The 72089-nt window shown below is 41.7% G+C and overlaps 1 protein-coding gene across 1 annotated transcript; it reads left to right on the top strand.

Annotated features, from left to right (window-relative positions):
• The first annotated feature begins 38777 nt into the window (after positions 1-38777).
• On the top strand, positions 38778-68334 carry LOC120066130 (ceramide kinase-like). Its single transcript, XM_039017269.1, has 13 exons — positions 38778-39032; positions 58894-59028; positions 59156-59278; positions 59450-59575; positions 60246-60312; positions 60898-61043; positions 62522-62596; positions 63190-63342; positions 63465-63570; positions 63726-63811; positions 63931-64136; positions 64290-64501; positions 65922-68334. Exons 1-13 carry the CDS (start codon positions 38882-38884, stop codon positions 66007-66009), a joined length of 1674 nt encoding a protein of 557 aa, XP_038873197.1. The 5' UTR covers positions 38778-38881; the 3' UTR covers positions 66010-68334.
• The last annotated feature ends 3755 nt before the right edge of the window (positions 68335-72089 follow it).

The following is a 72089-nucleotide window of genomic DNA, read 5'->3' as shown; positions in this document are numbered from 1 at the left end:
CCTTCCAAGCTCATCCCTAAGCTCGGGGCCCTGGGTCTGAACCTCGTTCTGTGCAACTGGGTCCTGGACTTCTTGAAGGGCTGACCCCAGGTGGTGAAGTTAGGCAACAACACCTCTGCTGATCCTCACATGGGTTCCCCACAAGGGTGCATGCCTAGCCCCCTCCTGTACTCCCTGTTCACCCAACTCAATCATCAAGTTTGCTGACAACACAACAGTGGTAGACCTGATGACCATGACGACCAGACAGCCTACAAGGAGGAGGTGAGGGCCCTGGCAGAGTGGTGCCAGGAAAATAACCTGTCCCTCAACGTCAACAAAACGAAGGAGATGATCGTGGACTTCAGCAGACGATCGTGGACTTCAGGAGACAGCACGTCCCCATCCACATCAACGGGGCAGCATTGGAGAGTGTGAAAGTCTTCAAGTTCCTCAGCGTGCACATCACTGACACCCTGAAATGGTCCATCCACAACAACTCCTCTTCAACCTGAGGAGGCTGAAAGAATTTGACTTGGCCCTTAAAATCATCACAAACTTCTTCAGATGCACCATTGAAAGCATCCTGTCCTGCTGTAACACCGCCTGGTACAGCAATGGCACCATCCGCAGCCGCAGGGCTCTCCATAGGGTGGTGCGGTAATCCCAAGGCATCACCAGGGGCACACTGCCTGCCCTCCGGGACATCTACAGAACCCGATGTCACAGGAAGGCCAAGAAGATCATCAGGGACAGGCCTGTTCACCCCGTTACCATCTAGAAGGCAGAGACAGTTCAGGTGCATCAAAGCTGGGACAGAGAGACTGAAAAATAGCTTCTATCTCCAGGCCATCAGACTGTTAAATAGACACCACTACCCTCCACCCAGTACCCTGTCCTGAACTCAGTCACTGTTACTAGCCGGCTACCACCCGGTACTCTACCCTGCACGTTAGAGACTGCTGCCCTATGTAATCATCATTGAACACTGGTCAATTGAATAATGTTTACGTACTGTTTTACACACTTCACATGTATATTGTCACGACTTCCGCCGAAGTCGGTCCCTCTCCTTGTTCGGGCGGCGGTCGACGTCGACGGTTTTCTAGCTACCGCCAATCCACTTTTCATTTTCTATTTGTTTTGTCTTTGTTTCACACACCTGTTTTCAATCCCACAATCACCTGTTCATTATTTAACCCTCTGTTCCCCCCATGGTTTTTGTGAGTGATTGTTTGTGGGCTTGGTAATTCTCTTGTATTTTGATGACTTTGAGTAAAGTTACTTTTATTTACTCATCTCTGCTGTCCTGCGCCTGACTCCTCTGCACCAGCTACACACAGACCCTTACATATATAGTATATTCTAGTCAAGACTCATAAATACTGCTGTACTGTAACGGCATTCCTCCTCCTCTTCATACGAAGAGGAGGAGTAGTGATTCGACCAAAGTGCAGCGGGTTGTGAATACATAATGATTTATTAAAGCAAACGACGAAACACGAAAACAAACACTTGGAAGTATTACAAAATAACAAAAACGAATGTAGACTGACCTAAACCATGAAAACTTACATATAACACGAAGCACGTAGGAACAGGTACAGACTATAACAAACGAACGAACAAACGCTACAGTCCCATGTGGTGCGCAGACACAGACACGGACGACAATCACCCACAAACAAACAGTGAGAACAACCTACCTTAATATGACTCTCAATCAGAGGAAACGTCAAACACCTGCCTCTAATTGAGAGCCATACCAGGCAACCCAAAACCAACATAGAAACAGAAAACATAGACTGCCCACCCAAAACTCACGCCCTGACCAATAAACACATACCAAACAACAGAAAACAGGTCAGGAACGTGACATGTACGCACCTTTCTTATTCATGTACTGTCCATACTGTCTACACGCACCATTATTTATATATATACTGTCATGACTTGACTTTAACATTAATCTGAAGACTGTTATTTCTCTATTAACTAACTATTTTTAATTGTTACCCGATTAAATTAATCATGTAACAGTTAACTCATTAGGATCTGGGGCACCACGAGAGCAGTTCTATAAAGAGTTACCATCTCCCGAATAAACTCTAAAAGGTCTTTACCTATCACATCTATAAACAGTCAACTTATTAATTATAACCTCATATCATATCACCATTCTCAACAGTTGTAACCTCCTTGCATCTGCAAAAACCAGAGCCTTACTTATGATTCAGTACTACACAAATTGGTTTGTTTTCTAGCTAATTAACCTCTCTCGACAACAGCCAGTGAAATTGCAGGGCGCCAAATTCAAAACAACAGAAATCCCATAATTAAAATTCCTCAAACATACAAGTATTATCCACCAATTTTAAAGATAAACTTCTTGTAAATCCAACCACAGTGTCCGATTTCAAAAAGGCTTTACTGTGAATGCACACCATGCGATTATGTTAGGTCAGCACCTAGTCACAGAAAAACACAGCCATTTTTCCAGCCAAAGAGAGGAGTCACAAAAAGCAGAAATAGAGATAAAATGAATCACCAAACTTTGATGATCTTCATCAGATGGCACTCATAGGACTTCATGTTACACAATACATGTATATTTTGTTCAATAAAGTTCATATTTATATCCAAAAACCTCAGTTTACATTGCCGCGTTATGGACAGAAATGCATTGTCTCAAACAAACATCCGGTGAAAGTGCAGAGAGCCACATCAAATTACAGAAATACTCATCATAAACATTGATAAACGATACAAGTGTTAAACATACGGATAAAGATAAACTTCTCCTTAATGCAAACGCTGTGTCAGATTTCAAAAAGGCTTTACGGAGAAAGCACACTTTGCGATTATGTTAGGTCAGCACCTAGCCACAGAAACCCATACAGCCATTTCCCAGCCAAGGAGAGTGTCACAAAAGTCAGAAATAGCATTAAGATTCATCACTTACCTTTGATGATCTTCATCTGGTGGCACTCCCAGGTCTCCAAGTTAGACAATACATGTTTGTTTTGTTCGATAATGTCCCTCTTTATGACCAAAAACCTCCTTTTTGTTTGTGCGTTTTGTCCAGTAATCCGAATCCGAAGTCCAGACAAAGTAAAAAAAAGTACAATAAAAGTTAGTAGAAACATGCCAAACGATGTTTAAAATCAATCTTCCGGTTGTTTTTGTCATAAATAATCAATAATATTTCAACCGGACAAAAGCTTCGTCAATAGGAAAGGAGAAACAAAGGCACGTTCCCGATCAGGCTCATGGCTGATGAATGGAAATTTCCACTGACCACTGATTGAAAGTGCTGTATCTCCCTCATTTTTCAGAGTAAAAGCCTGAAACAATGCCTAAAGACTGGCCACACGTAGAGGAAGCCACAGAGCTCGTGAACTGGGTCCTAAGTCTTTGTGTAGTGGATAGGCTTTCAATGGAAAAACAGCCTTTCAAAACAATAGTACTTCCTGGTTGGATTTTCCTCGGGTTTTCGCCTGCCGTATCAGTTCTGTTATACTCACATACATTATTTTAACAGTTTTGGAAACGTTAGAGTATTTTCTATCCAAATCTACTAATTATATGCATATCCTATCTTCTGGGCCTGAGTAGCAGGCAGTTTAATTTGGGCACGCTTTTCATCCAAAATTCCGAATGCTGCCCCCTACCCTAGTGAAGTTAAATAGGAACACAGGACAAACACACACACTCTGCACCAGTTATTGACTGGAGATGTAATACGCTGAAAATAGGTCCCTAGCAGAATGACAATAACATGGATACTTGATAAACAAGAGATGGATAGAGGGACAGAGACACTACACATTACCACATTCAGAAACTACTCTCACCTACAATAACCATATACTTTGCACACGAACCGCCGCTTGCATTGAGCAAGAAATCATGAATGTATTTACGTGAAATGCCTGTGTTCGCCGGGGATCGCTCGGTGAACGGGGCAGCCTTGGAAAGTGGGTTGGGCCTTTGCGCTGCATGCTTGTAAGGCTCTGATTGTTCAAAATGGTTCCAACAACTCTTCTACTGCTGTCCTTCTTCGTAGTTGTCCAGTATCCGGTGACTTGTCGTGTAGTCCTGAACAGAACTACAGAGTTGATTTTCCTTCCATTCGCTCTTGAAGATACTTCTTTGAAGATAGTATCGATGGTTCCACAGTGGGGTGATGAGAGTAGCGTAATACGATGGTTTGAGCAGAGTACCAGTGATTGTCCGGGAAGGGATTTTATCGTCTCCACTCGGGGTTGACATTCAAAGTACAAACCATTTTAAACATATAGCTGCAGATAAAGCACATTCCTTTGGTGAATTTGGAGAGCACAGGCCTGGATCTTCTCTCTTGATTTACATCAGGACATGAGTGTCCATCCCCACTAGTTCATTCATCCCCCCTCTACGGGTGAAAGGGGGTCTGATTGAAGTTATTCATTGCAAACCTGATCTGACCTATTTTGATTCTCATGGTCAGTCATGACAATAATATATATATATTCCAGACTCTGACAGAGCTTGTTCTGATATTTATTAATTTCTTTAAATGTTTGGGGATTTGTGTATTGTTTTGTATTGTTAGGTATACTGCACTGTTGGAGCTAGACACATCAGCAATGTGCTGCACCTGGGATAACATCTGTAAAATATGTGTACGCAACCAATAACATTTAATTTTATTTGGTAGCACTCCTGAGAATATAGGACATTCGTGATTGGTAGCACATGTGAGATTTTACACTTCAATTATTGATCAAATCAAATCAAATGTATTTATATAGCCATTCTTACATCAGCTGATATCTCAAAGTGCTGTACAGAAACCCAGCCTAAAAACCCCAAACAGCAAGCAATGCAGGTGTAGAAGCACGGTGGCTAGGAAAAACTCCATAGAAAGGCCAAAACCTAGGAAGAAACCTAGAGAGGAACCAGGCTATGAGGGGTGGCCAGTCCTCTTCTGGCTGTGCCGGGTGGAGATTATAACAGAACATGGCCAAGATGTTCAAATGTTCATAAATGACCAGCATGGTCAAATAATAATATTCACAGTAGTTGTCGAGGGTGCAGCAAGTCAGCACCTCAGGAGTAAATGTCAGTTGGCTTTTCATAGCCGATCATTAAGAGTATCTCTACCGCTCCTGCGGTCTCTAGAGAGTTGAAAACAGCAGGTCTGGGACAGGTAGCACGTCCGCTGAACAGGTCAGGGTTCCATAGCCGCAGGGAGAACAGTTGAAACTGGAGCAGCAGCACGGCCAGGTGGACTGGGGACAGCAAGGAGTCATCATGCCAGTCCTGAAGCATGGTCCTAGGGATCACACAGCACTTGTGATAGATTGGTACAGAAAACATACTGCATTTAGAGAAAAGTAAACAGCAAACGTGAGAAGAAAAGCTCTTTGTCACCAGGTAACACATGTACAAATAAACCAGCTGCATGTCAAGCATCTATTTGTTAGCACGGCCCATCTCATTACTGTGTCCAATTTCCAATATCCATTATTTTTTAATATAGCACAAAAAATGATTTAGCTGGGACTCAAGTGAATGCAGGTCTTCTAAGATTTGTCCTGTAGCTAAATTACTGAAGTGTTGAGAGCCAAATGCATTTGACTAGGCTGGACTCTTCACAAAGGAAGAGTTAAAACATGAAAGAAAAAACAAAAAGGAAACCTAGGAGAGCATATGCTGATACACCTCTATGTAGCTATGAAAACCTTGCTATGACTAATGTGAAGTGTTTATTAGGCTATAATATACAATCATTGTCTGTAAAGTATATCAAGTATATCAGGAAAGATGATCTATCTTTTTATATGGTGGAGATGAATCCAGGTCAGTGGAGGATCCTCAGAGAAGGAAGGGGAGGACCATCCTCCACAGTGCATTTCATAAAAATGTAAATTGTAAAACATTTAAAATGTTATCCTTTTTAGATAAAACTATACTAAATATATTCACATGTCACCAAATAATTGATTAATCTTATATATATGGGGCTTTGGTGACAAAACGGATGGCACTGTGATAGACTACATCCAATTTTCTGAGTAGTGTTGGAGGCTATTTTGTAAATGACATCGCTGAAGTAAAGGATCGGTAGGATTGTCAGTTTTACGAGGGTATGTTTGGCAGCATGAGTGAAGGAGGCTTTATTGCGAAGTAGGAAGCCGATTCTAGATTTAATTTTGGATTGGAGATGCTTAATGTGAGTCTGGAAGGACAGTTTACAGTCTAACCAGACACCTAGGTATTTGTAGTTGTCCACATATTCTAAGTCAGAACCGTCCAGAGCAGTGATGCTAGGCGGGCGGGCAGGTGTGGGCAGCAATCGGTTGAAGAGCATGCATTTATTTTTACTAGCATTTAAGATCAGTTGGATTCCACGGAAAGAGTGTTGTATGGCATTGGAGTTCGTTTGGAGCTATGTTAACACAACCTCTCTGGGATAGGTGTCCTGCCAGCGGGACACCTGTCGACAACTTCCGGTGAATTTGGAGGGTGCGCAATTCAAATAAATAATCATAAAAATTATGGATATTAAACATTTAGGTACATACAAGTGTCTTATATCGGTTAAAAGCTTAAATTCTTGTTAATCTAACTGCACTGTCCGATTTACAATAGGCTTTACATCGAAAGCATGCCATGCGATTGTTTGAGGACGGCGCCCCACATCAACATATTTTTCTACCGGTACAGGCTTCATAAATTCACAAATACCGATTAAATATTCACATACTTTTTGAAAATCTTCCTCTGATTTGCAATTCAAAGAGTCCCAGCTGCAACATTTAGTGTCGTTGTTTTAGATAAAATCCTTCTTTATATCCAAAAAAGTCTGTTTAGTTAGCGCCATCGATTTGAGTAATCCACTCTTTCAACATGCAGAGAAAGGAATCCAAACAGCTCCTGCTAAACTTTGTTAAAACAAGTCAAAATACATTTCTATTTCATCCTCAGGTACCCTAAAATGTAATGAAACTATAATATTTCATACGGAAAGAAGTATGTTCAATAGGAAAACGATTTTAGCAGGTGTGTGTCCTCTTCGTCGTGCGTGCATAGACTTATTTCCAACTCTGAGTCCCAGTACTAAAACTCATAATTCTTCCTATTTTTGTAAGAAACAAGCCTGAAACCTTGACAAAGATCTAGTGGACGCCATAGGAATTGCAATCTGGGAGCTGGATTTGGATATGCCCCTATACTTTCCATTGTAAGAGCATGGGCTCTCAAAAAAAGAATTCCGAGTTGGTTTTTCTTTGGATTGTCTTGTACCATATCTATTATGTTTTAGTCTCATACATTATTTTAACATTTCTACAAACTTCAAAGTGTTTTCTATCCAACGGTACCAATTATATGCATATCCTGGCTTCTGGGCCTGAGTAACAGGCAGTTTACTCTGGGCACGTCAGTCAGACAGGAAGTGGAGAAAAATACACCCTAGCCGGAGAAGCAAGAGAGAGAGAGAATTTTTCACTTTAAGTTTCACATACTTAGCTGGCAAACGCAGTTTGCTCGTTTAGTCTAGTCAAACACCCTGCTCAAAAAGAGGGATGATATGTTAGCTAGCTGGCTATCCAAAACAACACTGGAACTCTTCCAAGTAAAGGTAAGCTTTTGGTGTAACTGCTAAACTGCTTACTGACTTTACACTGTAACGTTACTGCTTGATTGTAGTGGGTTTACTAGCGTGTTAGATATATTAGCTATGTTGACTACGATGTTACGTTAGCTAATATGTGACACGATTCCGAAAACTAGGCGTATGTCGCAAGTCACGACTTCACAGGAGAGCTGTTTGAACATTAAAAAATATGTTTTTATCAAAAACTTTTGGCAGAAATGCCTTCTCGAACATGTGAACTTTCATGTGCTTCTCTAGGGTAGAGGGCAGCATTCGGAATTTTGGATGAAAAGCATGCCCAAATTAAACTGCCTGCTTCTCGGGCCCAGAAGATATGATATGCATATAACTGGTAGATTTGGATAGAAAACACTCTAAAGTTTCCAAAACTGTTAAAATAGTGTCTGTGTATAACAGAACTGATTTGGCAGGCGAAAACCTGAGAAAAATCCATTCGGGAAGTATTTGTTTTTGTTGGTTTTCTAGTTTTCTATTCAATGCCATTACAGTATCCATTGACTTAGAACTCAAATTGCAGTTCATATGCCTTCCACTAGATGTCAACAGTCTTTAGAAATTGTTTCAGGCTTGTATTCTGAAAAATGAGGAAGTAAGAGCATTCTGAATGAGTGGACCCTAAAGTGTCACAGAGCTTTTTCATGCGCATGACCGAGAGAGTGCCTTTCTTGTTTACCTTTTATATTGACGACGTTATTGTCCGGTTGAAATATTATCGATTATTTAGGCTAAAAACAACTGAGGATGGAATATAAAGATCGTTTGACATGTTTCTATGAACTTTATGGATACAATTTTGAATTTTTTGTCTGCCTGTTTTGACTGCGTTTGAGCCTGTGGATTACTGAAGAAAATGTGTGAACAAAACTGAGGTTTTTGGATATAAAGAGACTTTATCGAACAAATGAATGTCTGCTGAGTGCAACCATATGAAGATCATCAAAGGTAAGGGATTAATTGTATCTCTATTTCTGACTTGTGTAACTCTTCTACTTGGCTGGTTACTGTTTGTAATGATTTGTCTGCTGGGCTATGTTCTCAAATAATCGTAAGGTATGCTTTCGCCGTAAAGCATTTTAAAAATCTGACACCGTGGTTGGATTCACAAGAAGTTAATCTTTAAACCTATGTAAAATATGTTTTGTTTTCTGAATTTTTATAATGACTATATCTGTATTTGAATTTGGCGCCCAGCAGTTTCACTGGCTGTTGAAGAGGTGGGACGCTAACGTCTCACGTACCCTAGAGAGGTTTTAATATCAAACTTGTATGCCATCTGTAAATACAAATAAAATGGTTAAATTACAAGCCTGGTTGGTTTAGCCACAGAAAAGAAGGCAACCTTCCCGCTAGCCATGATTGGCTGAGATAATGAGTGGGCTGGACATGCCGAGAGATGATTTGGGATTGGTCTGCCATATAGCATGCATCTGTCTTTTGGAGCTGGTCAGTATGTCTAGGTAATCGTGTCAAACGCAGATTTAAAAAAAAAAAAATGTATTGCGTAGTAAAACTGCATAAACCTAATGTCAAGTTAAAGTGTACTGTTAGCTAGCCAACGTTAGCTGGCTGGCTCGCTAGCTAACATTATGTGTATGCTCTCCACTTTCTGGAGGACCGAGTTTGAAATCAGTGGAATTTGAGTATGATAGCCAAGGAGATGGAGAAAACACCAGTCTGGATTACATGTCAAACTAAGGGCAACCATGCATGACATCAGACAGGAGACGCATCCAACCATGATGTATACTGGTAAAATAGTCTAGCTAGCTACATTTTCAGATATTTCACGTTTCTAATTTTGACAGAAAGTGGTTTCATTTCAAGTGTACCATTTCAAGTGTACTCTTAGCTACCCAGCCAGCTAACATTAGCTAGCTATCTAACGTTGTGTATGATCTTATTCTTCGTATCTCAGACACATTCGCTTGACTAGTTATAGCCATAGAACCTGGTTGGTTAGCTACCTGCAGATTCATGCAGGGTAGTAACATCATGAGTTGTGATTATGGTCCATTGTTTAGCTAGCTACATGTCTTACAAAAGACTCCAATCTAATTTTGATGTAGTATTTTCATTTAAAGTTGGTGTACTGTTAGCCAGCTAACATTAGCTGGCTGGCTCACTAACTAACGTTATGTCATGCGTTGGGATTCATTGTTTACCTTGCTAGCTATCTAGCTACATTTCTTAACAAAAGACTCATCTTAGTGTGCCAGAGCACAGAATAACTGATACATTTTTGAACGCTCAGCACCCGTTGAATATGTCCGGCGTCAGTAAACGGTGTCAGTAAACGTCGGCAACAAAGCGTAATTCAATTGTTGCCAGCCGCACGGTTACAGTCACCAACGCTCTGGATAACATAAACTGCCTAACGAGCTCTGCTAGGGGGAGTAAAATGGTCAGAGTGGGGTGTTCTCTCATTATGTGTCTAGGAGTAGCTAGCCATTATTAGCCAGTTATCTTGGGTGCTTGACTGTCATTGTGAGGTCAGAGCTTTTGGAACAACCCTACTTATCGGTCAGAGCATCCAGTGTGAGCTCCGAACACGAAATGTTCTGAATTTAAGAACGGACAATCTGACAGCACAGTTGCAGTCACCAACGCTCTGGATAACATACCAGCCTAACCAGCTCTGCTAGGGCGAGTAATCTTCAGTTAGCTGTTCTCTCTCTCTTAGATGTCTGGAAGTAGCTGGCAAGTTAGTACAGAATGCACGGATCAACCCTTAAAGAGATGGGTGGGGGCTAAGCTTAAGAGCGTGTCAACAATGCTGAATGGGTGTAGACAAAGAAGGGCTCTCCAATAGTAGCACCAAAACATTGAAAGACGGTTTTCTCAAGTGAGTTTACAAGTTGATCAACATTCAAAGCAGAATTACTTTCCCATTGTTTCCTCAAATGCAGTGTATGATATACCATTTTGTAGCTCTGAGTCTCTACTTTTATCCAATGTAAAAAATAAAACAAATTCAAATGATGCTACATAAGACCGAATCCAGCTGGTGAGTCACATATGGTGACAACAATGTAGGCTGTGTAGCGGTTATGATATGGTTTGGCTTGGAAAGATTTTTCACCTGGTCACATACAGCTGATGTGTTGTGCATTGAAGTCCACAAACGAAGGGAAAAGGTGAGAGGAGGAGAAAGCATAGTGTTAACCTTTATTGAACTAGTCAAGTCAGTTAAGAACAAATTATTATTTACAATGACGGCCTACCCAAATTCAAATAGCTTCCTGCGAGGACTTGGGCTGGGATTAAAAATTAAAATATAGAACAAAACACACATCACGACAAGAGAGACACCACGACACTACATAAAGAGAGACCTAAGACAACAACATAGCATGGCAGCGACACATGACAACACAGTATGGTGACAACACAGTATGGTAGCAACACCACATGGCAGCAGCACAACATGTTAACAGCACAAAACATGGTACAAACATGATTGGGCACAGACAACAGCACAGATGAAAGAAGGAATACAATGAGGCTGCTATGAAAGTGAACTGTGTTTATGCATGATCAAGGCTGTATTCATTCTGGCGATTCTGTTGAAAAATGTTTTTTTTACCTGAATGTGTCCAATAGAATCTCTCATTTGCAATTGTTGGACTAATGATTAAACCCTAGATCAGGTAGATGAAGGCAAGAGTGTGCAGGGCGGTATTGAATGAGTCACTGTCTCTTGACCTTCATGCACCTACATTGTAAACTTTCATTCATAGGCTAGCTTCTAGCAACCTCATGATGGGTCTTAAACAGCACCAACCACCACTGATCCAGATATAGTTCCATGGATGTTTGACACAGAAGTGTGAAATGAAACTCTGCCCACAGGTGAAGCCCATCCATGGCCATATGGTACAAGGGCTGGGTACCCTGGCACCATCCTCAGTCTGGTCACACCAACACACTGGAGAGATGGCGGTGACAAGCACACCTCGCCCCATGCATGTCTAAACACCTGTGCTAGCCTTCTGTTCTCTGCTCAGCCTCGCATCTTTCAACACTTGCTGCCTTGTTGTGTATCTGAGAAATGGTCCTGGGGCCTCATTTATCACCTTGCGTACATTTCATACTAAATTCTGGCATACATGGAGATTCTAGGATAAATCAGATTCATTGATAAATCAGATCCATATTATATTTGTGCGGTCATGAATGAGGGCAACAACCCCACCTGGAAAACGACCTCCGTTCACCTTTTATGCCCTAATTTTCTGTATGATGTTGGAACTAGGCCATAATAGTTCCTAAAAGAAAGAGCATTTGACATTTTCATCAAATTTCTGTAGAGGTGTAGGCAGAATGTTGGATGTTACAGCCCACAAATCTATGCAAAAGACGAATTGTTGTTCAATATTTTGTTTATTTATTCATGATTGTGTTTCTATCGCCTGCCTTGGGTAAGGCTCTGAAATTAAACAGGCTAGGCTATGATGTCGTACTCCTAATATCGCACAGCAATACTGTAGCCTACCCATACTGTCACATACTGTCAAGGATACCAGTCTATTTACTTTCGAGCATGCTTGGCTATTGAATGTGCAATTGATAAATGGTAGTCTACTATTTGTTGTGTTCAGGGAATAATTTAAACCAGTTTATGTCAGAAAAGAAGAGACGTGCTGCAATATATTTATGACTTAGGCTGATATAATAAAAGTAAAATAAACATATTAGACGACATACTGCTATGCGATCTCCTTACCAACGGAAAATATATATTATCATTACATGCTGACCACACAACTTCAATAATTTAATCCAAACTGCTCGCGAACGTCAACGAGCGTCTGCATAGCCAGGCGCTAAAATAGAACTTGGTTCTATTTTTTAAGCTTGACACGCTGCAAGTCCCACCTCTACCATGTCCTCATTGGCAATACAGTTGATCAACCTTCCAGAAGTTGTGCTCACAGTTTGAGATTTGCATGAAGTTAAGCACACCTTCCCCCCCATCAAGTTCAAAATTGATATATATCAACCATTGTGGGAAAATTGGCGCATGCAAAGTTTAGAGTCTTTTTGTGCACACACACCTTAGATAAATGAGGCCTTTTCAGGGGCAGTCTGTACAATTTTCTGTTCAAAGGGGCCAGGGTGACACTGAGAAGGATATCTAGATTTAAGGAGTGACAAACCAATGTGCCACCTACATGTTGTGTATCTTCTCTTTGCACTAAGAGACTACCTCTCACATCACAGACATAGGGGAACATTTGAACAAATAAACCAATATTGTGTGCAATGTGCATGTCTATATGACCTACATTGTTGTCATGTGTTCTGTTTTACTTCCCTTCTTACCATGCATAAACATGGCTAAACATGTCAATAAAGGAAGAGAAAGACATACAAGCCAGGTTGATAATGTATGTGGGAAGATGTCATTGAATAAAGGCTGTGTGTTGTGTGTGTGCATATGTCTGTGTGCATGTGGACCAGAAAGCAGTTTCCAGCTTGAATCACGCCTCTATTCAATCCCGCAATCACTGTAGTGCGTTGACCACCAGCCCTATGCTAAAGTTGGTGTGCTGAATTGATAACACATGTGACTAAGTAACATGGGATGTTCACTTGTTTCATTATTTATCCTGTTTCGTTTTTACTTAAATTACCCTGATGTGTGATGATAGATCACATCACATTTCTCAACATGTATGATATTTACAGTAAACAACCACATTCAGCATCTGCAGGAAAAACTCCAAACAATACAAACAATACAATCAATTCCCTTTTTTTGGTCTTATACAAGTATTCAGACCGCTTGACTTTTTCCACATTTATTCTAAAATAATTGTTTTATTTGCTCAATACCCAATAATGACTCAGCAAAAACAGTTTACAAATTTTTTTTTCACATTATATATAAACTCAGCAAAAACAGAAACGTCCTCTCACTGTCAACTGCGTTTATTTTCAGCCAACTTAACATGTGTAAATATTTGTATGAACATAAGATTCAACAACTGAGACATAAACTGACCAAGTTCCACAGACATGTGGAACAGACATGAAATGGAATGATGTGTCCCTGAACAAAGGGGGGGTCAAAATCAAAAGTAACAATCAGTATCTGGTGTGGCCACCAGCTGCATTAACCTGTTTGGGCTGCAGGGGCAGTATTGAGTAGCCAGATAAAAGGTGCCCATTTCAAACGGCCTCGTACTCAATTCTTGCTCGTACAATATGCATATTATTATTACTATTGGATAGAAAACACTCTCTAGTTTCTAAAACCGTTTGAATTATATCTGTGAGTAAAACAGAACTCATTTGGCACAAACTTCCTGACCAGGAAGTGGAAAATCTGAAATCGATGCTCTCTTCTAGGTCCTGCCTATAAATGGGCATGATACGTATTAGTATACATGCACGTCATACACCTTCCCCTGGATGTCAAGAGGCTGTGAGAGAAGAAATGGAGTGTTTATCTTGGTCTGAAGTGGAATGAATCCTCTTGGAATGACGTGTCACCCATTTCCTGTTTTCAGGAAGGCGCGAGAAGGAACCTGGGATTGCCTTTTGAAATGCTGTCGTTATAGGCGACTACTATCTCCGGCTTTGATTTTATTTGATACATGTGACCATATCATCGTAAAGTATGTTTTTTCAATATAGTTTAATCAGATTATTGAAATTTTTTCGGGAGTTTTGCCGTGTTCCGTTCTCTTCCGTTTGTTGACATGGAGAGCTTTGTGCCACTTGGCTAGTGTGCTTGCTAAATCGAGAGGGAAAAAGGACGTTCTAAATCCAAACAACGATTGTTCCCGACAAAGGACCCCTTGTCCAACATTCTGATGAAAGATCAGCAAAAGTAGGAAACATTTTATGATGCTATTTCATATATCTGTCGTACATGTGAACTAGTCGTTGGCGCCCAGCTTTTGGGTACTCTCTAGCTATACCGAAGCTGTATGTCGTAATGAAGTTATTTTTAGAATTCTAACACGGCGATTGCATTAAGAACTAGTGGATCTATCATTTCCTATACAACATGTATTTTTTAGTTATGTTTATGAATAGCTATTTGGTCAGAATATGTGTGTCAGAAAAAGTGTCAGAAAAAAATCCGGACGTTGTGGGAAAAAGTAGCTACGTTAGCACAATGTATAACCACTGATTTCAGCTCTAAATATGCACATTTTCGAACAAAACATAAGTGTATGTATAACCTGATGTTATAGGACTGTCATCTGATGAAGAATATCAAGGTTAGTCAAAAATTATATATCTTTTACTGGTTTGTTACGATCGCTAACTTTTGCTGCTGGGAAATGGCTTGTGTTTCTGGCTATTGTGGTAAGCTAATATAACGCTATATTGTGTTTTCGCTGTAAAACACTTAATAAATCGGAAATATTGGCTGGAATCACAAGATGCCTGTCTTTCATTTGCTGTACACTATGTATTTTTCAGAAATGTTTTATGACGAGTATTTAGGTATTTGGTGTCTGTAATTATTCTGTCTGCTTTCGGTGCAATTTCTGATTGTAGCTGCAATGTAAACTATGATTTATACCTGAAATATGCACATTTTTCGAACAAAACATAGATTTATTGAATAACATGTTATAAGACTGTCATCTGATGAAGTTGTTTGTTGGTTAGTTTGGTTGGTTCTTGGTTAGTTAGGTTGGCTTTGTGCATGCTACCTGTGCTGTGAAAAATGTCTGTCCTTTTTTGTATTTGGTGGTGAGCTAACATAAATATACGTGCTGTTTTCGCTGTAAAACATTTTAAAAATCGGACATGTTGGCTGGATTCACAAGATGTGTACCTTTCATTTGCTGTATTGGACTTGTTAATGTGTGAAAGTTAAATATGTCTAAAAAATATATTTTGAATTTCGCGCCCTGCACTTGAAGTGGCTGTTGTCATATTGTGGGCGGCCTCGGGCTTGCAGCCAGAAGAAGTTAAGTACAGCAGTGCATCTCCTCCTCATGGACTGCACCAGATTTGCCAGTTCTTGCTGTGAGATGTTACCCCACTCTTCCACCAAGGCACCTGCAGGTTCCCGGACATTTCTGGGGGGAAATGGCCCTAGCCCTCACCCTCCGATCCAACAGGTCCCAGACGTGCCCAATGGGATTGAGATCCGGGCTCTTCGCTGGCGATGGCAGAACACGGACATTCCTGTCTTGCAGGAAATCACGCACAGGGAGAGCAGTATGGCTGGTGGCATTGTCATGCTGGAGGGTCATGTCAGGATGAGCTTGCAGGAAGGATACCACATGAGGGAGGAGGATTTCTTCCCTGTAACGCACAGCGTTGAGATTGCCTGCAAAGACAACATGCTCAGTCCGATGATGCTGTGACACACCGCCACAGACTATGACGCACCCTCCACCTCCAAATCGATCTCGCTCCAGAGTACAGGCCTCGGTGTAACGCTCATTCCTTCGACGATAAACGCAAATCCGACCATCACCCCTGGTGAGACAAAAAACTTTTCAGTCCTGTCTGGTCCAGCAATGGTGGGTCTGTGCCCATAGGTGACGTTGTTACCGGTGATGTCTGGTGAGGACCTACCGTACAACAGGCCAACAAGCCCTCAGTCCAGCCTCTATCAGCCTATTGCGGACAGTCTGACCACTGATGGAGGGATTGTCTGTTCCTGGTGTAACTCGGGCAGTTGTTATTGCCATGTGAGACCTTATATAGACAGGTGTGTGCCTTTCCAAATCATGTCCAATCAATTGAATTTACCACAGGTGGACTCCAACGAAGTTATAGAAACATCTCAAGGATGATCAATGGAAATAGGATGCACCTGAGCTCAATTTCGAGTGTCATAGCAAAGGCTCTGAATACTTATGTAAATAAGGTATTTATGTTTTTATTTGTAATAACATTTTTAAAAACGTGTTTTCACTTTGTCATTATGGGCTATTGTGTGTAGATTGATGAGGGCAAAAACATATTTCATCCATTTTAGAATAAGGCTGTAACATAACAAAATGTGGAAAAAGTCAATGGGTCTGAATACTTTCTGAAATCACTATATATTTATTGAAAGGAGAATCAAGCTCATCACCGTGCACTTTCACCGCCCTGTGAAGTTAATCATATAACTTATTTCATTTGTAACCTAAACAACTGCATGTTTTCCCATGATGTCTTGCCATTTTTTATGTTCATGTACTTTACTCGCATCAAAAGGTTGGATGGAAACCTAGTGAATGTCAAGCAATTTTGAGGTGGCTGGAATTATATTTTGGATGAACGTGTGCCTGCCTACAGGAGACTTTTGAAGTAGCCTAATCAGACTAAAACATTGTGACGGGTTGTGTTTATGCCACATATAAAAGGTAATACATTTTAAAAGTTAAATGACAAATATTTTGGCTATAATGAAGCGTTAGGTTCTAGGTGTGCGAGGAAACAGCCACTCGACTAGGAGAGGGGCCTGCTGTGAGCATATGTTGCCACATTATTAATGGATGACTTGGGAGAATGCAACAGGCACTGCACCTCAGTATCAGAAGAAAGATTACAGCCAGACTGGCCTGCTACTGTGCCTTTCTTGACCTTATAAACTGTAGAGAGTAGACCCACAACTGATCCAAATGGAATTAAACATTCAAATCATAAGGCTTTTGCGCCATTATTCAAATGGTATTTTCATTGCAGCCTAGAGTCGAATTTTGTACGCACCAGGCCTCTCCGCTGCCTATCAGCTATTCCTGTTTGTTCTTGTGGATTCATGTTGAGAATTGATGCAGCTTAGAATGCTTTTATGTGTGGTATGATTGCTAGTTAGCCTATTGCAGATCTAGACAAACGATCCACCTACCACTATTTTCACTATGAATGGTGAATAAAGGGCAGGATAGACAGTTAGACTGGTAGACTATATTGACCTGTGGTATAGTAAAAGTTAGCGCACTGAAAGACATAGTGCATAAGGGAAGTACCAAAACATGTTGATTGCATGCACATGCAAGCAGCTGTTGAAATGTGGATAGGATGGAAGAAATGATATAGTAAAACCTGCAAAAGAGCGAATGTAAATCAGGGAAAAAACATACTACCCTCCCCTGTGCCCAATAAAAAACACACAACCCTCCCCAAAGCAGATAGAAAAGTTAGACAACCCTCCCCTATTTTGTCCCTAAAGAGGATTGATGATCAGGCGCTGCAAAGAAGTGCTGCTTCACAAATGTAGCATGTCAGTTGAAAAAGACAGTTTGAAGAGACTGTTCAAATTATAGCTCCTGCGTAGCAAAATTTTGCCATGTCTGTGTCATTCTGCATGCAACAATTCCATCTGCAAATAAATCTAAATGTCAATCATGTTGTGCTGTTATCTCACAACCAAGCAGAAACCAGAGGCAAAGTATTCTCAAACATTTATTGTATTTTAGCTGAAGGAAGAAGCTTGATTCTAGAAGCCCAGGAACTTCTTTCTCGGCAGCTCTGTCGGTAAAGGAGATGTCCGTCATACACTCAGGGCAGCCACACAGGTATCTGGGGCTTAAGCACGTCAATCACACAGATAGACACAGACAAAAACACAGACGAACAACACACACAAATACACACACACACATCGGCTGCATCCGTCAGTATGTGTCATTTAATGTGACCTCGTAAAATGTGGTGTTTTCGTTGATGTGTTTACGTGTGTAGATACAGTACCTGAGTGTGCATGCATGTACTTGAGAGAAATATAACTAGAACTATTAGTCCTTACCTGTATATAACCCCTTTCTCCCGCTCTTTTAGGAGTTATGGCTGGACAGTGTGACGGTCTGAAGAGCTACCTTTGAAAGAATGCAGTGTGTAGACATCAGTAGGCAAGCACGCCCTATACATACATTAGCTCACTTATCCCCAGCGATCTTGCACCGTCATGCCTTTCACAGAGAAAATGCAAAATCATCACTGCCACTCAGTGGCTGCATCCCAATACTCTAAAATGGCATCCATGTGTCCGAACCTGAGAAGAATTAATAGGAGACTGTCATAGAGCTTCCCATGGGCACGCTTACACCTGTCCAGTACTTCTAGATAGATGCAGATAACAAAAACAAGACAAGGAAAGGGTCACTTTAGAATATGCTGGGAGGATGCTACTATATAACATCAATGTTCTCGATTCCTGGTTTCATGATCCCAGAGTCATTCAAGGTACAAGGGGCAACAGCTCAAAATATGCCTTGTAATCTGAAGGTTTTTTCCAGGCAGGCATTCTATTTCTATCAGGATACAGCAGTATCATAGTCAGCACCATACTGCAGCATGAAAGAGCTACACCGAGGAAGATGACCCTATCATACCAAGTAAAAAGCTACAGATTTGTAATGTGTCCTCATGCTTTTCATTTGCCAGAACAGGGTGACAACGTAGGGAACGGAGCCGTTGTGTGGACCAGCAGCTCCCCCAGCTGTAACACTGAGAATGAGGCAGTAAGGAAGAGAAAGGCAGTGTCTGTGTTTGAGTGAGTTAGAGAAAGAGAAAACAGAGAAAGGTGGCAAGAGAAAAAGGGAGACCGAAATGTGTGAGGGAGGGAGAAAAAAGGAGCGGAAATGGTGTCGAGAAGCAGAAGCCAGAGGGACAGAGAGAGAGAAGCCATGAGCGAGACAGAAAGAGTGAAAACAGTGGAGTGAGGCAGAGTGAGAAAGAGTTTAGACCCTGCACGGGAGAGAATCACCATGGCAACCACTGAGCCATGAAGGCTGCTCTCCTCTTTAAAAAACAAAATAGTCTAAATAAGAAGTAAGCATATGATTCAACACATATTGGTAACACTTAATTTTAAGTGCATAGTTACACAGTGCATAGTTACACTGTATTAACAACATGTAGCTGGTGGTAAGTGCAGTCTGTAATTACAAAGGTGTAAAAAATGAATGCTTGTTAACATGCTTTTTACAAATGTAACATTTTCAGATAGTATCCGAACCGAACACACCATTTTTCAGCCTGCACAAACCACAGTATAAGTGTTAGCCTACTGAAAACCAACCACCTCATTGAAACAACTCTGCTATAAAGGGCTCTGGAGTCCAGGCCCAGGTCCAGCTTTCGTTTGAAATGCATGAAAGCTTTGAGCACTATGGCAAAAACAGGGGGGTGGGGCGGGGGTTACATAACATAACAGTTACATAATTTAACGGTGCATTTGAGTTGAAAAGCAACAGTAGCTAAGGACGTCAGGGCTTGACAATGGGTGAAATCAAACATTTTTAACACTTTAATAAACAGTTATGGCTAAAATTGTGAGATAGTCATTCAATGCTTCCAAAATTGTGAGCCTATTAAAGTAAAAATCCACAGGTTGTGGGCGACCTTATGCCGCCCCACTTCTTGTGTAGTGTTTTCACGTTGAACGAAAACTAGAGGTTTGAGCCCTCAGCTGCCTTGGGCTGGCCTTCTGGGCTAGGTGTGTCTTTGAGGTAATCGTGCCTTCTCGAATGACCCTGCTGCCCCAGAGATGGAGAGGAAGTGAAAGTCACTTGCAACCTAACGTTACAGCCACGAGAAACAAACAGAGCAGAAGAAGCCAACAAGCATCATTCTCAGTTCTTGGATTAGAATCAACTCGACCCCAAAGAAAAAGAAACAAGAAAAAGACTACTCATAAACCCGATAAACATTGGAATTAATTTTGAAAGGTGGAAGAGTGATACAGAAATGGCCATCATTCTCTTGGACTGGTAGCATACGGTAAGTGTTGGGTTGCGTTTTTAACATGCTAGCTACGTTAGCTGCTAACCTTAGTGTGTTCAATGTTCAAGCTAGCTAACAAGGCTACTTAGCTAGCTAGCTAACATGTTCTGTATTCTGACTATTTTGCACTCAAAGGAATATAACAATAGCATCACGTAGCTACACTGCATAACCCCCACAAGATGCCCGATGCCTTTATTTCAACTAGCTAACGTTAGCTAGCTAAAGCTAGTTATGCAGATTGTTTACATTATAGCTAGTGTGTTTCGTTTGTAGATGATAATGCTAGCTACATAGCTAGGTGGTAGACAACATTTTCGGCCCAGGACAACCCCAAAACATGTATCTAGCTATTAAATTTACAAAGCACGTACAGAATAAAATGTCATGCCTTGACAGCTAACATTAGCTAGCAAGCTACCTAAAGCTGGTAAATAGCTAGCTAGCTGGACTCGATCGTCTTATATTCCCTGAACCTTGTTCTCAGGGTAGCCGTGTGTTATGTGAGACACACCCAGGATTTTAACGTTAGCTAGCTTGTATCAACAAACCTATAAGTAGTTCCTTTTCAATGTAAACACTAGTGTTAGCAAGCACCATTATTAGTATAATGATATCTGGATAAGACAACAACAAGGTAGCTAGGCCTACCTATAGGCCTGAACTGTAAATTATGGAAATCATGATAATGATGATAGCAGAGATATTGGAGGAAGGTTTCTATACCGTCTCTGACGAAAGCTAGCTTAGCTAGTAGGCTAATTGTAGAGTGTCTTGCTAAATTGTCATACATTCTTCTTATCAAGCGCAGATTCCCACAGGGTCTCAGTGTCCAAGATGGGAAAATGCTTACAATAAAGAAACAGATGATAAATGTAAATGTAAGACGGATGTTGTCGATTTGCTTGTAATGTTAAAAAGGAGAGAAAAATACAATTACGTTTTGCTGCAGATTTGAGTCACCACTAAAATATATATTTTATGTTATTGAGTGGGTGTCACGTTCTGACCTTAGTTCCTTTTTTATATCTTTATTTTAGTTGGTCAGGGCGTGAGTTGGGGTGGGCATTCTATGTTGTTTTTCCATGTTTTGTTCTGTTGTTATATTTCTATGTAGATTGGCGGACTCAGGTAGGAGACCTGAGCCAACTCCACGTGCTTACCGTGGCGAGAGAGTGACTGGGCAGGCACCGTGTTATGCGGAGAAGCGCAAGGTGTCCCCAGTGCGCACGCATAGCCCGGTACGCTACATCACAGCTCCTCGAATCGGCCGGGCTAGAGTGGGCATCGAGCCAGGAGGGATGATGCCGGCTCAGCGCATCTGGTCTCCAGTGCGTCTCCTCGGCCCGGGTTATACTGCACCAGCCCTACGCATGGTGTCTCCAGTTCGCCAGCACAGCCCAGTGCGGCCTGTTCCAACTCCCCGCACTTGCCGGGCTACAGGGGGGATCCAGCCAGGACGAGTGGTGCTAGCTCTGCGCTCGAGACCGCCAGTGCGCCTCCACGGTCCAGTGCATCCGGTGCCTCGGCCAAGGACAAGGCCTCCTGCATGTCTCCCCAGCCTGGTGAGTTCTGTGTCTGTGCTAAGCACTAACCCTCCTGCATGTCTCCCCAGCCTGGTGAGTCATGTGCCTTCTCCCAGAGCCAGGCCTCCTGTGTGTCTCTCCACTCCAGTGGTGATCCATGGCAAGAAGCCTCCAGTGATAATCCATGGCACGAAGCCTCCAGGGATGATCCATGGCAAGAAGCCTCCAGTGATGATCCATGGCACGAAGCCTCCAGTGATGATCCATGGCACGAAGCCTCCAGTGGTGATCCATGGCACGAAGCCTCCAGTGGTGATCCATGGCAAGAAGCCTCCAGTGATAATCCATGGCAAGAAGCCTCCAGTGATAATCCATGGCACGAAGCCTCCAGTGATGATCCATGGCACGAAGCCTCCAGTGATAATCCATGGCACGAAGCCTCCAGTAATGATCCATGGCAAGAAGCCTCAAGTGATGATCCATGGCAAGAAGCCTCCAGTGATGATCCATGGCACGAAGCCTCTAGTGATGATCCATGGCACGAAGCCTCTAGTGAGGATCCATGGCACGAAGCCTCCTGTGAGGATCCATGGCACAAAGCCTCCAGTGAGGATCCATGGCACAAAGCCTCCAGTGAGGATCCATGGCATGAAGCCTCCGGTGAGGATCCATGGTATGAAGCCTCCGGTGAGGATCCATGGCATGAGGCCTCCAACGAAGGACGTCATACCGGAGCCGCCAGCGACGCCCTCTAGTCCGGAGCCTCCAGCGACGCCCTCTAATCCGGAGCCTCCAGCGACGCCCTCTAGTCCGGATCCTCCAGCGTCGCCCTCTAGTCCGGAGCCTCCAACGTCGCCCTCTAGTCCGGAGCCTCCAGCGTCGCCCTCTAGTCCGGAGCCTCCAACGTCGCCCTCTAGTCCGGAGCCTCCAGCGTCGCCCTCTAGTCCGGAGCCTCCAGCGTCGCCCTCTAGTCCGGAGCCTCCAGAGTCTCCCTCTAGTCCGGAGCTTCCAGAGTCTCCCTCTAGTCCGGAGCTTCCAGAGTCTCCCTCTAGTCCGGAGCTTCCAGAGTCTCCCTCTAGTCCGGAGCTTCCAGAGTCTCCCTCTAGTCCGGAGCCTCCAGAGTCTCCCTCTAGTCCGGAGCCTCCAGAGTCTCCCTCTAGTCCGGAGCCTCCAGAGTCTCCCTCTAGTCCGGAGCCTCCAGAGTCTCCCTCTAGTCCGGAGCCTCCAGAGTCTCCCTCTAGTCCGGAGCTTCCAGAGTCTCCCTCTAGTCCGGAGCCTCCAGAGTCTCCCTCCTGTCCGGAGCAGCCAGAGTCTCCCTCCTGTCCGGAACAGCCAGAGTCTCCCTCCTGTCCGGAACAGCCAGAGTCTCCCTCCTGTCCGGAGCAGCCAGAGTCTCCCTCCTGTCCGGAGCAGCCAGAGTCTCCCTCCTGTCCGGAGCAGCCAGAGTCTCCCTCCTGTCCGGAGCAGCCAGAGTCTCCCTCCTGTCCGGAGCAGCCAGAGTCTCCCTCCTGTCCGGAGCAGCCAGAGTCTCCCTCCTGTCCGGAGCAGCCAGAGTCTCCCTCCTGTCCGGAGCAGCCAGAGTCTCCCTCCTGTCCGGAGCAGCCAGAGTCGCCCCATAATTGGGCCAAGACTATGGTGGGGTTCACGTCCCGCACCAGAGCCGCCACCGCGGTGAAATGCCCACCCAGACCCTCCCCTATAGGTTCAGGTTTTGCGGCCGGAGTCCGCACCTTTGTGGGGGGGGGTACTGTCACGTTCTGACCTTAGTTCCTTTTTTATGTCTTTATTTTAGTTGGTCAGGGCGTGAGTTGGGGTGGGCATTCTATGTTGTTTTTCTATGTTTTGTTATATTTCTATGTGTTTGGCCTAGTATGGTTCTCAATCAGAGTCAGGTGTCAGTCGTTGTCTCTGATTGGGAGCCATATTTAGGTAGCCTGTTTTCTATTGTGTTTTGTGGGTGGTTGTTTCCTGTGTTAGTGTTTGCACCTTACGGGTGCAAAAATAAAGATTTGCTGGAGTCCAAGTCAAACTAAGAATCTTTATTTCTGAGCTCAGAGAGAAGCAGAGTTAGACAGCGCAGTGTAGACAGTCTGAGTTCCGAAGCATTGGGTGATAGGCACATGTCTTTATAGTCTCCTGTTCTTCGGCGGGACTTTATCTATACAAGGCCGCAGGTGCAAGCTGGTTTGCAACACAGGATGATACTTCCGAGAACAGGACAGTTTCACACAGTTTGACAAGGTTAGTCACAATCACAGTTATGTGGACACATACAATAAAAATGTCCCATTACACCATCAACCCATTGAAATACCTCTCACACCCTACAGTAACCTGCGGATCATGAAAGAACATTCATAAATCAGCAGACGTTAATAACCTATTTATTGACACTTTATCATGTAGTGAGTGAGACACCTTTGGTCATTCAGAACACATCCAAAAAGACTATAGCGCATGACGCTGTATATTTTTTTATAAAGTCAGACCCCTTTGGTCATTTATAACACATACATAAATGCCTTGTCATATGAAGCTGTACTTACTATAAAGTCAAAGACATGTTAACCTCTACTTCCTCAGAATCCCGGGTACGGGAGCACCCCCACCAGTAAAAAAGCTGACTAGCATAGGCTAGCATAGCGTCACAAGTAAATAGTAGCATCTAAATATCATTAAATCACAAGTCCAAGACACCAGATGAAAGATAAACATCTTGGTAATCAAGCCATCATTTCTGATGGCTTGATTATTTCCATCATTTCTGATTTTTAAAATGTTTTACAGGGAAGACACAATATGTAAATCTATTAGCTAACCACGTTAGCAAAAGACTCCACTTTTATTACTCCATCAGTTTTTGACTCCATCAGTAGCTATCACAAATTCGGCCAAATAAAGATATAAATAGCCACTAACCAAGAAACAACCTCATCAGATGACAGTCTGATAACATATTTATTGTATAGCATATGTTTTGTTAGAAAAATGTGCATATTTCAGGTATAAATCATAGTTTACCATTGCAGCCACCATCACAAATCGACTAGAATAACTACAGAGAGCAACGTGTATTACCTAATTACTCATCATAAAACATTTCTTAAAAATACACAGCGTACAGCAATGGAAAGACACAGATCTTGTGAATCCAGACAATATTTCAGATTTTCTAAGTGTTTTACAGCGAAAACACAATATAGCGTTATATTAGCTTAGCACAGTAGCAAACCACACAACAGCATTGATTCCAGCCAAACATAGCGATAACGTATTCACCACCAAAAATATTAATTTTCACTAACCTTCTCAGAATTCTTCAGATGACAGTCCTGTAACATCATATTACAACATGCATATAGAGTTTGTTCGAAAATGTGCATATTTAGCGGCACAAATCGTGCTTATACAATGAGAAAAGTTGCCAAGCTGCCCTAGAAAATGTCGGGCGCCATCTTGGAGAGTCACCTAGTCTAATCAATAAATAATCATAAACTTGACTAAAAAATACAGGGTGGACAGCAATTGAAAGACAAATTAGTTCTTAATGCAATCGCTGAATTACATTTTTAAAATTAACCTTACTGCGCAATACTGGGTGCAATACAGGGTGCGATAGCGCAACGCTACACGGATAAATAATGGCGTCTTATACATTTTACTTTTTCAACAGAACAACGAATTATCAGCATAAATAGTACTTACTATTAGCTGAACTCCCATCAGAATCTTGGGAAAGGTGTCCGTTGGCCAAAATAATCGTTGCTGGGTTGGAGAATGTTTCCTTCGACGTTGCAATTAGCAGTACACAATGGCATTCGAGAGAGAGATACCCAACTCAATACAACGTCAGAAAATGAAATGCCCGAAAATCGCAATATACTGACATAAACTGATATAATCCGGTTTAAAATAACAAGATTATGATGTCTTTAAAGCCTATATCGAATAAAAACAGAGCCGGATATATCTAGTTTCTAAAACCAGAGCTTCTAAAAAGACATTCCAAGACCCTCTCTGCGTCAGCGCGAAGGTCCAAAAGGGTGGACACCTCGGTTCCAATCAATTTATCAACTTTCTGAACTAGGCAGAGACTCCATTTCAACTCTCCCTATTCGCTAACAACCAGGGGAAGGCGTATGCAGTGCATCTCAACCAATAGAAGACAGTCAGGGTTATCTACAGGTCTGGGAACAGCAAGCAGATTTCACCATTTTCAAATCCTCATAGGAGAATTGCTCTAAGTCGAGTTCTGTTTCACTTACAGACATAATTCAAACGGTTTTAGAAACTAGAGAGTGTTTTCTATCCAATAGTAATAATAATATGCATATTGTACGAGCAAGAATTGAGTACGAGGCAGTTTAATTTGGATACGAATTTGTGCTATGTCGAAATGGCACCCCCCTAGTGGCAAGAAGTTCCTTTTATTTGTAAAAAAATTTCAACAATACACATATATTTAGTTAGAAATGTCCATTGAACATAACATAGGACTGGGAACTTTTTCCTGGGCTGGTGGACAAATGGTTCTTGCCTCTCTCCTGCTGGAAGTACTGCATGTTGGTTCCAACCGTAGAAAGTAACAACAAAGAAAGTTAGCAGGTCTGTTAGGAAATGCCTTTGTCACACCATCTGGATAAGGGCATTTCTGTGCCCAGTTCCTACATTTGAATATAAAAATGTATTTAATCAAACAAAACTATGCTCCATTTTATCTCTGGTGTGTTCTGCCTCCTCATTAATTCACGTAAGAAGTAGACCATTTCAATGTTGTGGACAATTTGTGTTTGAGACTTTACTGAACTGGACAAACTCCTCTCTTTGAGGAGAGCCCAAGCACTTCCCCAGTGTTTCCTCAAATCAAGTATGCATACATTTGTGCATCTATAGTCAAAATAGGCCTTGCACAAACTTTTTCCCCCTGGCACATTTTCTGGCTGGTGCCCGCATTGCCTTCATTGTTGTTTTTCTTACAAATAATAACTTTGGACATGTGTGCATAACTATCAGTGCCTTATCTTCTGTATATCGTGTTGTCTTTTCAAATAAAATCAAATGTATTGGTCATGTGTTTAGCAGATGTTATTGCGGTTGTAGCAAAATGCTTGTGCTTCTAGCTCCGACAGTACAGTAATATCTAACAGTTTCACAACATATACCCAAAATACATGTAAATATAAGTAAGGAATGGATTAAGAATATATACCTATATGTCAGAGCGGAATTGGACTAAGATGCAGTGGCATAGTACAGAATACAGTATATACATATGAGATGGGTGATGCAATATTTACACACAATTAAAGTGAGTAAGATATCGTAGAATAGTGTGGAGTGCAGTTTACACATATGAGGTGAGTTATGCTAGATACGGAAACATTATTAAAGTGGCTAGTGATCTATTTCTAAAAGTGGCCAGTGATTCCTAATCTATGTCTATAGGTAGCTGCCTCTGATGTGCTAGTGATGGCTGTTTAGCAGTCTGATGGCCTTGAGATAGAAGCTGTTTTTCAGTCTCTCGGTCCCAGCTTTGATGCAACTCTACTGACCTCGCCATCTGGATGATAGCGGCAGTGGGCAGTGGTTCCCCCTTGCTGCTCCCCCTATGAACATTCTACACCCCCCTCAACCATGAGCACCAAATTAGATTTCAAAATATCCCTTGGTGAACGGTCAAGATGATTATTAAGAAATGGAAGGTCTATGGCACCACCAAGACCATGCCTAGATCAGGCTCTCCCTCCAAACTGTTTGGTATTTTTAAAGTGTGGAGAATGGTATGTAGATAAGTGGGAGAAAATCGTTATTTAAATGCATGAAACTCTGAGGCACTGACACTTCAAAATGTGAAAAAAGTTCAAGGGGGTGTCGACTTTCTATAGGCACTGTTTTGTGTTTTTGTCCATGTCACTTTGCCTTACCAAAACATTTATGCAGTATTGAAGGACCCCAAGAACACAGTGGCCTCCATCATTCTTAAATGGAAGAAGATTGGAACAACCAAGACTCTTCCTAGAGCTGCCCCCCCGGCCAAACTGAGCAATCGGGGGAGAAGGGCCTTAGTCAAGAGGTGCCCAAGAACCTTGTGGTCCCTCTGACAGAGCTCTTTAGTTCCTCTGTGGAAATGGGAGAACCTTTCAGAAGTACAACAATCTCTGCAGCACTCCACCATTTAGGCCTTTATGGTAGAGTGGCCAGACCGAAGCCACTCCTCAGTAAAAGGCACATGACAGCCCGCTTGGAGTTTGCCAAAAGGCACGCAAAGGACTCTCAGACCATGAGAAACAAGATTCTATGGTCTGATAAAACCAGGATTGAACTCCTTGGCCTGAATGCCAAGCGTCACATCTGGTGGAAACCTGCACCATCCATATGGTGAAGCATGGTGGTGGCAGCATCATGTTGTGGGGGAAGTTTTTCAGCGGCAGGGACTGGGAGACTAGTCAGGATCGAGATAAAGAGAGAGAGAGATCCTTGATGAAAACCTGCTCCAGAGCGCTCAGGACTTCAGACTGGGGCAAAGATTCACCTTCCAACAGGACAATGACTCTAAGCACACAGCCAAAACAACGCAGGAGTGGTTTCGGGGCACGTCTCTGAATGTCCTTGAGTGGCCCAGCCAGAGCCCGGACTTGAACCTAATCGAATCTCTGGAGAGACCTGAAAATAGCTGTGCAGTGACGATCCCCATCTAACCTGACAGAGCTGGAGAGGATCTGCAGAGAAGAATGGGAGAGTGTGCAAAGCTTGTAGCGTCATACCCAAGAAGACTCAAGGCTGTAATTGCTGCCACAGGTGCTTCAACAAAGTATTGAGTAAGGGGTCTGAATACTAATGTAAATTTGTCATTTCCGGGGTTTTTTAAATACATTTTAAAACAATTCTGAAAACCTGATTTTGCTTTGTCATTATTGGGTATTTAATATATTTTAGAATAAGGCTGTAACGCAACAAAATGTGGAAAAAGTTGAGGGATCTGAATACTTTCCGAATGAAGTGTATAAGACCAAAAAAAGGGAATTGTTGTTGTTGTATTATTTTGAGTTTTTCATGCAGATGCTGAATGTGGTTGTTTACTGTAAATATCATACATGTTGAGAAAGAGTAATGTGTTAGATGACGAATATTTATTAAATTGGTTTGAAATGCTGTGCAACTGTGGAGAGGGACAGGTCAATGTGATCTATCCCCGTACATCAGGGTCATTTAAGTAGAAACCAAACAAAGTAAGTAATGGAACAAGTGAACAGCCCCTCTTACTTATTCACTTGAGTTATCAATTCAGCACACCAACTTTAGCATAGAGCTGGTGGTCAACGCACTACAGTGGTTGAGTGATTGAATAGAGGCATGATTTAAGCTCATCAACCCCCTGCTCTTACATTGCACTGCAGGAAGCTGCCTTCCGGTGCCACAAGCTCACACATGCACACGGACACATGCACGCACACGCGCACACCCACGCACACGCTCACACACACGCAAGTAAACACACAGCCTTTATTCAATGAGATCTTCCCACATACAGTATCAACCTGGCTTGTACGTCATTCTCTTCCTTTATCGACATGTTTAGACATGCTTATGCATGGTAAGAAGGGAAGTTAGACAGAACACATGACAACAAGGTAGGTCATGTATTCAGAGGACAAACTGTTTGTCTACAGCACATTGCACACAATATTGGTTTATTTGTTCAAATGTGGCCGTATATCTGTGATGTGGGAGGTAGTCTCTTTGTGCAAAAAGAAGATAAACAATATGTAGGTGGCACATTGGTTTGTCATTCCTTTAAATATAGATATCCTACTCAGTGTCACCCTAGCCCTTTTGAACATAAAATGTGGCAGACTGCCCCTGAAAAGACAAGGGGCCTAATTTATCTAAGTTGCTGTGTGCACAAAAAAAGACTAAACTTTGCATGTGCCAATTTTCCCGCAACGGTTGGTATTTATCCATTTTGAACTTGACTGTGGGATGGTGTATCTTCATGTAAATTTCAAACTGTGAGCACAACTTCTAAAATATTGATCAACTGTATTCCAAGCAAATGGGCATATTGTTTGTTTGGTGGAAATGGGAGGTGTTTGATGCGCGGGAACTATAATAGGCCTAATAGTAGGCTAATAAAAACATAAAAATGTAGGCCTAATCTAGGCTGACTAGACCGGGCTGTAACTTAACAAAATGTGGATAAAGTCAAGGGGTCTGAATACTTTCCGAATGCACTGTGTGTTTCCATAATGAGCTCTGCATCTGTCTTAAACTCTGCAACTTTGTCATTCCCATCTCTCTTTTATTACTCACTTTGGCCTGCTGGGCTGGGGGGGCGGGGGACCTTGGCCACGCCATCACTTCTCGCTGAAAACAGAAGGGGGGATTGGAAATAAACATCATAGTTGCTATTTAAAAAGGACTTCAGACAGCTCTACATATCATAGCATGTACTGTAACTCCGACCCTCCTTACCTTTGCACATATCTGGCTGGTCCTAAGAAGATCTCTGAATGACTTCTTTCTCTGTCTTCTTGATTCATCCCCCCACTTGCCAGGACATTTTCACCTTTGACCTTTGCTGGCTGATCTATCTTTTCACTCTATTTTCTTAAGCTCTCTCCATCAAGCTTATCTGTATTCGGTAATGCTGTAACTGTAATCTTTGTTTTGTCTTTTCTCCCAATTCTCCTCTTTCCACTTTTGCCATACTTCTGCACGTATGAACTCATCGTCCATATCATAGTCACTCTCTGACCAGCCCATGTCAATGTCTAGGTCCTTTTGACCTTTGCTGCCTGGTCTGTCTAAGTGTCTTGAGTCTTTCCTCTAGCTGCAGCAAAAACAGAGAAATCTGACAAGAGAAGAGAGTGAAGGGACATTAATACACACAGAAAAACAGAGAAATCTGACAAGAGAAGAGAGTGAAGGGACATTAATACACACAGAAAAACAGAAACAAGAGGAATGCCTTGAACATGCTTTCAAACTAGCGCAGCACTCATTATTGTATCAATATGCTACCATTCAGTTTTTTTTCACAGTTGCGCTTTGCTGGCTCATCCTCCTGAGGGTTCAGAGTCTTTGACTCAGCTGCAGCAACTGAAATCTGACAAGAAAAAATACAATTACTGACATTAATATCAAAAGGAGTGTGTTTGATTATAGTACCCTCAACACTAAAATATGTACAGTATTGAGTATGCTTTCAAACTGAATTTGCTTTCAAATTAGCGAAACACAATAGACTTTTCCAGACAAGTTCAGGACAGTTTGAGTATCAATAGTCCAACAGACCATCCTATTCATTTAATAGACTGCAATCCAAAATATCAATCTGTGACTACCATAAAGTTAAACATTTCATTGCACAAAACAACTGTAAACAAAGATGACCTTTGAACTGGGTCTGTTTGACCTCAGCACCAGCTGAGCAGACGGAGAAATCTGGAAGAGAGGGAGGTGGGAAACAGACAGTATAAGTGAAGGTGTTGAAGCTAACCTTACACATCACACTTTATTCTCCGTCTATCCTCTCTCCTTTTTACCTTTGCACTTTGCTGGCTGGTCCTCCTGAGCCAATCTGTCTCATCACCCCAGACTACGCAAAGATTGAGGAATCTGTCATGAAAAGGAGAAATGAATAAGTGAGGTTTTACAGTATGTGACAATAACAAACAGTAATTCATAATGCTGCACCTCTCCTCTTTCTTACCTTTGCACTGCTGGGTGTGCTGAGTCTCTTTGACCTGAACACCAGCTGAAAAGATTGATACATCTGCAGAGGGAGATAGATAGGAGAGATAGATAAACATACTGAGGGTATTCATGCTCACTTCACATTCTGAACTTCAAGAATATAGTTATTCTTCTCTTTATCCTCTATAGTGGGATTTCTTTTTAAAGTCTCTCTCTTTCGTCCACATGTTTTACCTTTGCATTTTGCTGGCTGGTTCTCCTGAAATACCTTTTTCTTTTCAACTCCCTCTTTCTTTTTCTTCTCTTGGTTTATTTCATCTCTCTCAGCTGTATTCCCATCACTTTGGAGTTGTGTAGGAGCTTTCTCTTCCTCAATGTCCACATTCCAGTTTTTCCATTCGACTTTACATAATGTATGAACTCATTGTCACTATCCATTGTTGCCTCACTACTATAGAGCCCCACAGTGGAGGTGTTATAATACCCATAGAACCTAGCGGTCAAACTGGTTCCAATCGTTTTTTACACCATTCATTTTTCCCATAGGGAATTTTAGAAACTTTTAAAATAAGGGCTGTCTTTCGTATAGGTTTACACTGGCGTGACGCTTTGATATCCATGTAAACCTCTCTCGGACAAGGTGAATTTTATCAATATATTCAGCTCTATTTACTCTCAGATTCGAAAAAGCTAATTTGCATCAGAGTAGACATCATTCAAGACTACAAATCCCTGCAAGCTCCTGCACGTCATCTCTAGCTGACACCTTTGCTAACAGGTATTGTGTCCATTTAAAACTTGCACAAGGCAGTTCATAAATAAATGTTGCCAAAGGTAATCCAGAGATTCTTAGCTTTGCCTCAATTCGGCAGTCTCGTCCAGATGATCATGGCATTTGTAGTTCTTTATGGTAGTCACAATAGCAACTAATTAGCATTTCATTTTTGGGGGGTAAATACAGGCGAATATATTGATAAAAGTCACCTTGTTCTAGAGAGATTTACACAGTTATCAAAACGTCAAGCCAGGGTAATGTTTATACGACTCCCTTACAAACAGGACAATTTTGATCACATTCTTGCCTGCATACACCTTTTATATGTGTATGCAGGGAATCTATTTTAATGGGAATCTATTTTAATAAATCCATTGAATATACACCATCAAAATTAGAGTAAAATTGAGAAATCGTTCGGACGCAACAGACGTTTTCATGAGAAGACCGATTTTCGGGATTTCTGACAAACAGCGCTGTAGCTCGGCCACTTTCCACCGCAGATGCGGAAGGCCGACATTGGCAGATGTGGTGGATTGAGACGCAACCAATGCAAAAAAAACGGATATCTTCAGCTGTAACTGAACGATTTTGATGGAGATTTTTTTACTATGTTACTTCGGAAAGTATTCAGTATTGACTTTTTTCACATTTTGTTACGCTACAGCCTTATTCTAAAAGGGGTTACATTTAAAAAATCCTCAGCAATCTACACACAATACCCCATAATGACAAAGCGAAAACAGTTTTTACATTTTTTCGGGTTGAAAAAAAAACATATTTACACAAGTATTCAGACCCTTTGCAATGAGACTCAAAATTAATAGCAGGTGCATCCTGTTTCATCCTTGAGATGTTTCTACAACTTGATTGGAGTCCACCAGTGGTTGATCAGAAATGATTTGGAAAGGCACACACCTGTCTATATAAGGTCCCACAGTTCACAGTGCATGTCAGAGCAAAAACCAAGCCATGAGGTCGAAGGAATTAACTGTAGAGCTCTGAGACAGGACTGTGTCGAGACACAGATCTGGGGAAGGGTACCAAAACATGTATGCAGCATTGAAGGTCCCCAAGAACACCACAACTCTTCCTGGAGTTGCTTTCGCTTTCCTACCCTCAATCCGCTTTGTAAGGGAGCAGTGGTAGGGTCGTACATTAAGAGTATCTTTATCATGATACCAATAGAAATAGCAATCTATATTTTCAAAAGCATGTGAGTCTCGTGTTCATATTTCAGAACCTCCGTGGGCTTTTAGAGTTGCCTTTACGCGATCAAGCAAAATAATAGACGTACACTTGATTTAGGCTACATTGTTGCATGCTACATTGTTGTTTGTGATCAGTGATAGATGAGCAAACGAATAGATGAGTTATACCACTTCCACTTATCCAGCCAGAGATCAATTAACCAAATACACAGACAGAGATTTAGGTAAACTAAATCACGTTGATTGATTAAGACAAGTCACAGGCTTTTGGTCAGGAGTAGGCCTAGGCTACTAAGCGACTGCGAGTGAAGAGTATAACAATCCACTTATTAAGCTACATAACATGCTGGCAAAATGTTCTAATCAGTGCTAATAAATGAGAAGTACTCACTTCAACTTAGCGAACATTTCTTCAACCTAATTGTAACCTAACCAATATTCAAACGGAGATTCAGTGAAAAGAAAAATCGGATATTGATTGATTTATCAAGACAAGTACCCACGCTTGTCTCAAAGAAGCGCGAAAACGGGGCTGCAATAGTTGTCCACACGCGGGTTGGCTATTGCTTCAAATGTTTTAGAATGATCGGATGACTTTTGGAGTTTCAGTAAGGGAGTGAACGTTATTTATAATAAGGGTTACATGGAAAAAAATCGGACCTCTTTGAAATAAAAATGTATGGCCCTTCCATCAGCAAAATATATTTAACCTAAACTCTCCATGAACGCTTGAAAAAAAAAAAACAAGGGACCCTCCCCTATTCCCCAAATAATAATGAAATCATAAAGTGGATAGCAGAGAACGTTTACCATTTACCCTCACTTCTTGGACAGACCAGAGCCTTAGATATGCAGTTTTAGAAACTGTTCTCAGTCCTGTAAGCGTTACACTTCAACCTTCTGGCTACGGACCAGAAGGTTGTGGGTTCACAGACCACCGTGGACAATAGTAGGGGGGAATATATCTCCTTTATAGTAAAAGCATTGCATGAATCTATCATCATATTTGCAGGTTTGAGAAAAAATTGCCTTTTAATAAATATTTCATGCAATTCTACATCCTTTTACATATTAGCAGAATCTTTATTAATACCACATTACTGAAATAACATGCTAAGAATGGACAGAGATAGGCCTATGTGTTCATCTTATCATATTTCTCCAATGCCAAATCCGTGTGTCTTGTTTGAAACAAAACTCTCTGTGCTTGCAAATAATTAAACCTGAGACGTCATTAGGAATCTGACCATGGTACTTTCAGAATTTCGGCCTACCTACCTTTCTACCCCAGACAGAGTAGGACTACCGACGCAGAAACATGTTGCTGACAGGTGTATAAAATTGAGCACACAGCCACGCAATCTCCATAGAGAAACTGTCAAAGGATGCCACCTTTCCAACAAGTCAGTGCAACAAATGTCTGCCCTGCTAGAGCTGCCCCGGTCAACTGTAAGTGCTGTTATTGTGGAAATGTCTAGGAGCAACAACACAAGCTCACAGAACGGGACCGCTGAGTGCTGAAGCGTGTAAAAATTGTGTGTCATCGGTTGCAACACTCACTAACTTACTTTATTTCTTCACTTATGCACCCGGTGTCACTTTCAATTACTTCCTCAATTTCACTGTCACTTTCTGACCAGTCTATTTTTTTTATTTTTTTATTTCACCTTTATTTAACCTGGTAGGCCAGTTGAGAACAAGTTTTCATTTACAACTTCGACCTGGTCAAGATAAAGCAAAGCAGTGCGACACAAACAACAACACAGAGTTACACATGGAATAAACAAGCGTACAGTCAATAACACAATAGAAAAAAAGTCTATATACAGTGTGTGCAAATGACGTGAGGAGGTAAGGCCATGGTAGCGAAGTAATTACAATTTAGCAAATTAACACTGGAGTGATAGATGTGCAGATGATGATGTGCAAGTAAAAATACTGGTGTGCAAAAAAGTTAATAAAAACAATATGGGGATGAGGTAGGTAGATTGGATGTGCTATTTACATATGGGCTGTGTACAACTGCAGCGATCGGTTGGCTGCTCAGATAGCTGATATTTAAAGCTATATCAATGTCCAGGTCCTTTTAACCTTTGACCCTTGCTGCCTGGTCTTTCTGAGGGTTCTGAGTCCTATGCCTGGCTGCAGTAAAAATAGAGAGATCTGACAAGAGAAACCGGAGTGTTATTAAATGGACTTTCAAGCGATAGTAACACAAAGCAATAAAAGACTGGAACATGGTTTCAAACATGCTCATCACTCATAATTGTATCCAAACAGTATGCTGCAACTCCAAATAATTCCTTTTAACCATTGCTATTTGAAAACATTCTGCAGTTAATAACCTCTTAGTGATCCCTTAATATTAGATTTCGTGCACCAGCTGTTATTTAAAAATAGACACAGACCGCCACCCCTTGTCTTACCGGAGGCAGCTGTTCTATCTTGCCGATGGACCAAAACCCAGCCAGCTGTATGTTATCCATGTCATCATTCAGCCACGACTCGGTGAAATCTAAGATATTACAGTTTTTAATGTCCTGTTGGTAGGATAGTCTTGATCAGAGCCTATCCATTGTGTTATCCAATGATTGCACGTTGGCTAATAAGATTGATGGTGAAGGGGGATTACTCACTCGCTGTCGGATTCTTACAAGGCACCCCGACCTATGTCCCTGATATCTCCGTCTCTTCTTCATGTGAGTGACGGGGATTTGGGCCTTGTCGGATGTCTGAAGTAAATCCTGTCGCATCCGACTCGGCTGCAATCCCGTTAACAGGATCGATATGACAACAGCCAGTGAAAGTGCAGGGCGCCAAATTCAAACAACAGAAATCTCATAATTAAAATTCCTCAAGCATACAAGTATTTTACACCATTTTAAAGATACACCACAGTGTCCGATTTCAAAAAGGCATTACAGCGAAAGCACCACAAACTATTATGTTAGGTCACCGCAAAATCACAGAAAAACACAGCCATTTTCCAGCCAAAGACAGGAGTCACAAAAAGCAGAAATAGAGAAAATGAATCACTAACCTTTGATGATCTTCATCAGATGACACTCATAGGACTTCATGTTACACAATACATATATGTTTTGTTCGATAAAGTTCATATTTATATCCAAAAACCTCAGTTTACATTGGCGCCATGTTCAGAAATGCCTCCAAAATATCCGGAGAAATTGCAGAGCCACATCAAATAACAGAAATACTCATCATAAACGTTGATGAAAGATACATATTTTACATAGAATTAAAGATACACTTGTTCTTAATGCAACCGCTGTGTCAGATTTCAAAAAGCTTTACGGCAAAAGCACAATATTCAATAATCTGAGAACAGCGTTCAGCCACAAAAGGAAGCCATACAGTTACCCGCCAAATTGTGCAGTCAACAAAACTCATAAATAGCATTATAAATCTTCACTTACCTTTGCTGATCTTCGTCGGAATGCACTCCCAGGACTCCCATTTCCACAAGAAATGTTAGTTTTGTTCGGTAATGTCCATTTATGTCCAAATAGCTATTTTTGTTAGCGTGTTTGGTAAACAAATCCAAAGTCAGGAAGCGCGTTCACTAAAAGCAGACGAAATTTCAAAAAGTTCCGTAACAGTCAGTAGAAACATGTCAAACGATGTATTGAATCAATCTTTAGGATGTTTTTAACATAAATCTTCAATAATGTTCCAACCGGAGAATTCCATTGTCTTCAGAAGTGCGACGGAACAGAGCTCCCTCATGTGAACACGCATGGTCAAAGCATGGTCAGCTCATGATAGACCTTAATCATTCCCATTTTCCTTCGGCCCCACTTCACAGTAGAAGCATCAGACAAGGTTCTACAGACTGTTGACATCTAGTGGAAGCCGTAGGAAGTGCAAACTGACCCATATCCCACTGTGTATTCGATAGGCGATGAGTTGAAAACCTACAAACCTCAGATTTCCCACTTCCGGGTTGAATTTATTTCTCAGGTTTTTGCCTGCCATATGAGTTCTGTTGTACTCACAGACATCATTCAAACAGTTTTAGAAACTTCAGAGTGTTTTCTATCCAATACTAATAATAATATGCATATATTAGCAACTGGGACTGAGGAGCGGGCAGTTTACTCTGTGCACCTCTGGACACCTTTTCATCCAAGCTACTCAATACTGCCCCTGCAGCCATAAGAAGTTAAAGAAAAAAATATTTGTTCAGTACGAGGTGATTAATTGATGTCCTGCTATACAGAAGCTCTTTTCGGTAATAAGAGACGGATGCAGAAACATTATGTACAAAATAAGTTACAAATAATGCGAAAAAACACACACAATAGCACAATTGGTTAGGAGCCCATAAAACGGCAGCCATCTCCTCCGGCGCCATCATGTTTCCAGGATATTCATTACATTTCGAATGCTTAGCAGGACAGGAACATTGTCCAATTCACGTACGTATCAAGAGAACATCCCTGATCATCCTACTGCCTCTGATCTTGTGGACTGACTAAACACAAATGCTGTTATATTGTCGTCTGGTTTGCTTAACAACCTTTCGACTGGAGTGTGCTAAATCAGGGTCACAAATCTACTTTGAAACCAACATATACACCTCACACACATGGTTATGGGCTTAAAAAATAAGACCTTGTACCATGTCAGATATAGAGTTAAAATGTATTGAATTTTGAGTTAGAATCCCAATATTACACTTTCTATACATCGCAGAAGACTGAAATATAGCAAAACCGTTTGACATAGACACACAGGATTTTCGGCAGGTTTGAAATAATGTTTATTAATTATGAAGTTATGAAAAATACTAATAACATTCAACCAATGAAGCAACTAGAGGACGATTTGGTCATTTGACTGCAGGAAACTACTATTGAGGAATTTGAAATTATTTATAATTATACTTTTGATACTAAAGTATATTTTAGCAATTACATTAACCTTTGATACTTAAGTATCTTAAAATCAAATAGTTAAAAAAATGTACTCAAGTATTATTTTACTGGGTGACGTTCACATTAACTTGATTCATTTTCTATTAAGGTATCTTTACTCAAGTATGACATTTGTGTACTTTTTCCACCACGTAATATTTGCTCTCAGGGAAAGCTGTCCGTCATTTCAACGTTTCTCTCCAGCACCAAAATTAGAATACGTCGTGACGCTATGCGTAATGTTTAGGTCGTCCCCTATGGTGAATGAAGAATCCGCTATCCAATTGTGGCACTGCTGTTGTCGAAAACAGCAACATTGTTTCCTTCTGTAGACAAAGGTGCCTCGACAACCCAATAAATTACTGAATAGTCATCCAGTTCTGTGGCTTCTTGGGGAAGATATGGAAAAACAACCGAGGTTGTTGGCATCCCAACTCCTACTGAAAAACAGCTTATTCGAAGTGTCGTTAAACCGTGTGCTTCTGACATGGAAAGAGATTCCGACCAAGAAAAAACGCGTTTCTGGGGGCATACATCACCCATTTAAAGTCGGTAAGTGTCAAAAGATAAACTGGTTATGAAGTGCAAAGATGTTATTAAAATATTCCGCGGTGCACGATGAAGGACGTTAAGAGGTCAGGGGACTGGTGATTTAGCCTCTTTTCTTTGTTGGGTATATCCGCTATCCACATTCGCGTAAACACATGACGTGGGCATGCACATAATCCTCTGAATGTTATTATATATAGGCAATATAAATTAGTCGTTGCATGCTCTTAACATTTGTTATTGTCAACGAATGACATGGAATGATATAGCCTACATTTGCCCTAGAAGTATAAGGTCGATGTAGTTAATTGCCCCATAGCCTATCTGACACCGACAACTAACGTTAGGACATTAACAGTTTCATGTAGTCGTTTATTTTTCTTCTATATATGCTTGAGTATTATAACAGCAAGACGATCCATTGACTAGTGGACTAAACTCCACTCCATGGTGAAGGAAGTTTCTGAAGAACTTCAACAGCAAGGAGCCGAGACCAGGCTTTGTGGAATCTAGCTTCCGACTACATCGATTCGCACAACGTCAATACTTCAAAACATTTCAATTATGAAATCCCCACATTGTACCTATGTAATAAACATTAATCAAATACCACCACCTACTGTTTCCTTGTTGATATACAATGGGCACATGCGCATTTGTGCTTAGTTGCCATCTTGGAGCAACAGCAATGAGCAAACAGTCAGTGGTTGTATTTGATTGACTTTATTGAAAAAATATGTATTTCAGTAACCAAAGGTACGCAACTACAGAGGACAAACATATATGTACAGGGTGGGTGTTTCATAATTGACATTTTTGGAAGAATTGAGAATGAGCGAATAGATGTAATCGGAGCTAGAATCCTCAAAGCGACTCCACGGCGTTAGTGAAGTTCATCATAAACTTCCTTCACCATGGAGTGGAGTTTAGTCCTCTATCCATTGCCCAGAGCTTCATTTTAAATGAAAGCAAGCCGATTCTGAGCTGTTTGTTGTTTGACAGCTGGTCCGCGGAGTGCGGCTGCGGCCATGGCTTGGATAGCCTCGCTATGTCGGGTCAATTGGATGGCACACAATTTGGCCTCGGAGTTCTTCTTTATGAGCTGGCTGACATTTTTCATCACCTCACACGGTAATAACCACCATAGCCCTTGCAAATTAGCCTTCATGTTTTAGGCTACTGTGTTGTTGTTAGTCTAAAGACACTGCATATAAACGCACAAAGAATCATAATTCGAGGATGTTATTTATGTATTAGCCGCCAGGTAGCCTAGTGGTTAGAGCGTTGGACTAGTAAAATGAAAGGTTGCAATCTGCCCCTGAGCAAGGCAGTTAACTGGTCCTAGGCCGTCATTGAAAATAAGAATGTGTTTTCCACAATCTTTTTTGTCATAGGGGATTTTAGAAACACTTAAAATAAGGGCACAGACGTAACAAGTAAAGGTAGACCTATCACGTAGTTGGTGTTTTTACTGATTTCTAATTTGTTTATGAATTATTAACTGATTAAAACTCAAAATTAGGTACTGTTATGTTCACCTCAACTGTTTTCTCTTTCTGTCGTCTGGTCAAGCAAGTGTAAAAAGTCTGGACAACACCTTCCTCTCTCTCTGCCTCTCTAATGTCTCTTTCTCCAGTTAATGTCACCTCTCCCGGCTCTAAATGACACCTACCCATGAGCCCCCTCTTTCCATTTACTGTAAACAGCATCCTTATCAACCGGATGTCCATGGACATTGAAAAGTTGTTGAAATTGGTCATTCCGCCCTGGCCTTGATTTCAACACCCACAAACTTTTTTTTTTTGGTGCGGTCCTGACTAGGGCTGTGGCGGTCATTACATTTTGTCAGCCAGTGATTAGCAAGCAAATAACTGCCAGTCTCACGTTAATTAATGTAAACACATCTAGCATCTCCTGGCGTCCACGCAGACCTTTTGGAACATCAACATTTTAAAAAGTCTAATATTTCCATGTAATTTAGCCTACACCATCACAATAAATCCATTATTTATTTTAGACAGGTCTAAAGAAACATGATATGAAGAAAATGTATTCTATTTCAGAAGAACAGAATAGCATACTTGAGTTGTTCTTATGTTAGGCCCTGATCTGGCTATGCCATATGACTGTGGCCTACACTAGTTAATTTAGAAGACAAGATTTGCTAAGTATTCTGTGGCATTATTTTTTATTATTTTATAGTATGAAGAATACAATTGAACATGGCTGAATAAAATAGAAAGGATATTTTCTTTAAACGATTTGAGGGAGTGCGCACATGCGGCTATTCTGTGTTGAGCGGTTAACAAAGAAACAGGTACTCATATATGCTTAATTTAGTTGTTTATTTAACTTTAGTTGTGATACAAATGTTGGGCTACAGTGGGGAGAACAAGTATTTGATACACTGCCGATTTTGCAGGTTTTCCTACTTACAAAGCATGTAGAGGTCTTTAATTTTTTATCATAGGTACACTACACAAAAATCCAGAAAATCACATTGTATGATTTTTAAGTAATTCATTTGCATTTTATTGCATGACATAAGTATTTGATCACCTACCAACCAGTAAGAATTCCGGCTCTCACAGACCTGTTAGTTTTTCTTTAAGAAGCCCTCCTGTTCTCCACTCATTACCTGTATTAACTGCACCTGTTTGAACTCGTTACCTGTATAAAAGACACCTGTCCACACACTCAATCAAACCTCTCCACAATGGCCAAGACCAGAGAGCTGTGTAAGGACATCAGGGTTAAAATTGTAGACCTGCACAAGGCTGGGATGGGCTACAGGACAATAGGCAAGCAGCTTGGTGAGAAGGCAACAACTGTTGGCGCAATTATTAGAAAATGGAAGAAGTTCAAGATGACGGTCAATCACCCTCAGTCTGGGGCTCCATGCAAGATCTCACCTCGTGGGGCATCAATGATCATGAGGAAGGTGAGGGATCAGCCCAGAACTACACGGCAGGACCTGGTCAATGACCTGAAGAGAGCTGGGACCACAGTCTCAAAGAAAACCATTAGTAACACACTACGCCGTCATGGATTAAAATCCTGCGCACGCAAGGTCCCCCTGCTCAAGCCAGCGCATGTCCAGGCCCGTCTGAAGTTTCTCAATGACCATCTGGATGATCCAGAGGAGGAATGGGAGAAGGTCATGTGGTCTGATGAGACAAAAATAGAGCTTTTTGGTCTAAACTCCACTCGCCGTGTTTGGAGGAAGAAGAAGGATGAGTACAACCCCAAGAACACCATCCCAACCGTGAAGCATGGAGGTGGAAACATCATTGTTTGGGGATGTTTTTCTGCAAAGGGGACAGGACGACTGCACCGTATTGAGGGGAGGATGGATGGGGCCATGTATCGCGAGATCTTGGCCAACAACCTCCTTCCCTCAGTAAGAGCATTGAAGATGGGTGTGGCTGGGTCTTCCAGCATGACAACGACCCAAAACACACAGCCAGGGCAACTAAGGAGTGGCTCCGTAAGAAGCATCTCAAGGTCCTGGAGTGGCCTAGCCAGTCTCCAGACCTGAACCCAATAGACAATATTTGGAGGGAGCTGAAAGTCCGTATTGCCCAGCGACAGCCCCGAAACCTGAAGGTTCTGAAGAAGGTCTGTATGGAGGAGTGGGCCAAAATCCCTGCTGCAGTGTGTGCAAACCTGGTCAAGAACTACAGGAAACGTATGATCTCTGTAATTGCAAACAAAGGTTTCTGTACCAAATATTAAGTTCTGCTTTTCTGATGTATCAAATACTTATGTCATGCAATAAAATGCAAATGAATTACTTAAAAATCATACAATATGATTTTCTGGATTTTTGTTTTAGATTCCGTCTCTCACAGTTGAAGTGTACCTATGATAAAAAATGACAGACCTCTACATGCTTTGTAAGTAGGAAAACCTGCAAAATCGGCAGTGTATCAAATACTTGTTCTCCCCACTGTAGTTGTTTAGATGTTTTGCGCAGGCTGTACCGACTTCATCAGTCTCTCATTCACAATTTGACGAGCACTTGATAATGCCATTAGTATGAAAACACCATTCCCAAAAGTGACCACAAAAAAGCGATTTATGTATGTAATGCTTTAATTATAAAGGTGCATTTTTATGGTAAATCATCTTCCCCAAACTTGAAACTCATGCGCTGGGTATGTTAGGCTCTACACCAATTGTAAAGTGGATCAATGTGCTTCATTTTAAGAAGTTCTTTGGCCACTTTAGTTGTGATATAAACTTTATCAAAACATATGGGCCAGGCTACATGAGGTGTGCGACTATAATTTGAAAAAGTACCCCAAAAAAGCATGCTCTGTTTCTTGCCTTAAGCTGGGCATCATTCACAAGTGATCATATATCATCAAAACAACATTTTATTGGTCACATGCAGATGTTATTGCGGGTATAGCGAAATGCATTCACAAGTGATAGGCTAATCTTGTCACCCATTTTTATTTGATTTATTTAACCTTTCTTTAACTAGGCAAGTCAGTTAAGAACAAATTCTTCGCACTATTCATGATTTAATATTGTATTTACATATACTAAATAGTATATGTGTGAAATTTGTTTTGATTTATAATGGACCATTATCATGCACCTGTCTCGAAACAGGGGCAGCGAAAAGAATATATGCCATCAATGCACTTAAATAGCGAATGGAGGACGCTTTTCCAGTGGTTCATTTTCATGCCAGCCAGGTAGGCTATATAATCCTATTGTAAAGATAAGGTATGTGCTTAATATTAGAAAAGTAGAGAAATAAATATAGTAGGCTTAGCCTATAGAAAGCTGATGGGATCCTCTTTTTAATAAAAGCCATCACTCTGTTTCTCACACAATTACATAGCCTATAGAAATTTTGCACAACATGAGCTCATGGGCTCTTATGAAGTGCTTGATTAGATTTTCGATTACATTTGCATTGATGTCAGGGGGACAAATAGAGTGCTGAGTACCAGACAGTTAGCAAGTTTGGTAGGCTAGTAATGACTATCAGCAGAGTCAGAGCTTGGAGAAGCCTAATTACCGTGACTAAACGGTCACGTGGAATTTGACTGCCGTCATGACTCGTGACCGCAGATGTGGCGGTAATGCTGTCACCCTAACAGCCCTAGTCTAGACCTAGTCTAGATTTTTTTCTGGTCTGGACCAGCCTTGTTTTGGCCAAAACATAGATGTCCATGATTGGTTCAGATTTGGTCCAACCCGGACCAGTTTTTTTTTTTGTAAATAGCACAACAGGTGAAAGTGGGAGCAGGTGAGTCCAGCTGTGTGTTGTTTGCTTTAATAGAGTGATCAGGAATTTGCAAATATAGTTTTCCTTCACAGAAAATAGCTTCATTTTCATCAGATGACAAATGCAATGCTATTTGGCTGGCAGGCACAGTAAATTACCTTGCAAGGTCTTTTTTGCAAAAAAATTATGCATGGCCATCATATTTGTAATGCTTATCATAGAAAGAATGTAGCCAGCTAGTTAATCTTGAACTTTACCGGAGAAAAGTAGGCTGGCTGGCTACACCGAGAAAAAGGTAGAAAAAGAGCTACACATCAGTCAAGAGAGCTGTCTGCTGATGGAATGCCCATTTGTGAATTCTCATCCAAAAGGAGAAGTGCTACTGAAGCACAAACTTTGTCTGATGCCGAGCAGAAATGACAAAAATAATCATTTTTAGATCTGCTTCAGGTCAGACAAGCATGCGTCAACATTTCTATTTTGTTCAATGTCTCTCGTTCACATTCGCTTTTACATTTCAAAATTCCCCAAAAATGACATTCGGTAGCCCCATACCTATACATGTATAACTTTATTAGCTGGATTGCCTGTATTTGTAATTAGTTTATTTTAGTTTGCGCTCGTTAGCATATTTAGCTAGTAGCCTCATGGAAATTCGCTATTACTTGACCTAATTTTGTTAGCATTCTGGTAAGATGCCCAATGGTATTTTTAAAAATGGGGCATTTCTCTATATGCCAACAGTGCGCATTAAATACCTAATTTATCATAGCTATTACAGATAACAAATCCTAATTGCTAAATTGCCTCATATACACCGAGTGTACAAAACATTAAGAACACCTTGCTAATATTGAGTTGCACACTCCTTTGTTCTCAGAACAGCCTCAGTTCGTCGGGGCATGGACTCTTCAAGGTGTCAAAATGTCTCAAGGCCTAAAAACCCTTCTTTGACGTTTCTCCTCCCCTTCATCACTGATTTGAAGTGGATATAACAAGTGACATCAATAAGGGATCATAACTTTCACCTGGTCAGTGTATGTCGTGGAAGGAGCAGGTGTTCTTAATGTTTTATACACTCGGTGTATAGTCAGTCAATAAAAAAACAAGTGCCATTTAAGATTAAGTTATCAAAACTGTAGTATCAGCTGGTTATGTTATCGTGAAACACAATCTTCAAAAAGGTGGTAACCTCAGCAGTGACGCTTGCTTGTACAATGACATAGCCTTGTTTTGTTAATTTTGCAGACAAGGCGCTTATATTTCCTCAGCCCTTATCAGTCAAGACCAATGTTCCATCTAAGCTGCGCCCCCGGGACTGCAGTGCAGAAGAAATATCAGCCCACTGAGAGAAGCACGAGATTGAACTTCACTCAACGAGTTTTGCCTGTTAACACTAGCAACGTTTCCCTTTATTGTGGGAATTGTGATCGAATCAATGCAATATTAGCCACCTTCAGTGCAACATACCGAAACAAAATGAACTATGCAAGAGATTTTGTTGTAGACAGACTTGCCATATATGGATCTGTGCCATTTACGTTGAACTGGATTGTGTTTACAGCTGTGGTTGTGAGTAGATGCGCTTGTTTTGAGATCAAAGCAAGAGCTGCATGTAGCCACATGAGCACATTTTCCTCATATCCTTTGCTAGTTAGTGAGTTATTAGCCCAGTTATGGATACTTTGTGGTCAGCAATGGAGTGATTGCTTCCTACAAGAGCACAAAACGTGTACATTTCTAGGTAAGAGCTTTTTTTGTGTCTTAAAGAGTCAGTGTTGTATTTTGAGACAGGCTTGAATAAGGTAAGTAGCCAATAGGCAGAGGGTAGCATAATTTATCTGATTCTCTGTAATAATGGTATGGGAATATTTTGTTAAGTGGTTTCTTGCATCAAACAACACAACAAGATTTTCAGTCACCTCCTTGTCTGGTGGACAAGTGGATAAACAGGTCTCCCCACAGGTGTGATTACTACCTCTGAGGGTTTAGAGCTTGAGGTAGTCACCTCATACAAGTACTTGGAAGTATTGCTAGACGGTACACTGTCCTTCTCTCAGCACATATCAAAGCTGCAGGCTAAGGTTAAATCTAGACATGGTTTCCTCTATCGTAATTGCTCCTCTTTCACCCCAGCTGCCAAACTAAACCTGCTGCTGCCATGTTGTGCTGCTACCATGCTGTGTTGTCATGTGTTACTGCCATGCTATGTTGCCGTCTTAGGACTCTCTTTGTGTTGTCTCTTGTCGTGATGTGTGTTTTGTCCTATATTTTTAATCCCAGCCCCCATCCCCGCAGGAGGCCTTTTGGTATGCCGTCATTGTAAATAAGAATTTGTTCTTAACTAACTTGACTTAATACATTTTTTGTTGTTGGAAAAATACGTTTTTATAGGCATTTATTTCTGTAGGCCCAACGTACAGTCGTGGCCAAAAGTTTTTAGAATGACACAAATATTAATTTTCACAAGGTCTGCTACCTCAGTGTCTTTAGATATTTTTGTCAGATGTCACTATGGAATACTGAAGTATAATTATAAGCATTTCATAAGTGTCAAAGGCTTTTATTGACAATTACATGAAGTTGATGCAAAGAGTCCATAATTGCAGTGTTGACCCTTCTTTTTCAAGACCTCTGCAATCCGCCCTGGCATGCTGTCAATGAACTTCTGGGCCACATTCTGACTGATGGCAGCCCATTCTTGCATAATCAATGCTTGGAGGTTGTCAGAATTTGTGGGTTTTTGTTTGTCCACCTGTCTCTTGAGGATTGACCACAAGTTCTCAATGGGATTAAGGTCTGGGGAGTTTCCTGGCCATGGACCCAAAATATAGATGTTTTGTTCCCCGAGCCACTTAGTTATCATTTTTGCCTTATGGCAAGGTGCTCCATCATGCTGGAAAAGGCATTGTTCATCACCAAACTGTTCCTGGATGGTTGGGGGAAGTTGCTCTCTGAGGATCTGTTGGTACCGTTCTTTATTCATGGCTGTGTTCTTAGGCAAAATTGTGAGTGAGCCCACTCCCTTGGCTGAGAAGCAACCCCACACATGAATGGTCTCAGGATGCTTTACTGTTGGCATGACACAGGACTGATGGTAGCGCACACCATGTCTTCTCCGGACAAGCTTTTTTCCGGATGCCCCAAACAATCGGAAAAGGGATTCATCAGAGAAAATTACTTTACCGCAGTCCTCAGCAGTCCAATCCCTGTACCTTTTGCAGAATATCAGTCTGTCCCTGATGTTTTTCCTGGAGAGAAGTGGCTTCTTTGCTGCCCTTCTTGACACCAGGCCATCCTCCAAAAGTCTTCGCCTCACTGTGCACTCACACCTGCCTGCTGCCATTTCTGAGCAAGCTCTGTACTGGTGGTGCCCCGATCCGGCAGCTGAATCAACTTTAGGAGACGGTCCTGTCGCTTGCTGGACTTTCTTGGGCGCCCTGAAGCCTTCTTCACAACAATTGAACCACTCTCCTTGAAGTTCTTGATGATCTGATAAATGGTTGATTTAGGTGCAATCTTACTGGCAGCAATATCCTTGCCTGTGAAGCCCTTTTTGTGCAAAGCAATGATGATGGCACGTGTTTTCTTGCATGTAACCATGGATGACAGAGGAAGAACAATGATTCCAAGCACCACCCTCCTTTTGAAGCTTCCAGTCTGTTATTCAAACTCAATCAGCATGACAAAGTGATCTCCAGCCTTGTCCTCGTCAACACTCACACCTGTGTTAACGAGAGAATCACTGACATGATGTGAGCTGGTCCTTTTGTGGCAGGGCTGAAATGCAGTGGAAATGTTTTTGGGGGATTCAGTTCATTTGCATGGCGAAGAGGGACTTTGCAATTAATCTGATCACTCTTCATAACATTCTGGAGTATATGCAAATTGCCATCATGCAGACTTTGTGAAAATTTAATATTTGTGTCATTCTCAGAACTTTTGGCCACGACTGTACAGTTTAACTTGAAACATGTTACATTTTAATAGAATCCATCAAACATATGAACAAAGTGGACAGGCTAACATGCTTTTCAAAAAGTTGGAGACCGACAGAAGGGTGTGTTCATAACAATTCATCTGTTCAACCTTGTTAGCTTGCAAATAAATCCCAAGTTGGCTAAACTTGAAATATAAAGATTAGCTGGCTAATCACAAGCACTGGGCTTGAGTGATTGTTGATGAGACCTGTGTTATTTTTCTATAGCCTAACGCCTGCTACAAGAAGTCATTATGCATGGTTCTAGTTAAATGTTTAACAAAAAAGGGAATTTTCATAGACTTCAAAGCCAGATCAGTGATTATTGCAACAAAAAAAGCTGACTAAACTATTTTGATAAAATCATTAAATTATTAGTGGGTCTTATGTTTGGGGGAGGCTTAAATTTAGCCTAGGTATAACTTCACAAGCCCTAAATTCATTCGATTTTTGCTGGCTGTTTGTATTGCAGTGTATTTGACCTTTTAATTGTACAACAACGCTTATTTAGAGAAAACATTTTTTTTAAATGTAGATATATCGTGAATCGCCCATAGGTTTGATAAAAATGGAGATATGATTTTTAGGCCATATTAGCCAGACCTAACTGTACCGTACTAAACTCTACTGTAATGTACTCTACTGAGCTGTACTTTGATGTGAAACATATACTTCTGTGATTGGTTCAGATTTGGTCCTGACGAAACAAATGTGGTCTTGTTTGGCAGCGGATGAAAATAATAGCCAGTGTGTAGAATAATACCCAAATATGCAAAGGAGAAATATTTGAAAATCAATGTTTTTTGTTTGGCATACATTTTAAAGTGGAATTGACCAGCAGCATCCTTTACCATTTATTAATGCCCTTGAATAACCCCTCAGTAGCACGAACAGTAACACCTTTGCAGTTAATCCGATCGTTATCACATATTGAGTTGCACTCTTGTCTGCAGCCTAATTCTGAAGTAGACAGCATGCCCTTTAGTAGGCTTACTCGCCACATTCTTTCTAACATTGGACCCTTAACAAAAGCAAACATTCCCATCACTTTCTCTGTCAAGAGATGGAGGAAGGCCTAGCATGTTACTTTCACAATGTAGTTCGTGGCACATATTTCCATCAGATGTTGTAATGTTCAAAAACAGTCCAATGTAAAAATGGGAGCCCATCCATATTAGTATAATGATGAAAAGTGAACACTCTAAGTCAGAGCTGAGAAGTCCTGCATGGCATGCATATGACCTACCAAGGGTTTGAATTAGAGGTCAACGGATTATGATTTTTCAACGCCGATACCGATTTATTGGAGGACCAAAAAAAGCTGATACCGATTTAATCGGCCAATTTTTTTTTAATTTTTTTTAAATTTTTTATAAATTATTTAAAAAAAATAATAATAATTTAAATATATTTTTATAATTTTTTTTATATATATATTTGTAATAATGACAATTACAACAATACTGAATACTCAATTACAACAATATTTTAATATAATACATAACTAAAATCTATTTAATCTCAAATAAATAATGAAACATGTTTGGTTTAAATAATGCAAAAACACAGTGTTGGAGAAGAAAGTGGAAGTGCAATATGTGCCATGTAAAAAATGCTAATGTTTAAGTTCCTTGCTCAGAACATGAGAACATATGAAACCTGGTGGTTCAATATTCCCAGTTCTTCAATATTCCCAGTTAAGAAGTTTTAGGTTGTAGTTATTATAGGAATTATCACGCGTCAACTATTTCTCTCTATGCCATTTGTATTTCATATACCTTTGACTATTGGATGTTCTAATAGGCACTTTACTATTGCCAGCCTAATCTTGGGAGTTGATAGGCTTGAAGTCATAAACAGCGCTGAGCATCAAGCATTGCTAAGAGCTGCTCGCAAACGCAGTAAAGTGCTGTTTTAATGAATGCTTACGAGCCTGCTGCTGCCTACCACCACGCAGTCAGACTGATATATCAAATCATAGACTTAATTATAATAAACACACAGAAATACGAGCCTTTGGTAATTGATATGGTAAAATCCGGAAACTATCATTTAGAAAACAAAGCGTTATTCTTTCAGTGAAATACGGAACCATTCCGTATTTTGTTGAACGGTTGGCAACCCTAAGTCTAAATATTTGTTACATTGCACAACCTTCAATGTTATGTCATAATGATGTATTATTCTGGTAAATTAATAACGGTCTTTGTTAGGAAGAAACACAGTTCGCAACGAGCCAGGCGGCCCAAACTATTGCATATACCCTGACTCTGCTTGCACAGACGCAAGAGAAGTGACACAATTTCCCTAGTTAATATTGCCTGCTAACATGCATTTATTTTAACCAAATATGCAGGTTTGAAAATATATACTTCTGTGTATTGATTTTAAGAAAGGCATTGATGTTTATGGTTAGGTACATTTGTGCAACGAATGTTTTTTTTTTTTTTTGCGACTACACTTTTTTTAAATCATCACCCGTTTTGCGAAGTTGAAGTAGGATGTGATTCGATGATAAATTAACAGGCACCGCATTGATTATATGCAACGCAGGACAGGCTAGTTAACCTAGTAATATCATCAACCACGTGTAGTTAAGTTGTGAATATGTGAAGATTGTTTTTTTTTATAAGATAAGTTTAAGGCTAGCTAGCAACTTACCTTGGCTCATTGCAGCCACAAGCTCCTGTTGACGCTGCACTTGCATAACGGCTGGTCAGCCTGCCACGCAGTTTCCTCATGGATTGCAATGTATTCGGCCATAATCTGCGTCCAAAAAGGCAAATTACTGATTGATATGAAAACTTGAAATCGTCCCTAATTAATCGGTCGACCGCTTTCTGTGGTTGTTGATAGCCAAACCAGTACAGTTGTACACATAGGAATGATCTGGCTAGTGTTTTTAAATGGCATGGGAAAACTGTGACTTTCCAGAGCAGCTCCATACAATTTGGCTGGTACACTGTACAGTGCTTTCGGGAAGTATTCAGATCCCTTTACTTTTCACCAAATGTTGCTACGTTACAGCCTTATTCTAAAATGTATTAAATTGTTTTTTCCTTCATCAACCTACACACAATACCCCATAAAGGCAAATCAAAAAAACAGTTTATCATTATTTTGCTATTTTTGTTATTTTTTTAAATAACATTTACATAGGTATTTAGACCTATTTCTCAGTACATTGTTGAAGCACCTTTGGCAGCGATTACAGCCTCGAGGCTTCTTGGCTATGACACTACAAGCTTGGCACACCTGTATTTGGGGAGTTTCTCCCATTCTTCTCTGCAGATCCACTCAAGCTTGGTCAGGTTGGATGGGGAGTGTCGCTACACAGCTTTTTTCAGGTCTCTGGCTGGGCCACTCAAGGACATTCAGAGACTTGTACCGAAGCCACTTCTGCGTTGTCATCCAACCTGACAGAGGTTTTTGCTTGTAAGCAGGAATCCGGAGGATAGAATTATGGTCAGATTTGCCAAATGGTGGTTTCCTCTGGTTGCACATGTGACATGCTGGTAAAAAAAAATGGTGATATGCAGGCAAACAAATTAAAGTCCTTGGCCACTAGGAGCGCCGCTTCTGGGAGAGCATTTTCTTGTTTACTTTTGGCCTTAGAGTTGGTTGAGAGTGGTCTTAGTGCCAGCTTTGTTTTGTGGTGGTAAATACAGTGGGGCAAAAAAGTATTTAGTCAGCCACCAATTGTGCAAGTTCTCCCACTTAAAAAGATGAGAGAGACCTGTAATTTTCATCATAGGTACACTTCAACTATGACAGACAAAATGAGAAAAAAAAATCCAGAAAATCACATTGTAGGATTTGTAATGAATTTATTTGCAAATTATGGTGGAAAATAAGTATTTGGTCACCTACAAACAAGTAAGATTTCTGGCTCTCACAGACCTGTAACTTCTTCTTTAAGAGGCTCCTCTGTCCTCCACTCGTTACCTGTATTAATGGCACCTGTTTGAACTTGTTATCAGTATAAAAGACACCTGTCCACAACCTCAAACAGTCACACTCCAAATTCCACTATGGCCAAGACCAAAGAGCTGTCAAAGGACACCAGAAACAAAATTGTAGACCTGCACCAGGCTGGGAAGACTGAATCTGCAATAGTTAAGCAGTTTGGTTTGAAGAAATCAACTGTGGGAGCAATTATTAGGAAATGGAAGACATACAAGACCACTGATAATCTCCCTCGATCTGGGGCTCCACGCAAGATCTCACCCCGTGGGGTCAAAATGATCACAAGAACGGTGAGCAAAAATCCCAGAACCACACGGGGGGACCTAGTGAATGACCTGCAGAGAGCTGGGACCAAAGTAACAAAGCCTACCATCAGTAACACACTACGCCGCCAGGGACTCAAATCCTGCAGTGCCAGACATGTCCCCCTGCTTAAGCCAGTACATGTCCAGGCCCGTCTGAAGTTTGCTAGAGAGCATTTGGATGATCCAGAAGAAGATTGGGAGAATGTCATATGGTCAGATGAAACCAAAATAGAACTTTTTGGTAAAAACTCAGGAGGACAAAGAATGCTGAGTTGCATCCAAAGAACACCATACCTACTGTGAAGCATGGGGGTGGAAACATCATGCTTTGGGGCTGTTTTTCTGCAAAGGGACCAGGACGACTGATCCGTGTAAAGGAAAGAATGAATGGGGCCATGTATCGTGAGATTTTGAGTGAAAACCTCCTTCCATAAGCAAGGGCATTGAAGATGAAACGTGGCTGGGTCTTTCAGCATGACAATGATCCCAAACACACCGCCCGGGCAACGAAGGAGTGGCTTCGTAAGAAGCATTTCAAGGTCCTGGAGTGGCCAAGCCAGTCTCCAGATCTCAACCCCATAGAAAATCTTTGGAGGGAGTTGAAAGTCTGTGTTGCCCAGCAACAGCCCCAAAACATCACTGCTCTAGAGGAGATCTGCATGGAGGAATGGGCCAAAATACCAGCAACAGTGTGTGAAAACCTTGTGAAGACTTACAGAAAACGTTTGACCTCTGTCATTGCCAACAAAGGGTATATAACAAAGTATTGAGAAACTTTTGTTATTGACCAAATACTTATTTTCCACCATAATTTGCAAATAAATTCATTAAAAATCCTACAATGTGATTTTCTTGATTTTTTTTCTCATTTTGTCTGTCATAGTTGAAGTGTCCAGAAGTTCTATTTACAAAATAAGTTAAAAAATATATATATATATTTGGCCTAGTGTTTTATGTTATTGTCTTGCTGAAAGGTGAATTTGTCTTCCAGTGTCTATTGGAAAGCAGACTTAACCAGGTTTTCCACTAGGATACTGGCTGTGCTTAGCTTTATTTTGTTTATTTTTATCCAAGAAAACCTCCCTAATCCTTGCCAATGACAAGCATAGCCATAACATGATGCAACCACCACCATGCTTGAAAATATGAAGAGTTGTACTCAGTGGTGTGTTGTTGGATTTGCCCCAAACATAACACTTTGTATTTAGGACATATTTAATGTCTTTGCCACATTTTTTTGCAGTTTTACTTTAGTGCCATATTGCAAACAGGATGTGTGTTTTGGAATATGTTTATTCTGTACAGGCTTCCTTCTTTTCACTCTGTCATTTAGGTGAGTATTGTGGAGTAACTACAATGTTGTTGATCCATCCTCAGTGTTCTCCTATCACAGCCATTAAACTCTGTAACTGTTTAAACGTCACCATTGGCTTCATGGGGAAATCCCTGAGCGGTTTCCTTCCTACATTTACATTTACATTTAAGTCATTTAGCAGACGCTCTTATCCAGAGCGACTTACAAGTTGGTGCATTCACCTTATGATATCCAGTGGAACAACCACTTTACAATAGTGCATCTAACTCTTTTAAGGGGGGGGGGGGGGGTTAGAAGGATTGCTTTATCCTATCCTAGGTATTCCTTAAAGAGGTGGTGTTTCAGTTGTTTCCGGAAGGTGGTGATTGACTCCGCTGACCTGGCGTCGTGGGGGAGTTTGTTCCACCATTGGGGTGCCAGAGCAGCGAACAGTTTTGACTGGGCTGAGCGGGAGCTGTACTTCCTCAGAGGTAGGGAGGCGAGCAGGCCAGAGGTGGATGAACGCAGTGCCCTTGTTTGGGTGTAGGGCCTGATCAGAGCCTGAAGGTACGGAGGTGCCGTTCCCCTCACAGCTCCGTAGGCAAGCACCATGGTCTTGTAGCGGATGCGAGCTTCAACTGGAAGCCAGTGGAGAGAGCGGAGGAGCGGGGTGACGTGAGAGAACTTGGGAAGGTTGAACACCAGACGGGCTGCGGCGTTCTGGATGAGTTGTAGGGGTTTAATGGCACAGGCAGGGAGCCCAGCCAACAGCGAGTTGCAGTAGTCCAGACGGGAGATGACAAGTGCCTGGATTAGGACCTGCGCCGCTTCCTGTGTGAGGCAGGGTCGTACTCTGCGAATGTTGTAGAGCATGAACCTACAGGAACGGGTCACCGCCTTGATGTTCCTCTCTGGCAACTGAGTTAGGAAGCCTGCCTGTATCTTTGTAGTGACTGGGAGTATTGATACACCATCCAAAGTGTAATTAATAACTTCACCATGCTCAAAGGGATATTCAATGTCTGCTTTTTTTAACGATCTACCAATGGGTTCCCTTCTTTGTGCGGCATTGCAAAACCTTCCTTGTCTTTGTGGTTGAATCTGCTCGACTGAGGGACCTTACAATTATCTGTATGTGTGGGGTACAGAGATTAGGTAATCATTAAAATGTTAAACACTTATTGCACACAGAGTGAGTGCCTGCAACTTATTATTTGACTTATTAAGCACATTTCTACTCCTGAACTTATTTATTGGGCTTGCCATAAATACTTATTGACTCAAGACATTTCAGTTTTTCATTTTTAGTTCATTTGTAAAAATGTATAAACATAATTCCACTTTGACATTATGGAGTATTGTGTGTCACTGGCCTAGGCACAATCTCAATGGAATCCATTTTAAATTCAGCTTGTAACACAACAATGTGGAAAAAGTCAATGGATGTGTAAATGCTTTCTGGAGGCACCAGATCTGTGTAGAGATCGACTAGTAGCCTCCCTGTATCGTGTTAGTTCTTTGGATGCCTTCTATCTGCCATCTTACGTCTTGAGGCTGTCAAAGGTCTCTCCTTTTATTTCAGAATGGATGGGCTTTGGAGTCGAGCCTATTCATTTCAGGAGCTGTAAAAAGAGCATTCAATTCAGATATCTGGATGTTTCAAGGACATCACGCCTGAAAATGAGCAATCACAAAGAGCGTTATTGAAATGATCATCTTTCCAGATGAAGGGGAATGAAGTCTTTGAGAAAAATAACTTTTTTTCACAAAAGGCCTAAAGGGTAAATGCATTTCTACGCATTTCTCATAAGAATATTTTTTTACATTCTCTAGCTGAAAGGGATCGAATGACATACGACCTTATCTTGGAGTAGGATTGCTTAATCAAATGCTGGCTCCTTCCCTCGAACACACTACTGACTTCAGTAACAAAATCTGCTGCATCTTGGCCTCCAATGAATTCATTGTGGTGCCATTGTTGTGGTTTACTGAGGGAAAAACGCTTTCTTAACTTTGAACTCCCCTGGCTAAATTGTAAAGCAAGCTAATGCAGAATGTTCTTAAAGTTTTATTTAGCAAAAAAAAAATCCATATTCCAGGGTGGAAAATTTAAATATCAAGCGTTTGCTCATCTTGATGCAACCAACCACAATAACTCCACTGTTCCCCTTCCAGGTTTCTGTTTTCCTAAGTTTCTGCGCAGAGACAAAGGAGAGTCAGGTAGGAGCACTTACCACAATGTGGTCAAAGAATTGGGTGACGTGTTCGCTAGAGTGAGTAGTTTGAAGTACTTTTGCCAGCTGTATTTGATGGGGTTCCTCTAGATCAGATCAGATTTAGAAGACAGAAAAGTTGGCGAGATTAAATTAAAACCATTTGCTATGATTAGAGGTCTCCTGAATCAGGCTGGATTTTGAAGTTCAGCTTGACGAGTAGGACTTCAAAGTCATTGCAAAAAGGTCCCTTACATCCTATTTAGCCTATGTAGGCCTACATCAAATACAGTTAGCTGCTTGTGTAGTGGTGACTAGTGGTCCTAGCTGTAGTGGAGTGTGCTGTTATTTCTTGCCCTCAGCCAACAGTGGTGTTCCCACAGGGAATCACACACTCACATCATAAATGGCTCAGTACGTTCGCAACCTTGATAAGTATGTACAAAACGTGTGGTCAAGGAAGTCCTAGGGTGTGATGAACCACGTTCTCTGCAACACGTTTGTTTGAAAAAGGGGGAACCTTGTGGACATAAAATGTTCTCTGACCTAATTGGTTTGACCTGACCTGTTTTGTAAAAGGGATGGCACCCCTTCAACTTGGAGACATTGGATCTGGGGGGGGGGGTGTAAAATGTACGTGTTTTAATGCTCATGACTTAAAAATGATCAGGTGCTTTCCATCGTGTGTGTTTAACACCTACAATTTGCTGAGTCATCACAGTTGATGTATGGTTTTCATTTGGGCTCTCCGTACCTCCAGGAGAGCCATCTGTTGTTAACAACCTGTAGCAAACAGAACAATGACACTCCTGTGTCCTGTTGCCACTTTGCTTCATCATTAAATGTGAATAGGCTGTGCATTGCAACGTGACCAATGTGATACTTAGTGTCTCTCCGGCGTTACGTTACTGGCACCCTCACGGCCCGTGAACCACAGCAGTTAAATTTTAGAGGGAATTATCCTTTGTTCTTATAAAGCTCTGTCGCTCTCGTGCTAATATAAACTGATATTTACCATGTCATTCCACTTTTGTATTGCTCTTGCCTCCTGCTATTGTGTAGCATTTTCATCTCATTGTGCAACAGTGTGAGATTTCACTGAGGCTTTTGAACCCTCAGTGGGTAGGTTATGTAATTGAATGGGGCATCATCCCAGTGATTCATACGTACACTGCTGTGTGTCTAGGCCCAGACAGAAATGGTTCCCGTTGTTTCATTTTCATTAACACTGTTTTGGAAAACAGCTGAGGGATGGGGCTGGAGATATGGATGCAAAGACTGACCATCCATGAGATCAAAAGTATAGTTTAAACCATGTTTTGAAGCTATACAGTTTGTTTACAATTATATTGCTTACAAAAAGTTGAAAAAAAAGTTGAACTAAAGCTCATTAGTCACTTATACATTATATTCTTCAAGAAGTCCAAAAGTTGATTTACCAATCCCAGATTTCCCCATTTGAATTGCTTTCTGGTGGCTGTTTCCGAGCATGTTGTTATCGTTGGCCATCCGTCTGTGCTGTGTTTCTCAGTTAGGTCCTGGGAGACATTGTCAGGATTAGCACCATCAACCGAGTCTCTCTGAGGTAATCATTAACCAGATCAGTGTTATGCTCGTGACTTGAGTTTGTGCCAAGAAAAACCATTACACATAAAAAGTGACTGGAGTCATGCCCTTTCTCTTCAGTCTGTGTCTCAGCACCCTGGCCTGAATCCTAACTTGACACCTGTGCACGTGTCTCTTCCATGAATGTTGTATGACATTGGCTTCAGGATTTTTGAAGTCTCTCCATACTCAGTGTATTTTTAATTCTTCCTCACACTACAAACTCTCCAAAACCCCCTCTCCCTCCATGCCTCTTGTCACATAATCCGTGTCCTCAGGGCTGTGTGTAAAGGTACACGGATAGTGCCTCGCAGCCTGTTGAGCCAAGTCACTGCACCATCCCTCTCCTCTGTAGTAGCCTCTATTTACACTCCTCAGCCAATGGGTTTTTTGTCACTTCCGGCAACGGTAGACTTTCATCGAAGACTATATGACAATGTCATAGTAGTGACATGTCATAAACAGGTTGTGATAGCTGAAAAGTGACTTCATTGAGCACACAAACTGCATTCGATTTCAGCTAGTTGGGTTGTGGTATGCAGGCATAAATGAACTGTATTTTTATTATAATGCAACTCTTATGGCCTCTGTTGTGCCACAACAGGCCATTTTATGGATTGCATTAATGAATGATGAACATAGAAGTCACTCAGAGGTCATTAATGTTTCTGATTTCCTATAGAGCTGTTATAGAACTGAGCTGGGCAGTGGGCACAAAGTCAAATGAATGCAGACTCGGATCATGATAATGATGATGACTGCAGGAAAGGGCCGTAGGCTGGTAATAAGAGGCACCATTAATGTCGGCATTGTGCTAACTATGGTATTGTTTGGACTATAGTGAAAGATCTCATCTGCCTTCAAATAATCTCACCTGCTGTGTTATTATCCATCAAAAGCGTTTTCTATGATGGTCGTCAGACATACAAGACTAATGGCTCTTCCACTCCCTGCCTTCTCAGCCCAACACTAGCTCCACCCTAATGCTGAAATCAAACTGTTAATTAGTCCATTAAAGCTCCCATTTCAACCCATTCAACTTTATTAGAATAAAGCTATCCAAGCTGTAATTGATACAGCCTGACCAGTTTGTTTGGCTGGGATGGTAAAAAAAAAAAAAGTTTGAAAATAGATTATCCTAGCACACAGTTATCTGTCTGCGTGTGCTTTTCCCTTTCTCTAAGAATTTAATTTATAAAGGGTATATCACTGGTTCCTACCACGTTGTGACGGATTGATTTGGTGTGTGTTTAACAGGTAACAGTCACGGCGTGTCAGTGTCTGAGATCCTAGCAGTCAGGGAGCTCGATGTGGACAGCGGGACGAAAGATGACGGCAGGTGGCAGAAAATGCCTCAGAAATCGGCTGAGGCCTATCCATACGCATTCACAGGTAAGAATGTTGACGATCTTGAGCAATCTACAGATATTGGACTCAATATGGTAGATGATACTGCAAAGTAAATCTATGTTCTGTTAAGCCTCTCTCCCGTCACTGCCTTTGTGTCCCCCTGCCACAGTGTCCTATGTGGAGAGAGCGAGGCAGCACCGCTGGCGGTGTAGTGACGTCACCTTTCACTGTCTAGAGGGGGCACTGTGTCAGCAGTGGGTCCAGACCATCAGAGAGCAGCTCACAGCACTGAGTATGGCTGAGTATTACTGACTCTCTATTCAGTGTACACTGTTAGTCACTGAATATGATTTGTGAAGTCTAGTTGCAAGGCTAACTCAGAAATGAGTATGGGCCTCAGTCGGTACTGTTATGCCCTTCTCTCCGGAAAAACCAGTAACATCTTTCACTTGACTTTTTTCAGCCAGCAGACCCAAGCATTTGCTGGTGTACATCAACCCCTATGGGGGCAAGCAGCAAGGCGAGCGTATTTACGAGCAGAAAGTTGCCCCTCTCTTCACCCTTGCCTCCATCTCCACGCACGTGATTGGTGAGTTCCTGTCAACAACATTAAACATGCTTTAATAAAAGATGAGTCTTTATGGGCCCAAGTCACATTTCTCACTGTAGGCAAATGGGCACAAGCTCTCTCAGGCCGCACAGGATTGTGACATAATTTACCGCCGCCATCCATCACCCAAGTTCCTTAATGGATAGCATGATGGTCGATGAATACTGAATTACTTTACATTCGTTTTACTTCTCAGACTGGAGAACCACTGTGGACATCGTCATTTCATAGTCACAAATTATGACCAATTGTATTTTCAACAATATAGAAGCTTGGGTTGATATCAAGATATTAATAGTTGAGCATTTTTTAGAATATAAATCTAAAATGGGTACGAAATCATGAAAACAAACTATTCCTTTAGCTACACATTGTTATAATGGTTAGAGAAGGTACATGGCTGCTTGGGGCTAGAATTCTTTATGGAAAATGCTTATTCAATATATTGCTCCAAGCTAGTGAAGGATTACTCCCAAAGTACAAATTATGAAACCGTCAAGCGATATCGTCTAGTCGATTGTAAACCTGTTCAATGTATTGATTTAAAATCATAACTTTTCAAGTGTATCCCATCTACAGGAAGCACTTGAAAGAAAAATGTAAAGCATGCTGAGATGTCTAACGCCTTCCTTGTCGTTGGTTGTCATAGTTACAGAGCATGCCAATCATGCCAGGGACCACCTGAGGACAGAGGCTGAGTTGAAGCAATATGATGGGTGAGTCATGGATGGAGACATTTCCCAGCAAACCAAAATTGGTTCTGTGAATGTTCCCAGAACATTCATTAGGTTGCCACGAAAGGTTCTAATAACACAAAAACTGTCCAGTTGTGATGCTGATTATACAATGTTTGTATAAAAATATTTGGCTGATGTTGCAAGATCTTTCCCAGGAAACCTTTTGTTATTACGTTACCTGGAAACCTAATAAGAACATTAAGGGAACGTTCTGTGGTGGTTTTACATATGTTGTGCAAATATTACATTTTTTAACATTTTCTGAAATAAACTAAAACATTAGTTGAATGCTTTTGGGATGTTGTCATCCTAATGTTAAATAAAACCCTAACTAGATGTTCCCGGTTTGCGGGGTTCTCAATGTCCTTGTCGCTATAGTAATCAAAAGTCTGTTTGGGAAGCCCCTCTTTGTATTCTGGTTTTCAGCCCAAACGTCAGTCATATTCAGAGTTGAACTAAAAACCATCCCAGGCCCAGTATATTCTTCCTCTCAAACAGCAAACAAAAACATTAGTGCTGTTGTTTTGACCTCTGTGTGCAACCTGACCTTTGACCTCTATGCAGAGTGGTGTGTGTGGGCGGGGACGGCATGTTCAGTGAAATGGTTCACGGCCTGGTCTCCCGGATCCAGAGGGACAACGGCGTGGACCAGAACAGCCCGGAGGAGAAGCTGGTACCCTGTACTCTGCGCATCGGCATTATACCCGCAGGTTAGAGCATACACACTCACCACTATTTTGACACAGCAATGGGCCGCCCCGCTCATTAGGCAGCAATAGACGGCTGCCTATGGTGGCAGATTGACAAGGGCAGCATTTTCTGAGCCAAACTGACCAAGACGCACCTACAACAACACATAAAACCTCACATAATTTTGCCCAAAAATGACAATTTCTCTCAACCAGTGGCATGTTGGCTTTTGAGGTGAGTGCTGATGCCGCCCTATGATAAGTAGTGCCCACTTTGTCAAAGGCAAGGACGCAAAATATTTATCTTGTCCTTTCGCAGCTAGCCTCTCCTGGGTGCTGTTGGAGAGATGGATCGCTGCGGCACTCCACCAAAATTCTGTCAAAAAAAGGATCTAACATAAATTATGTAGCGGATAATGTACGTGGCTTTTTCTGTAGCCTACAGGCTGGAGATAAAACGGGCTTACCACATGGATGGACATTCCATTGTGGGCTGACATGGTAAACAACGCCCCAATAAGCACTAACTGACGCCGACGTCTTTTTTTGTTGTTGGTCCGGCCTTCTATTTCTTTTGGTGTTTTACAAACTGTTAGCCTACCACATACATTTTATTTCAAGCGACACTAGGCCAGGGATAGGCAACAAATCCTCTGGGGTCTGATTGTGTCATACTTTTGCCCCGGGTAACACAACTGACACCAATAATCAACGAATCATAATCTTCAGTTTAGAATGCAATTAGTTTCATCAGCTGCGTTGACTGACTAGGGATGGGCGAAAAGTGACACCACTCCGGCCCCCGAGGACTGTAGTTAGTTGCCCATCCCTGTTGTAGGCTATACCTCAGTAAGCACAGAACGACGCTGACACCTTTTGGACTTCTTTTTTGTTGTTGTTGTTCAGTCCCGACCGGCCTTGATTTCCACGTCCATAGACTTTGATTTTTGGTTCAGATTTTGGCCTAAACATAGACGTCTATAAATTACATATTTTCAACTTTCATTCAGAACTGAAAATTATCCTGATTTCATTGTCTGTAAAATATGTATTTTCAATGCCCGGAAAATACCTATTTTCACCTTTTCATTCAGAATCGAAATTGAACTTACCTTCCACGTCTGGAAGAATACGTATTTTAGACATATTTTTAACGTCATTTTGCTTACTATGACTTCTTTCAGGGGCAGCAATTATTTTTGTCTCATCTAGGGCAGCAGAACGGCCAGGACCGGCCCTGGCAATGATTACGTCATAAGCTATCAATAGCTGATGTTGACAAGATGTCCCATCTTATCGTGTCACGGTTTATGAACTGACTGTGTCCGTTTACAAACTAATACGTCAACGATGAGTTCCATTTCATGTACACTACAGTATCTTATCTGTGTGCTGATTTCCACGTTCCACTGTTCTGTCTTGCATGCTCACACACGGCAGAGTATTTTTTTCTGTGTAGTCAGAAACATAAGGTACCGTTGTTTGTGTGTGTTATCCAGGTTCAACGGACTGCATCTGCTATGCAACTGTAGGCATCAACGACCCTGTGACCTCGGCCTTACACATCATAGTGGGTGAGTGCAGTTATCCACATTGAAATATTGGCAGGACTTCCCATTAAAATGCCTTTAAAAGGAAGTGTAACTAAAATGCTTACACTGCACCGATAAGTAGCATAAGCCACCTTTTATCACCGTTCCAGGTAATTCCCCAGGACTCTATTGTGCACAGAAATGTTTGTCACATTTGTTACTTCTATGCTAACCCTACCACACACTCAGCTGACCAACAAGTGACAGCAGGTGACCTACTTATTCTCATTTGAGATGAGAGGAAACTGCTGGAGGTGTGTGTAGGCGAATGAGCGGGTGTAGGCATGTATGTGAGTTTGAGTGCATGTGGGTGCGTTGTTCTGGTGTATCAGAGGCTGTTGGGAGGAGCTATAGGAGGACAGGCTCATTTACAATATGGAAACCACATGTTTGCCTTTGTTCCATTTATTCCATTCCAGCCATTACAATAAAGCTGGTCCTCCTATAACTCCTTCCACCAGTGTGTATGTTTTATAGTAAAAGTACACATCCGTCACACCTGTGTAGGACACTGTACTACACACATCTGTGGAGGATTACTCATACTAGAATTGGGGGGGGTGGTCTCTTCACAGGAGATGCCCAGCCAATGGACGTGTGCTCGGTCCATCACAACAACACATTCCTGAGGTACTCTGTGTCCCTGCTTGGGTACGGTTTCTATGGCGACGTGTTGGCAGACAGCGAAAGGAAACGATGGATGGGACCAGCCAGATACGACTTTTCAGGTAGGTCAGAAGAGTAGCTTTAACACTTAGGAAACTTCTAATACTGCTGGAAAATTGTAATACTGTTGCGGTAGACTGTTGCCATTGGTTGCTAATGATATTGTATGCTAATGTTTGTGCAGGTTTTAAGACGTTTCTCACACATCACTACTATGAAGGGACTGTGTCTTTTCTACCAGCAACTGACATATTGGGAACTCCACGAGACAAGACCAGGTGTAGAGCTGGGTAAGTACTACTGTACAAATGCAACCTGTCCAATAATATCCACAACCAATTGTGTAGTTTAGTATTATACCCACATGTTTGTCTATGTAAATATCATCTAGATTTGGCTAGCCAACTTCATTCTCCCCTGTCCTCACTCCATCACTGAGTTCCAGGTGCTTCATATGCCAACACAACGGACAACTGTATTCCGAGGATGCCCCAGAGATTTGCGAGACTGATCCAGATGTTTCAGACAGTGGTAAGTATTTCTGCCTGAACACCCATATGACCTCAAGCCCACACACCATGGGTCTCTACAAAAACCTACACTATGCATGTACTTCAAAAGCACCAACCTCTATTTCTGCTCTATCCCAGAATACAAAGGGGGGTGGCGGGTGATCAGAGGGAAGTTCCTGGCCATCAACGCGGCCAGTATGAGCTGTGCCTGTCCCCGAAGCCCCAAGGGCCTGTCCCCCGCTGCCCACCTCGCTGACGGCACCACCGACCTCATCCTCGTACGCAAGTGCTCCCGATTCAACTTCCTGCGCCACCTGCTACGCCACACCAGCAAATACGACCAGGTAACCACACTGGGTGGGGCTACTGCAATGATGTCATGTTTTTTATGGCTACTCCAACCCGGGTCCATAGGAATGTTTGCATGAGATGTGTTAACTCTTCAATTCCCTGTTTCAGGGAGTTGATTTTCTCACTTCTGGCTCTTTTCCCTTCAGTTTGACATGACCTTTGTAGAAGTGCACCGTGTGCGGCGCTTCCGCTTCACGCCGCGCTACTGCCAGAGTGACTCCGAGTTGGACCTGAGGGAGAATGGCAAGAGGCTCTTCAGCCAGATCTGCCGAGACCACCCGGCCTGCAGCTGTAGCCCTGCCTACAGCAGCTGGAACTGTGACGGCGAGATCCTCCCCCATGCTGCCATTGAAGTCGGGTGCGTCACCACTCCCTATAACCTGTTGTGGAAATATACAGTGCATTCGTAAACTATTCAAACCCCTTCACTTTTTCCACATTTTGTTACATTACAGCCATATTCTAAAATGGATAAAAAAAAAAAAAAATCAGCTCATAAATCGACACACAATACCCCATCATGACAAAGCAAAAACTGTTTTTTAGAAATGTTTGCAAATTCATGACAAATAAAAAAACTGAAATACCTTATTGACATAAGCACTCAGACCCTTTGCTATGAGACTCGAAATTGAGCTCAGGTGCATCCTGTTTCCATTTGTCATCCTTGAGATGTTTCTACAACTTGATTGGAGTTCACCTATGGTAAATTAATTTGACTGGAAATTATTTGGAAAGGCACACACCTGTCTATATAAGGTTCCACAGTTGACATTGCATGTCAGAGCAAAAACCAAGCCATGAGGTCGAAAGAATTGTCCGTAGAGCGCCGAGACCGTATTGTGTCGGGGGAAGGATGCCAAAAAATGTCTGCATCATTGAAGGTCCCCAAGAACACAGTGGCCTCCATCTTTCTTAAATGGAAGAAGTTTGGAACCACCAAGACTCGGCCAAATCACCAAGACCCGCCCAGCCAAACTGAGCAATTGGGGGAGAAGGGCCTTGGTCAGGGAGGTGACCAATAACCTGATGGTCACTCTGACAGAGCTCCAGAGTTCCTCTGTGGAGATGGGAGAACCTTCCAGAAGGACAACAATCTCTGCAGCACTCCACCATTCATGCCTTTTATGGTAGAGTGGACAGACTGAAGCCACTCCTCAGTAAAAGGCACATGACCGCATGCTTGGAGTTTGCCAAAAGGCACCAGACCATGAGAAACAAGATTCTCTGGTCTGATGAAACCAAGATTGAACTCTGTGGCCTGAATGCCAAGCGTCAAGTTTGTAAGTAACCTGCCACCCTCCCTACGGTGAAGCATGGTGGTGGCAGAATCATGTTGTGGGGATTTCTTTCAGCGGCAGGGACTGGGAGACTAGCCAGGATCGAGGGAGAGATCCTTGATGAAAACCTGCTCCAGAGCGCTCAGGAGGTGCACCTTCCATTTGGACAACGACCCTAATCACACAGCCAAGATAACGCAGGAGTTGCTTCAGGACAAGCGTCTGCATGTCCCTGAGTGGCCCAGCCAGAGCCCGGACTTGAACCCGATCGAACATCTCTGGAGAGACCTGAAAATAGCCGTTTTTGCTTTGTCATTATTGGGTATTGTATGTAAATTAATGGGGGAACTATTTAATACATTTTAGAACAAGGCTGTAGCGTAAAAAAATGTGGGAAAAGTGAACGGGTCTGAATACTTTCCGAATACACTGTAACCCACTTCTGAAAGTGCAGTGCAGAAAGTCAACATTTGACTTCTTTGTCTTCTGCTCTTCCAGAGTGCACTGCCAGTTGATCAAGCTGTTTGCGCGAGGGATCGAAGAGCAGCCTGTGTTTGAGGACCTTCCCAACCCGTGTGCAGTATAGATCCCCCCCTCTGCTGCCCTACCCTATCAAAGTCACTGGAACAGTCCTACTGCATTTCAAAGGCTACTGCTGTCATATCCTTACCCCTGTACACTACCTTTTTCTGATATACTTTGAGGTCTTTCAGACATCTGTTTTCTGGGGCCATTTTTGTGTGTCTGCCACATTTTAGAGGTCACAAGTTCACAGGTCAAAGAGTACTGGTGATGGTACACCTACAGAGAGGTTCACTATCCACATCCTGAAGAAGAAATTATGAAAATACTAAGCGGTATTGAATGAAACTCTTTTCCGCTCTCCTTTTTCAATAGAGCGATGTTAACCTAGCAATTAACATGCTGTTCAACATTTATAGAACTCCTCTTTGCACGTTTTACAATGTATGCTGCTCCAAATTATGAATAACTGTTACAACGTTTTGTTTATTTAGTCATTTAGAGAAAACATTTAATTAGAGGATGTTTGAATTTTGCTAGCTGCTTGCACTTTTGTTTCAAATAGGCCGTATGCATTTTGACCTTATAAGCAATGCCTTGTTAGAAGTTATTTCACAGCACCTAAAAAGCATGAATTTGAATACATATGTGTTGATGATCGGATATTGGGTGAACCAGAGCACTCTCTAGGGCAGTGTTTCCCAACTCCAGTCCTCAAGTACCCCCAGCAGTACATTATTTTTATTGTGCCCCCGAACAAGCACAACTGATTCTACTTGTCAACTAATCATCAAGCCCTTGACAATTGAACCAGGGGCCTCATTTATCAACCTTGCATACATGTCTTACTTAGTTCTGAGGTACGTGGAGATTCTAGGATTTGTGTAACAAATGTATCAAACTGTCGCACGCAACATATACGCATGTTGTCATTGTTAAATCAGAGCCATACGATATTTGTGGGCTTGTAAACAAGCACTAAAACTTGACTTGAAAAACGCCCTCCATTCACATTTTATGATAACAAAAATTCCCAAATTTGCTGTATGATTTGAAGATGCTGGAGCTGGGCCAGGATAGTTTCTAAAATAAATCGCAATAGCACATTTGATCACATTTCTGTACATGTGTGTGCAGAATGTTTTTTAAAATATTTTGCAGTGACATATGCCTCCTATAGCGAGTGCCAAACACTGTCCACGCGTACTGCAAGATTGATTGTCCATTCGAAACATTTTAAAAGTAAATGCTACAGCCCACACTTCTATGCAAGAATCTAATTGTTGTTCAATATTTTGTTTATCAATAGAAGATAGAAACACAATCTCCTGCCTTGGTATATGCTCTGAGATGAATAGGCTATTATGTCTCGCTCCTGTCGCAAAGCAATACTGTGGCCTACCCATACTGTCATATAGGCTATCAGTCTATGGTTGGCTATTGAATGAGTGATGGATAAATGGTAGCCTAATAATTGTTGCGAAGCGGGAATAACCAGTCGTCAGAAAAGGAGAAATGTCCTGTAATATGATTTAGGTCTATATAATTAAAGTTAAATAAATATATTAGGCAACATGCTGCTATGCGATCTTCATACCAACGGCAAATGCATCTGTGTTATCGTTAGACCAAGGTTTTAATGTTTTTGTTCGCCTAACATTCTTAGAATTCCTGTGCATCAAACACCTCAATTTCTGCCAAAATAACAATATTTGCTTGCAATACCACTAGAAGTTGCATGGTTTGAGATTTGCGTGGAGCTATGCATGCTTTCAAGTTCAGAATTGGTAAATACCAATCTTTACGGAAAAACTGGCGGATGCAAGGTTTAGTCTTTTTTGTACGCATTTTGATAAATGAGGCCGCAGTTGTATTTGTCTGGGGCTACAACAAAAATGTGTGCTGTTGGGGGTACTCGAGAACAGGAGTTGGGAAACACTGCTCTAGGGGTACCCGATACCAGCCAGACTCTTACCTTAAAGGAGAAGTTCGATTTTTTTTTATATTTTTTTTTACAAACAAATCTGTATTTTGAATGTAAATGGCATGTTATAGAAGGGTCCAGACACTTTTTTTTTGTGCGATTTCACGTGTTTGTGAGAAACCCCAAACAGTGATTCTCTCCCTCATCCTCGTTGTGCAATACGGGTGCTCTGAAAGTAGAGTAAATGCTAAAAAAATGTCATCTTTTAAACGATAATGCTCTCAGTATAGTAATGCAGGTCTTTAGATATTGTACACATGTAATTGTGTCATTCCGAACTTTTCCGCAATGTTATATTCAGTTTTGTGAGACTAGAGTTTCCCATATCCAGTTGTTCCATTATCTATGTAGCCTGCTGCTAGAATGGACGGAGAGGTATCACTCCAGTCGCAACAAAATGGAATATAACGTTGCGAATAAAGTTCAGAATGACACAACTTCATGTGTACAATATTGGAATTTGGCTTCTAGGTCCCCTCGTTAAGGCCAGAAGTCACTAAAGCAGGTCTTAGTAACTGGTATCTGGGCCTTTGAGCCATAAAATTGGCCAATGGTGTCCTTAAGCGATTAAGGTGGTTCAAATGTGTAGTCTATTTAACCCCTCCTCTGGTGGTAGAGTTTCTGCCAATCTCCTAGAGGAACGTGTCCGTCTCCCCTCTATCCATATGTCTGTCTAATAAATCTTTAAAAATAGAAGTTGTTCACGTCATCTTTTGCATACAGCATTTCTCCACGCCTTGAACAGTTTTCAATTCTAAAGACCTCACTATACTGGGAGCTTTCTGGTTTCTAAAAGGTCTTATTTGGGTGTTTTTGGAGCATTTTTTCATGCTTTCTCAGAGCCCCTGTACTGCACAACAAGGATGAGGAAGTGAGTCGCTGGTTGGGGTAAAAAAAAAAAATGTCCTTTGATGTGACATTGAAACAAACCATCACCAAATCTAATGGTACACAAAATGTCCAGACTGGCAAGATTCACATGGGATGCTGAAAACTCAACAATGTAGCTCATCAACACAGTGTATGCACTAAAACGTGTGACTTGGTACCATAAAAATAGTAGCTTTAGGCACATTTTACCAAGCTATCTCTGCCATTTGCTGCATTGTCATTCCAGGTTTAGATTCCTTGATATCTGAGGTATAGCAGTTAAATGAAAATTCCACCCCTTAAACTATCTTTTGACATTTGTTTCATTAGTCCATTGTTGATATTGTCTCAATGTTTTGCATGTCAGCAATCACGTTTTCAAGATGTATAACTTTCAAAATACAGAAATACAGCCGATATGATGCATTTTGCATCAACTCATGCTGCATTTCAATCATATGATGCAAAATGCATCATACGGCTCGGCTGTATTTCGAAAGTTAAGATATCTAACTTGATTGCTGACATGCAAAACATTTTGTACTAATGAAGCAAATACTAAAAGATTGTTTTTGGGTGGAGTTTCCCAAAAAGGTTTCTGGTTCGAGTTAGTTGAGAAATCAGATCATTTTTTTCTTGAGCAAGGAACCATAATTTCCCCTGTAAGGCGCTCTGGATAAGAGCATCTGCTAAAATGACAAAAAATTGAAACTGCATACCATATAATCCTGTGCTGCACATACTATGCTGGGTGTCACTGCCCTCCGCACTGTCCCGCTGGTCTTGCTACTGCAGACTAGGAAAATTGTAGCAGTTGCTGAACATGAATATGCTGTGACAACAGTGACTAGCAAACACCACATGGCTGTTTTCCGCCCATCTGACCAAAATACGAGTCTCTACTGTATGCTACGGTGACGTAGCTTGGTTTAGACTCATTGTGCAGTGATTTTTACTTTGGCATCCTCATTTGTGAGGAATCTTGGCTGCATTCACAACTCCTTTCTGACCATGCACTCTCCTCTCTGAATTGTCCACCAGGCAGCCATCAGGCAGATGGTCGTCCATCCATCCAAGTTCCTTTTAGCTTTAGCTCGGCAGAACAGAATTACGCTGATTCATCATCCACTGTGACATACACCCCTCCACCAGCACTAGGCACCCATTCAGTTTGGTACACTTCCAGGCCCATTAGAAACTCTCTGTATCAGCGGGGCCACTCTTAATGCTGCATTCTTAATCTTGGAGGTGCCCCCCTCATTTATGCCGACCCGCTTTACATTATAGGAGTGCTGACTGTAGCAGAGTGCGGCTCCCCTATGGAGGGGAGAGCAGTGTGCGTGTGTCTGAGGCCATTACTCCACTAGAAATTGTGGGGCCCTAGCCGTCACCCCTAAGGAGTGTGTGTGTGGTGTCAATACAGCGCTGTGGGAAGTGCAGTGTAAACGCAGCCACAGCATGGCAGAGGAGGCTTCACGAGGCTCAGCATTGCGTAGCACCGATCAACTCTGTCTTGTAAGGGTTCTCAGTGCAAGAGTAATGACACCACACACACAGCACACTCTCGTTAGGTTACAACTGATATCCTGATTTATTGGTATGTTTTTACCAATAAAACCCTAAACAAGCGCACAACAGAAACCCCCTCTGTGATCTTGCAGGTTTCAAGATGTTACAGGTACGTAAACTCAGCAAAAAAAGAAACTATTTTCAGCAAACTTAACATGTGTAAATATTCGTATGAACATAAGATTTAACAACTGAGACAAACTGAACAAGTTCCACAGACATGTGACTAACAGAAATGGAATAATGTGTCCCTGAACAAAGGGGAGGGTAAAAATCAAAAGTAACAATCAGTATCTGGTGTGGCCACCAGCTGCATTAAGTACTGCAGTGCATCTCCTCCTCATGGACTGCACCAGATTTGCCAGTTCTTGCTGTGAGATGTTACCCCACTCTTCCACTAAGGCACCTGCAAGTTCCAGGACATTTCAGGGGGGAATGGCCCTAGCCCTCTCCCTCTGATCCAACAGGTCCCAGACGTGCTCAATGGGATTGAGATCCGGGCTCTTCGCTGGCGATGGCAGAACACGGACATTCCTGTCTTGCAGGAAATCACGCACAGAACGAGCAGTATGGCTGGTGACATTGTCATGTCAGGATGAGCCTGTAGGAAGGGTACCACATGAAGGAGGAAGATGTCTTCCCTGTAACGCACAGCGTTGAGATTGCCTGCAATGACGACAAGCTCAGTTCAATGATGCTTTGACACACCGCCCCAGACCATGGACCCTCCACCTCCAAATCGATCCCGCTCCAGAGTACAGGCCTCAGTGTAACGCTCATTCCTTCGACGATAAACGTGAATCCGACCATCACCCCTGGTGAGACAAAACCGCGACTTGTCAGTGAAGAGCACTTTTTGGCAGTCCTGTCTGGTCCAGCGACGGTGGGCTTGTGCCCATAGGTGACTTTGTTGCCGGTGATATCTGGTGAGGACCTGCCTTACAACAGGCCTACAAGCCCTCAGTCCAGCCTCACTCAGCCTATTGCAGACAGTCTGAGCACTGATGGAGGGATTGTGCATTCCTGGTGTAACTTGGGCAGTTGTTGTTGCCATCCTGTACCTGTCCCGCAGGTGTGATGTTTGGATGTACCGATCCTGTGCAGATGTTGTTATACGTGGTTTGCCACTGCGAGGACGATCAGCTGTCCATCCTGTCTCCCTGTAGCACTGTCTTAGGCGTCTCAAGGTACGGACATTGCAATTTATTGCCCTGGCCACATCTGCAGTCCTCATGCCTCCTTACAGCATGCCTAAGGTACGTTCACGCAGATGAGCAGGGACCCTTGGCATCTTTCTTTTGGTGTTTTTCAGAGTCAGTAGAAACGCCTCTTTAGTGTCCTACGTTTTCATAACTGTGACCTTAATTGCCTACCGTCTGTAAGCTGTTAGTGTCTTAACGACCGTTCCACAGGTGCATGTTCATTAATTGTTTATGGTTCATTGAACAAGCATGGGAAACAGTGTTTAAACCCTTTACAATGAAGATCTGTGAAGTTATTTCGATTTTTACGAATTATATTTGAAAGACAGGGTCCTGAAAACGGGATATTTCTTTTTTTGCAGAGTTTATGAAGAATGATGTGGAGGTCTGTCTATTTTGGTTGAAAGTGGAACATTCTAAGAAATGACTACATAAAGAGTATTTAAACCTCTGAATAATTGTGTGGACATGTTATTGACTGTGTTATGCCTGCTGCAATCGGCCAATGTAATGATGGTT

This window comes from Salvelinus namaycush, chromosome 21 (genome assembly GCF_016432855.1).
Source record: "Salvelinus namaycush isolate Seneca chromosome 21, SaNama_1.0, whole genome shotgun sequence".
Classification (NCBI taxonomy): Eukaryota; Metazoa; Chordata; class Actinopteri; order Salmoniformes; family Salmonidae; genus Salvelinus; species Salvelinus namaycush.
This window is presented reverse-complemented; position numbering and strand designations above follow the sequence as displayed.

Excerpts from the sequence above, each read along its gene's own strand:
- LOC120066130 (XM_039017269.1), top strand. The coding sequence starts at position 38,882 with ATGGAAAAACAACCGAGGTTGTTGGCATCCCAACTCCTACTGAAAAAC. Across the intron at positions 60,313-60,897 it reads GAGTTGAAGCAATATGATGG|AGTGGTGTGTGTGGGCGGGG; the intron begins GTGAGTCATGGA and ends ACCTCTATGCAG. Across the intron at positions 64,137-64,289 it reads ACACCAGCAAATACGACCAG|TTTGACATGACCTTTGTAGA; the intron begins GTAACCACACTG and ends TTTTCCCTTCAG.